The sequence below is a fragment of the Neoarius graeffei genome, chromosome 3, assembly GCF_027579695.1.
Source record: "Neoarius graeffei isolate fNeoGra1 chromosome 3, fNeoGra1.pri, whole genome shotgun sequence".
Classification (NCBI taxonomy): Eukaryota; Metazoa; Chordata; class Actinopteri; order Siluriformes; family Ariidae; genus Neoarius; species Neoarius graeffei.
The window spans coordinates 84535561-84607649 of NC_083571.1; the positions used below are offsets into that span (position 1 = coordinate 84535561).

At 42.2% G+C, this 72089-nt stretch overlaps 1 protein-coding gene across 1 annotated transcript; it reads left to right on the plus strand.

Annotated features, from left to right (window-relative positions):
• The first annotated feature begins 12933 nt into the window (after nucleotides 1-12933).
• Nucleotides 12934-57745, plus strand: LOC132882957 (flavin-containing monooxygenase 5-like). The gene is made up of 9 exons (XM_060916072.1): nucleotides 12934-12994; nucleotides 41260-41400; nucleotides 52015-52203; nucleotides 52288-52453; nucleotides 52544-52686; nucleotides 54036-54235; nucleotides 55324-55679; nucleotides 56947-57019; nucleotides 57308-57745. The coding sequence occupies exons 2-9, from the start codon at nucleotides 41269-41271 to the stop codon at nucleotides 57681-57683; spliced, it is 1635 nt and encodes a 544-aa protein (XP_060772055.1). The 5' UTR covers nucleotides 12934-12994; nucleotides 41260-41268; the 3' UTR covers nucleotides 57684-57745.
• The last annotated feature ends 14344 nt before the right edge of the window (nucleotides 57746-72089 follow it).

Here is a 72089-nt window from a genome sequence, read left to right on the forward strand (position 1 = left end):
TCACTCGTGAACAAGATCCCGAGATACTTAAACTCCTCCACTTGAGGCAGGACTTCTCCACCAACCTGGAGAGGGCAAGCCACCCTTTTCCGGTCGAGAACCATGGCCTCGGACTTGGAGGTGCTGATACTCATCCCAGCCGCTTCACACTCGACTGCAAACTGCCCCAGTGCATGCTGAAGGTCCTGGTTTGAAGAAGCCAACAGGACAACATCATCCGCAAAAAGCAGAGATGAAATCCTGTGGTTCCCAAACAGGATTCCTTCCGGCCCCTGGCTGCACCTAGAAATTCTGTCCATAAAAATTATGAACAGAACCGGTGACAAAGGGCAGCCCTGCCGGAGTCCAACATGCACTGGGAACAGGTCTGACTTACTGCCGGCAATGCGAACCAGACTCCTGCTCTGTTCGTACAGGGACCGGACAGCCCTTAGCAAAGAGCCCCGAACCCCATACTCCCGAAGCACCCCCCACAGAATACCACGGGGGACATGGTCGAATGCCTTCTCCAGATCCACAAAGCACATGTGGACTGGTTGGGCAAATTCCCATGAACCCTCGAGCACCCTATGAAGGGTATAGAGCTGGTCCAGTGTTCCGTGACCAGGACGAAAACCGCATTGTTCCTCCTGGATCCGAGGTTCGACTATTGGTCGAATTCTCCTCTCCAGTACCCTGGAGTAAACTTTCCCTGGGAGGCTGAGAAGTGTGATTCCCCTATAATTGGAGCATACTCTCCGGTCCCCTTTCTTAAAAAGAGGGACCACCACCCCAGTCTGCCACTCCAGAGGCACTGTCCCCGACCGCCACGCGATGTTGCAGAGGCATGTCAACTAAGACAGCCCCACAACATCCAGAGACTTGAGATACTCAGGGCGGATCTCATCCACCCCCGGTGCCTTGCCACCGAGGAGCTTGCAAACCACCTCAGTGACTTCGGCTTGGGTAATGGACGAGTCCACCTCTGAGTCATCAGCCTCAGTCTCCTCAGTGGAAGACATGATAGTGGGATTGAGGAGATCCTCAAAGTATTCCTTCCACCGCCCGACAATGTCCCCAGTCGAGGTCAACAGCTCCCCACCCGCACTGTAAACAGTGTTGGCAGAGTACTGCTTCCCCCTCCTGAGGCGCCGGACGGTTTGCCAGAAATTCTTCGAGGCCGACCGATAGTCCTTCTCCATGGCCTCCCCGAACTCCTCCCAGTTCCAAGTTTTTGCCTCCGCAACTGCCCAAGCTGCAGCACGTCTGGCCTGCCGATACCCGTCGGCTGCCTCAGGAGTCCCGGAGGTCAACATGGCCCGATATGACTCCTTCTTCAGCTTGACGGCATCCCTTACTTCCGGTGTCCACCACCGGGTTCGGGGATTGCCGCCACGACAGGCACCGGAGACCTTGCGGCCACAGCTCCGAACAGCTGCATCCACAATGGAGGTAGAGAACATGGTCCACTCAAACTCAATGTCCCCCACCTCTCTCGGAAGCTGGGAAAAGCTCTCCCGGAGGTGGGAGTTAAAGACCTCCCCAACAGGGTGCTCAGCCAGACGTTCCCAGCAGACCCTCACCATATGTTTGGGCCTGCCAGGTCTGTCCAGCTTCCTCCTCCGCCAGCGGATCCAACTCACCACCAGGTGGTGATCAGTTGACAGCTCAGCCCCTCTCTTCACCCAAGTGTCCACAACATAGGGCCGGAGATCAGATGAAACGACTACAAAGTCGATCATCGACCTCCGACCTAAGGTGTCCTGGTGCCACGTGCACTTATGGACACCCCTATGCTCGAACATGGTGTTCATTATGGACAAACCGTGACTAGCACAGAAGTCCAATAACAAAATACCACTTGGGTTCAGATCGGGGAGGCCGTTCCTCCCAACCACGCCCCTCCAGGTGTCACTGTCGTCGCCCACGTGAGCATTGAAGTCCCCCAGTAGCACAATGGAGTCCCCAGTCTGAGCACCCCTCAGTACCTCTCCCAGGGACTCCAAGAAGGCCGGATACTCTATACTGCTATTCGGCCCATAGGCACAAACAACAGCAAGAACCCTCTCCCCAATCCGAAGGCGCAGAGAGGCGACCCTCTCGTTCACTGGGGTAAACTCCAACACATGGCAGCTGAGCTGGGGAGCTATAAGCAAGCCTACACCAGCCCGCCGCCACTCACCACGGGCGACTCCAGAGAAGTGGAAAGTCCAGCCCCTCTTGAGGAGCTGGGTTCCAGAGCCCAAGCTGTGCGTGGAGGTGAGCCCGACTATCTCTAGCTGGTACCTCTCAACCTCCCGCACAAGCTCAGGCTCTTTCCCCCCCAGCGAAGTGACATTCTATGTCCCAACAGCCAGCTGCTGTGTCTGGGGATCAGGTCGTCGAGGCCCCTGCCTTCGACTGCCACCCAATCCACACTGCACCAATCCCCTACTGCTACCTCTGTGGGTAGTGAACCCACAGGAGGTCGGGCCCACGTCACCTCTTCAGGCCGAGCCTGGCCGGGCCCCATGGGCAAAGGCCCGGCCACCAAGCGCTCGCATACGAGCCCCAACCCCGGGCCTGGCTCCAGGGTGGGGCCCCGGCTGCGTCATACCGGGCGACGTCACGGTCCTTGCTTTTTTCTCCATAGGGGTTTTTGGTGAACTGTCCGTTTACATTAAAATGCCTGGAAACGCCGGGAAACGGGAATCCGCCGGGGTCCACGTATTCAATCTAGATCGTGTCTGGTCCGGTGCTGTGTAAACATTGAGAATACGCGGATACGCTGTGCTGAGCTCTAGCTGGCGTCGTCATTGGACAACGTCACTGTGACCTCCACCTTCCTGATTCGCTGGCGTTGGTCATGTGACGCGACTGCTGAAAAACGGCGTGGACTTCTGCCTTGTATCACCTTTCATTAAAGAGTATAAAAGTATGAAAATACTGCAAATACTGATGCAAATACTGCCCATTGTGTAGTTATGATTGTCTTTAGGCTTGCCATCCTTCCACTTGCAAGTGGTAAGTGATATGCACTGAGATCACACACACAGCGGCTCAGTCCCAAATCACTGCTCGTGCACTACACTCGCGCGCTCTGTGAGCTGCACAGGGCCGGAGTGCTCACCCTCCAGAGGGCACTCGCTGTTCAGGGCGGAGTGATTTGGAGCACAGGATGCCTGCGGAGCCGAGCGTATCCGTGTATTGGTGTTGCTGTGTGCACGCGAATCATGTATTGGTGTTGCTGTGTGCATGCTAATCGTTTTAAAAACGTTAATCTGATGATCCGCTGATACGGTCTAATGTAAACCCCACCTATGATATCCACCGTAGTATGGAAATTAATTCATAATAAACATTCAGTGTTCTTGGATCTTGTGCTAAAGAACTTAGAGTTGTGCTAAGAGACTTTAGAACTAGTGCTAAAAGACTTTGGATTTGTGCTAAAAGGCTTTAGATGTGTCCTAAAAGACTTATGCTAAAAGACTTTTGTGTTAAATAACCGTAAACCATTAGGTTAACTGGCTACTCTAAATTGCCTAGAGGTGTGAATGATTGCTTGGCTGGTGAAGCGTGGTGCCTGCAAGCCGGTGGTGGATGAGGCATGTTCAAGCTAGATGCAGACAGCCTCGTAAGAGGACAATTGGCCTACAGGCATCAGGGTGAGGGAGGGAGGGGAATGCCTCATGTGCTTCATGAGGCTCCATCTGCCCATCACTTCGAATTGGCAAGTGATCAAACAAATTGAGATATTATGGATTAAAAATGGAACTTAATGCAACTGAGTAAAACTCTTACAGTAAACATAAATATAAGATTCTTTGTCAGTACAGTCCATGATTATTTTTTCATATAAAACTCATTTACACAATCCCAATATCCTAATATAGCTAGGGCTAACACACCCAAAGACACTTTTGAAGTCCTGTAGTAGTAGCTGAATCATGAAAAAAAAACAAAACTAATTAGTCACATGTGATTTGGATGGCTATACCACTGATTTCCTCAGGAAACTAGGGTTAGGGTTAGGTTAGGGTTAGTTTACATTAGACCGTATCTGTCTCGTTTTCTTCGCGGATGCACTGTCCGTTCACATTAAAACGCCGGAAAACGGGAATCCGCCAGGGCCCACGTATTCAACCCAGTTCGTGTCTGGTCCGGTGCTGTGTAAACATTGAGGAGACGCGGATACACTGTGCTGAGCTCTAGCTGACGTCGTCATTGGACAACGTCACTGTGACATCCACCTTCCTGATTCGCTGGCGTTGGTCATGTGACGCAACTGCTGAAAAACAGCGCGGACTTCCGCCTTGTATCACCTTTCATTAAAGAGTATAAAAGTACGAAAATACTGCTAATACTGATGCAAATACTGCCCATTGTGTAGTTATGATTGTCTTTAGGCTTGCCATCCTTCCACTTGCAAGTGGTAAGTGACTTGCGCATGCCCGATATGCACTGGGATCACACACACAGCGGCTCAGTCCCAAATCACTGCTCGTGCGCTTCACTCGCGCGCTCTGTGAGCTGCGCAGGGCCGGGGAGTGCGCACCCTCCAGAGGGCACTCGCTGTTCAGGGCGGAGTGATTTGGAGCGCAGGATGCCTGCGGAGCCGAGCCACTGAGGAGAAATTTACACATTACACATTTACACATTTCAACTTACGTGCCGTCTACTTAGTCATGTGATTAGCGTATCCGTGTATTGGCATTGCTGTGTGCACGCGAATCATGTATTGGCGTTGCTGTGTGCACGCTAATCGTTTTTAAAAACGTTAATCTGATGATCCGCTGATACGGTCTAATGTAAACCCCACCCAAGGATTACAATATATATATTTACTCACAAGGGCTGCTTAGTGCTTGGTTAATGTTTTTGTTTGTGTTCCTGCTGATAATGTTGCTGGAAAAAAAGGCAACCGTTTTGCAAATGTATTCAACCCCCCGGCTTTTTACCTATTTTGTTACATTACAACCTGTAATTTAAAAATTTTTTTTTGTTTTTTTTTATCTGAATTTTATGTAATGGATCTGCACAAAATAGTCTAAGTTGATAAAATGAAATGAGAAAAAAAAAATTAAAAAAATTTTTAATAAAAAACTGAAAATTGGCATTTGCATATGTATTCACCCCCTTTGCTATGAAGCACCTAAAAAGTTCTGGTGCAACCAGAACTGGAGCTGCAGAGTTCCACACTAGAGACTGGAGTATCTGTCTATAGGACCACAATAAGCTGTAAACTCCACAGAGCTGGGCTTTATGGAAGAGTGGCCAGAAAAAAGTCACTGCTTAAGAAAACGCGTTTGGAGTTTGCCCAACAGCATGTGGCAGACTCCCCAAACACATGGAAGAAGATTCTGTGGTCAAATGAGACTAAAATTTAACTTTTTGGCCATCATGGGAAATGCCATGTGTGGCACAAACCCAACACCCTGAGACCACCATCCCTACAGTGAAGCATGGTGGTGGCAGCATCATGCTGTGGGGATATTTTTCATCTGCAGGGACAGGAAAGCTGGTCAGGACTGAAGGAAAGATGGATGGCACTAAATACTGGGCAATTCTGGAGGAAAACCTGTTTGAGTCAGCCGGAAGTTTGAGACTGGGACAAAGGTTCACGTTTCAGCAGGACAATGACCCTAAACATACCACTAAATCTACACTGGAGTGGTTTAAAGGGAAACATTTAAGTGTGTTGGAATGGCCTAGTCAAAGCCCAGACCTCAATCCAACTGAGAATCTGTGGTCAGACTTGAAGATTGCTGTTCACCGGCGGAACCCATCCAACTTGAAGGAGCTGGAGCAGTTTTGCCTTGAGGAATGGGCAAAAATCCCAGTGACTAGATGTGGCAAGCTTATAGAGACTTATCCAAAGCGACTTGTAGCTATAATTGCTGCAAAAGTTGTCTCTACAAAGTATTGACATTGGGGGGGGTTGAGATAAACCCTCAAACAATCCATTTTAATTCGAGGTTCTGAAGGCCAATTTATGCTGACAACCCAGTCCTCGTAGATGGCCTCGCAGACAGCGTCTGCGTAGCCCCCCCACCTTCGCAGACGCTCTGCGCGCACCTCCCAAAAATTGTGACCACCGCAGAAGCCTCACAGACAAGAGGGCTCTGATTGGTCCACTCTACATCCGCTGTACACGCACTTCCGCTTCCCTACTTTCCCGGTTTGGTTTGTTTTCACGACCGCCATTTTTAAAAACACGAGCGAAGATGGAGCAGCACGAAGAGCGGTTGATCGAGGAAGTGAGGAAGTACGTACATCTATATGACTCCAGTTCTAGTCATTATAAGTAACCGGAGGATAAACACTCCACTAACCACACCCACCAACTACACCGTTGTGGCGGTGAATAACATCACGCACGCCTATTACTCCCCGCTCAACGATAAATTACAACTGTCTGCGAAAAGCTATCTGCGAAAGCCTTGTCGCAAGAGCATGCAGAGGCCCTGAGGCAACAAAACCCGAAAAATGGCAAGGGGGGTGAATACTTTTGCAAGGCACTGTATGGTAATGGAAGTACTGATGCTGTTCTCCTTAGTATTTTGTTTTGAGAGTTCCTAAGGGTAAGTCAGTTCAGTTTGGTAGACTTCTCATTGGCTCTGGCAGAACTACAAATGAAACCAAGGCTGGCATTCTCAAGTAGTTGCATGAAGAATATTCTGGAGACCTCAAAGACTATTAATTTGATCAGCTGCATTTGGCAGACAAACATAATCCAGCATTTGGTATGTAGCATCATGTTGTCTTAATATTTGTGTAACTATTTTCTCATGCTTGTTAATGTTCCAATTGGCCCAGTTAAAACTCTAGCGGTTGAGGCCTTCTGTGCGGTGTGATGACTCAATGTTTCTGTGTATCCAGGAAAGTTGAATACCCAACTTCTTGGTTAAGACAAGTAAGCGTGATCTTGCTAAATAGGATGTTGATCCAACTGGTATCAAAAGTTGAGGTTAAAGACTACATGCTTCCTACTATAGTGCAGTTCAAAGTAGTGTTTTAACATTCTTTTTGCAGTATACATCAAGCATGATGCGTTACCATTGGACAGGAAAGCCTTGTGCTACTGTAAAACTTCACTTGCCTTATTTATCTTGTCACATGTGACTGACTGAAATTAAGGGCTGGTCAGTTGTATTCCTAGCCCAAAACAAAATGGGTTGCCATTACGGATTTAGTGGGGTTTTTTTTGTTTGTTTTTTGTTTTAAATCCATCTGCATTTTATGTTGGTCTCTTCGCAAATGTTCAGCAAGTCAGATTAGTAGTTGCAGGGGAAATACATACATCCCCCACTTGAGTTTGGGAGATGCTCTGAAGATGGTCTGTCCAGTGGCCCTACAGCGATGATTGTGAATCTTGGCATGTCCACAGATGCTGCCAGGCTAAAGGGTGTGAGTTTTTGCTTTAGGATTGGATTTATTTTCAGAGAATGTTTGCGTGTGGAGCATAACTGGATTATCTGGCACTGAGAGAAGCATTTGATTTTTGTGAATGTCTGGCAACCTGTGTATCAAGCTTCCACTACCTGTGGATTTGCCTTCAAAGTTATGGAGGGTAGACTAGTCCTCGTTACACCATAGACAAGCAACTGCTGGCAATATGAGGTACTGTAATTCTGCATTTATGGGTTTCTATGGGCGGCACGGTGGTGTAGTGGTTAGCGTTGTCACCTCACAGCAAGAAGGTCCGGGTTCGAGCCCCGTGGCTGGCGAGGGCCTTTCTGTGCAGAGTTTGCATGTTCTCCCCGTGTCTGCGTGGGTTTCCTCCAGGTGCTTCGGTTTCCCCCACAGTCCAAAGACATGCAGGTTAGGCTAATTGGTGACTCTAAATTGACCGTAGGTGTGAATGTGAGTGTATATGGTTGTCTGTGTCTATGTGTCAGCCCTGTGATGACCTGGCGACTTGTCCAGGGTGTACCCCACCTTTCGCCCGTAGTCAGCTGGGATAGGCTCCAGCTTGCCTGCGACCCTGTAGAACAGGATAAAGCGGCTAGAGATAATGAGATGAGCTGTTGTAACACTTTTTTTCCTTCTCAACAGGTTACAGAACTAATTTAACAGTTAGGTTTCTCTTCCCTTTTTTTCCAACACGTTACACAGGTATGAACAACAATCAATACCATGACCACCAGATAAAACAGAAATGTGAATACAAAAAAAGATGTTTTAAAAACCCTGATCCAGGAGGTATGCATTTGCTGCTGACTTAAATATGTCCACATCTGGAGTGATGGGAACACAGTTGCTGGGAGTGAATTCCACAAACAGCTGGTCCTGGGAATGTAGGATGAGAGATGGAGATTCATATGTGATCTTGCAATATTCACAGCAAAGGGATGACCACTCAATGGAGGATCTAGTAGTTCTTATTCTAGGTGCCTTCCTGGGAAGAATGTTGGACAATTCAATGGATGGCTGCAGAAACAGGTGACGGTAGAAAACACCAAGCAAGGCAACATTTCTTCTATGAGCTAGTGGTACAGTGGTGCTTGAGAGTTTGTGAACCCTTTAGAATTTTCTATATTTCTGCATAAATATGACCTAAAACATCATCAGATTTTCACACAAGTCCTAAAAGTAGATAAAGAGAACCCAGTTAAACAAATGAGGCAAAAACATTATACTTGGTCATTTATTTATTGAGGAAAATGATCCAATATTACATATCTGTGAGTGGCAAAAGTATGTGAACCTCTAGGAGTAGCAGTTAATTTGAAGGTGAAATTAGAATCAAGTGCTTTCAATCAATGGGATGACAATCAGGTGTGAGTGGGCACCCTGTTTTATTTAAAGAACAGGGATCTATCAAAGTCTGATCTTCACAACATGTTTGTGGAAGTGTATCATGGCACGAACAAAGGAGATTTCTGAGGACTTCAGAAAAAGCGATGTTGATGCTCATCAGGCTGGAAAAGGTTACAAAACCATCTCTAAAGAGCTTGGACTCCACCATTTCACAGTCAGACAGATTGTGTACAAATGGAGGAAATTCAAGACCATTGTTACCCTCCCCAGGAGTGGGCGACCAACAAAGATCACTCCAAGAGCAAGGTGTGTAATAGTCAGTGAGGTCACAAAGGACCCCAGGGTAACTTCTAAGCAACTGAAGGCCTTTCTCACATTGGCTAATGTTAATGTTCATGAATCCACCATCAGGAGAACACTGAACAACAATGGTGTGCATGGCAGGGTTGCAAGAAGAAAGCCACTGCTCTCCAAAAAGAACATTGCTGCTTGTCTGCAGTTTGCTAAAGATCATGTGGACAAGCCAGAAGGCTATTGAAAAAATGTTTTGTGGACAGATGAGACCAAAATAGAACTTTTTTTGTTTAAATGAGAAGCGTTATGTTTGGAGAAAGGAAAACACTGCATTCCAGCATAAGAACCTTATCCCATCTGTGAAACATGATGGTGGTAGTATCATGGTTTGGGCCTGTTTTGCTGCATCTGGGCCAGGACGGCATGCCATCATTGATGGAACAATGAATTCTGAATTATACCAGTGAATTCTAAAGGAAAATTTCAGGACATTTGTCCATGAACTGAATCTCAAGAGAAGGTGGGTCATGCAGCAAGACAACGACCCTAAGCACACAAGTCGTTCTACCAAAGAATGGTTAAAGAAGAATAAAGTTAATGTTTTGGAATAGCCAAGTCAAAGTCCTGACCTTAATCCAATCGAAATGTTGTGGAAGGACCTGAAGTGAGCAGTTCATGTGAGGAAACCCACCGACATCCCAGAGTTGAAGCTGTTCTGTACGGAGGAAGGGGCTAAAATTCCTCTAAGCTGGTGTGCAGGACTGATCAACAGTTACTGGAAACATTTAGTTGCAGTTATTGCTGCACAAGCGGGTCACACCAGATACTGAAAGCAAAGGTTCACATACTTTTGCCACTCACAGATATGTAATATTGGATCATTTTCCTCAATAAATAAATGACCAAGTATAATATTTCTGTCTCATTTGTTTAACTGGGTTCTCTTTATCTACTTTTAGGACTTGTGTGGAAATCTGATGATGTTTTAGGTCATATTTATGCAGAAATATAGAAAATTCTAAAGGTTTCACAAACTTTCAAGCACCACTGTATGTGGAAAACTATCAGGATCAGATAGTTCTATGTCTTGAAATCCTTCTCACCCAGGTGTTGGGCAAAGTATTGTTCTAATTTCTCAATTTTGATAAACAGCCGATTTGACTTGAACAATGCTGTATAGTTCGTTGCTAATCGGAGCTCCTCTTCAGTGTTTCTTTGCTCACTGGCCAGATTGATCTTATCAGCCAATTTGACAAAACAGGACAAACACCAAGGGGGATGAATACTTTTGCGAGACACTGTATATGTAATGAACAGACAGAGCATGATGCTCGAGCTGCAGCCAGTCTCTTCTGGGAAAGCTGTCAATCAGGTATATCCATGATTTCTTACTTTATGGTAGAGTAACATTTTCAAAACTCATTTCTGGGGGAAAATAAAAAAGAATGTGTGGATATTAGCATAGGGAAAACTAACTGTTTGAATTAGAAACTGTAGATGGAAAGATGATTTGGATGAGAAAAGTCTCATCTCATCATCTCTAGCCGCTTTATCCTTCTACAGGGTCGCAGGCAAGCTGGAGCCTATCCCAGCTGACTACGGGCGAAAGGCGGGGTACACCCTGGACAAGTCGCCAGGTCATCACAGGGCTGACACATAGACACAGACAACCATTCACACTCACTTTCACACCTACGGTCAATTTAGAGTCACCAGTTAACTTAACCTGCATGTCTTTGGACTGTGGGGGAAACCGGAGCACCCGGAGGAAACCCACGCGGACACGGGGAGAACATGCAAACTCCACACAGAAAGGCCCTTGCCCGCCACGGGGCTCGAACCCGGACCTTCTTGCTGTGAGGCGACAGCGCTAACCACTACACCACCATGCCACCCTGGATGAGAAAAGTAACCTGGAAAAATAGACTATTTTGTCATTGAAACTGATAGGGATGGGTGTGGCTAAAATTGTACTGCAACCAGCCAGCAGGGGCGCTAGACCTGTGGTGTATAGAGAGCGTGCACGTGACGTCACAAGGTCACGTGATATTTGTTTATCTGCCATCTTGGACGGCATGGCCACGCATAGAACTTAGACGAACCCGTTCTAATTATCAAGTGTGTGGGAGTAGATCTTCTGAGGATGGTTATATCTTGTTCAGCATTTGGTTGTACCAATAGACAGTGCCAAAAGGAGGGCCTGTCATTTTATAGATTTCCTGCAGACGAGGGGAGACGCGCAAAATGGGTGTCCACTGTGCGAAGAGAAAACTGGTACCCCAGTTCTACCAGCCAAATTTGTAGTGAACACTTCATATCAGGTAGGTGTAATCTTCTAATACATTTATATCTGATATTGAATAATAATTCTGCACAGATAAAGATAGCGGTGATTTGTGATTTTTTTTTTTTCAGACAAAAACGTACATATTTACAACCCTGTCATTATCTGGAACTGAGTTTAGATTTCGAACATTTTTACGATAAAACGTCCTGCATAGTCTCCTTATGATAAAAGTCTTAATGCTACTTACCCGTGAGGTTATCAAGTAGACATTCTTCTTCAGAACCTTCCAGAGGTGTAGTTGGGATACCCATCCCGCAACAAAATATTTATAAGCTTCCAGGCTCTTGTAAGCTTTGAGGGCTTTGCCAGTGTAACACGATTCATGATAAACAAGAAAATTGTAAATGTCGTGGTAGGCCAGATCGGGCAAATCGCCAGCACCACAGCTCCGAATTTCCCTGAACAAGGATTGCGGCAAGTTGTACGGATCTGCAATCCCCAACCTGGAACACTTTTCCATGTAACGCTGCCTCACGTCACCTTCAAGATGCTGAACAAACTTAGACAAGTTATCGCGCGATGTAGATGGGGTATTTTCCGAATTTTCTTGGGGATTACTCCCTGGATCCATTACGCTCGCGCAAGGTAAACAATCCTGATGCCGTCCAATATGGCGGAGTAAACACGGACGGGTCACGTGACTGCACATCGTCTATATACAGTAGATGTATACAATATATATAGGAGTCTGCCATTTCAAATATATCCTCAGCATAACACAGATTAAAACTCCTAGAGCAGAGGTGGCACAATATATTTTACCTAAATACTTTGTGAAACATTTTCCAGGTTTAGGTGGATCTTTTGTAGGTAGAAATGTTGACAGAGTTGCTCACCATACTGTACTTCACTGATCATGACAGACCCTCCCCATCTTACTGGACTGTTTATCAGGTTGCTTTTTTTATCCTCTTTATCAGAAAGCAAACATGGGGGTCATAAATAATGTATTATTTAAAAAAAACCTAGGTAATACAATCACAGCGTAATTTATCACATGTATAACCATCACACGCACACGTACGCAGCAACCGGCAGTGAGTGAGAGCTTGTCATCCTTGTGTTGGTGTTTTAATGTGTTTTTTAATGGTTTTCTGTGTCCTTGTGTTTTATTTTCTGAGTTATATGATTGAGTACTCCTGGTTGCACTAATCTAGATGGATATTTTTTTATTTCGCAGTGCTGTGGCTTCTTTTGTACCGGCTGTTTGCTTGTGACGTTTGTGGGGCTGCAGGCCAGGTGAGGACACAATATTCCAGAGATGCACTGTTGCAGCTAAACTTTGTTAGTTTAGCTCGGAGGAAAGATCTCACACTACAGCTACTGGATTTTATTTTGAGAGACTTTCATGGATCGAGTGGCGTAAAGAGGGACAAGAAGAGGAAGCGGGTGTCAGATTACGCCTAAGAAAACAGTGGCACAACCAGATTCCTCTGCCCTCTATTATCATCCAGTCCCTGAAGAATAAGGTGGACGAACTCCAAGGAAATACTCGTTTCCAGAAGGATATTAGAAACTGCTGCGTCATGGCCTTCACTGAGATGTGGCTCACCTAGCGAGACCGGGACATCGATGGTTTTGGAGCTCCTTTCAATCTGAACCAACTGGCAGAGATAACGGGCAAAACTCAAGGAGGTGGAGTATGTTTATATATGAACAAACAATACTGTAGCTCTGTAATGGTTCGAGAGCACATCTGTATGCCAGATGTAGAACTTTTATCTGTGTCGTTGCGCCCTTTTTATCTACCCAGTGAGTTTCCTCAACTATTTATAACAATGGTATCTATTCACCTGAAGGCAGATCCCACCTCCAGTACTGTTTTGGATGTAGTGCAGAAGCTGCAGTCAGTATCACCTGATGCACCAAACTTTATACTGGGTGATTTTAACTGCATCTCTCTTAAAAAGTCACTCAAACTTTTATCAGTATGTTTCCTGTCCAACTAGACGGGATAAGATATTAGATCTTTTTTATGGGTCAGTAAAGGATGCTTTTAAGTCTTTCCCACTTCCTCCTCTGGGATCTGCTGATCATAATTGCGTGCATCTATTGCCTATATACAAGACTGTTTTAAAAAGAGACAAAACAAAGACCATGAACATAAAGGTCTGGTCAGAGGAATCCATGCTCTGTCTGTAGGAATGCTACAACTGCACTGATTGGGATATTTTCACACAGTCTTGTGGTAATAATCTGGATTAATTGGTGGATGTAACCTGCTCATATGTTGCCTTTTGTAGGAATATGATTATCCCTAGTAGGTGGGTTAAAATCTATCCTAACAACAAACCATGGGTCACCAAATCTGTTAAGTCTTGCCTACAAAGGAAGAAACTTGCTTTTAAACAGGGAGCAGCCTCTGATCTGCACTCAGCTACTAAAGAGCTGAAGATTGAAATTCTAAATGCAAAACACAACTATAAATCAGATCTGGAGAGTAAGACGGCTGCAAACAAACTTGGCTCAGGTTGAGCGAGTATGAGGATTATAGCAGGACTCCAGAATTTACAGAGCAGTAATCATGTCATTTTAGATGGTTTTAACTCTGACGCTGAATTTGCTAATGCTCTTAACTGTTTTTATTGTCATTTTGACACTTTTGATTTTAGCAAGGAAATCCGGGAATTAAGTCTTAAAGTGCGGATTGTCCTTGAGTTTAACATTTACCTTAAGGAGGTTCAAAAAGCCTTCGTTTCTGTTAACGTAAATAAGAACCATGGTCCTGACAACATCTGTGGTCGTTTACTTAAATCTTGTGCTAAAGAACTAAGCTCTGTATTTCATTATGTATTTAATAAGTCCTTGCAGTTACAACATGTGCCCAGCCTCTGGAAGGATGCTGTGGTTGTTCCTGTCCCTAAATCCAGTTGTCCAAAAACCCTTAATGATTTTAGGCCAGTTGCTCTGACTTCAGTTTTAATGAACATTCTTGAGAAACTGGTCAGGGCTGAGATTTTGAGGCAAACTGAACACACATTGGATCCTATGTAATTTGCATACAGGCCTCACAGAGGAGTAGAGGATGCTACAGTCACCTTATTGAACATGCTTCTTAGACACTTTGATGGGACTCATGCTAGATTTTTATTTGTGGACTTCTCCTCTGCTTTTAATACAATTCAATCCCACATTTTTTTTTTGGCGGGGGGGGGGGGGGGGGGGGGCTTTTTTCACCTTTATTGGATAGGACAGTGTAGAGACAGGAAATGAGTGGGAGAGAGATGGGGAAGGATCAGGAAATGACCTCGGGTCGGAATCGAACCCGGGTCCCTGGATTTATGGTATGGCGCCTTATCCACCTGAGCCACGATGCCCCCCAATCCCACATTTTAATCAGAAACCTTTTAGAACACTTTGATTTAAGCAATAATCTGGTGGGCTGGATACTTGACTTTTTAACAAATAGGACACCGTGAGAGTCAACTGTATCTTATCTGACAAAAAGTGTTTTTCTACTGGCTCCCCACAAGGGTGTGTGCTGTCACCCTTATTGTTCATTCTCTACACAAACGTGCCAGAGCAGATGTGAAAACAGAACCATCATAAAGTATGCAGATGATTCTGTTATTGTCAGTCTGTTCTATGGCAATGAGTCCAGCCACAGCCCGGTCACTGACCAGTTCATACGGTGGTGTGAGGAGTCGTATCTACAGATAAACATATTGGAAACCAAAGATATGCACATCGACTTTAGGAAGAAAACTCACACAAATGCAGTCACTGTAATTAAAGGTCAGGCCATTGAACGTACAATCTTATAAATACCTCGGGACCATTATTGATGACAAGTTAAACTTTGAAGCTAATTGTGAAGCTGTGTGCAAAAAGGGGTCATCAGCGCTTGCATTGTTTAAGGAAACTTTCATATTTTAGCACTGATCAAACCAGAATGACCATATTTTATTGTGATTTTATTGAATCTGTTTTGTCTTTTTCTTTGGTGTCATGGTTTGGTCACACATCCCTGAAGGAAAGAAATTCCTTAAACCAAATTATGAAATGGTCTAGTTGGTTGATTGGAGAGTCACAGCCTTACTTAGCATCCCTGTACAGCAGCTAGCTAACTCTATCTTAAATAATGACTCCCACCCTTTGCACACAGAGTTTCAGCTTCTTCTCTCCGGACGGAGGTTCTTAGTCCTGAGGTGCAAAACAAAGTGGTACAAAAACAGCTTTGTTCCTGCTGCTATTACTGAACTGAACAAGACATACCGGTACCATTATTTGCACATTGGCACAGGTCCATTGATTGCTGGAGCTTTATTTATTTATTGGTACTACCGTATTTATTATGGTTTTATACTTGCCTTTTATCTTGGTTTTTAGGGGATTATTTTATTTGTCTAAGTGATTTTTGTTCATTTTAATATTTCTCATTATCTTATTGATATTTATTTCTTTATTTCTATGTTTTGACTGGTGGAGCCCTGAGTACTTTTATCATCTTTTAGTATGCTTATTGTCTGGTGTCGTGTTACAGTTGTTCTGTAACCGGGTGCCAAATTGGAGGTGTCTCATTTTACTGCAAAACAAATCTACCTACAGGTACAAATAAAGTAACCTGACTTGACCTGACACTCACACATTCATATATTACTTTTACAACTTTTACATTTTTGCAGCATATTTTTTTAAGACAGACAAAAGATTTTACATCATACAACCATCAACAATATATCCATCCATCCACTTATCCTGTACAGGGTCGCAGGCAAGCTGGAGCCTATCCCAGCTGACTATGGGCGAGAGGCGGGGTACACCCTGGACAAGTCGCCAGGTCATCGCAGGGTTAACATATAGAGACAAACAACCATTCACACCTACAGTCAATTTAGAGCCACCAATTAGCCTAACCTACATGTCTCTGGACTGTGGGGGAAACAGACACAGGGAGAAAATGCAAACTCCACACAGAAAGGCCCTCATCAGCCGCTGGGCTCAAACCCAGGACGTTCTTGCTGGGAGGCGACAGTGCTAACCACTACACCACCGTGCCGCCTTCAACAATACATATGCTTAGCTATTCATAATTTATGTAATTTTTGTGAATAGCTGGTGAAGTCACCAGAGATGAAGGCATAGCATGAAGCATCACAGGACTGTAAGGCAGACCTGAGCTCACAGACTGAACTGGTCACAGCTACAGAAATCAAACCAGTGTGAACCAGATATGTGTGAATACGGGCCATGAACCTTCACTGCCCAGGTTTGCACTCCTGAAAGATGGTCCCTGGGAAATAAACTCAACTGGAAAAAAGTTATGGCAATTCACATAATACAAAGTGCTGTTGGTGAGCCTTAGTTCCTCATTCTCTAATGCTACAGACCCGAGGATGCACTAAGTGATGAAAACACCAGCTGGTATTGTCAAAGAACCATACAAACAGTAACAAGTCTGGTTTCCTACCAGTTTTATGGCATGCAATATCACAGTAAGCAATGCATTACCTCTCATAACGTAACCTAGTTAGGATAATTTACTTGTTCATGTTGCGTTACAGAGGCTTCTCACCTCAGGACTACACTGAGAGAGCATCTGTACTGTAAATCAGTTAACTTCAGCACCTTATAAGTACAACAGCAGAGTGCTACTACAGGTGCAAATGAAAAGCACAATATGTATACAAAGGAGTGAGGAAAGTATGAAAGAGACATTCATGGCTTTAATGTGTTACTGAACTCCTCTTCTAAATCATTGCTGTAGCAGAACCAAATTGCCTATGGAGCTATAAAATAAAAAGTCCTATTTTTGTACATTTCAGTTTTTCATGCATACTCAATTAATCGTTATTACTCTTAAACTGCCGGTGAAAGTAAAGGACACTTAAATGTTCTTGTTCTCATCAAGTATACAACTTTAATCAGAACATCTGTACACCTGCTTATTTGCTGTATGTAATTATTCAATCAGACAATCATGTGGCAGCAGTGCATTGTATCATATAGATACAGGTCAAGAGTTTCAGAATGGGGAAAAAATGTGATCTCAGGGACTCCTTCTTTGCAAACATGGTGAGCAGGAAAGTATTTGAGAATGACATGACATATTGCAGGAACATGAATGTGATACTGCACTGGGAATGAGCTGACAAACTGAACAGAAAACATCAGCTAGAAGTTTTTTTTTTTTTTCAGTTTTCAACTGTCCAGTTTCAATAAGTCTGTGCCCCCTTTAGCCTTAGATTCCTGCTCTTGGCTGACTGGAGTGCAACCTAATGCGGTCTTGCTGCTGTTTAAGCTTCTTATAGTTTGGCATACTGTGCATTGAGATGCTGCTGACCACAGTTGTAAAGAGCGGTTATTTCAATTACTGTAGCCTTACTGTCAGCTTGAACCAGTCTAGTCCTTCTCCTCTGACCTCTCTCAACAAGTGTCAGAACTGCCACTTGTTGGAAGTTTTTTGTTTGCACTTTGCATCTTTTTTGGGCCTGTAGCTGCATGATGTTATACACTGAGCTGCTGCCACACATTTGTTTTACTGGATAATTGCATGAATGAGCAGATGGGGTGTGCAGGTGTTATACATTGAGCTGCTCTCTTTTTGCATTATATGATAATTGCATGAGTATTGCAGGGTTTTGGCCTGGTTTTGGTTTGTCTTTCCTGCTTTTTGTCTTTTTTATCATTGCTTTTTTATTTCTTTAATCCCTGTTGTCCTATTTTTATATCCCTTTTTTTCCTTGTCCTGTCTTTCATTCCTGTAGCCTCTAAGGAAAAAAATAAATTAAAAGGAAGGAAAAGAAGAAAGTGAAGAAAAAGGAAAAAATGAGGAAAAAGGGGTAAACAGTGGCTATTTGAAGAATCTAAAATATGAAATTTTTGTTTTTTTAACTCTTTTTTTTTGAAGCATACAACTCCATATATGTTCTACGTGTTACTTCATAGTTTTGATGTCTTCGGTATTGTTCTACAATGTAGAAAATAGTCAAAATATAGAAAAACCTATGAATGAGTAGGGGTGTACAAACTTTTGACTTGTACTGTATATACAACAAATCACCTACACTGCATAAATCATTTAAGGATTTATTATTTATTGTTTAAATATAGTTTGCATGGTAAAAATCAACCTCTTTGCTCATTTTACACATCTTGTATTCAATGTAAAAAAAAAAAATACATTGAGCTGCTGCCACACATTTGTCTTACTGTATAATTGCATGAATGAGCAGGTGGGGGGTGCAGGTGTTCCTATTAAAGTGGTCAGGGAATATAATTACAATGTAAAGAGCACAATATACAACAGATGCATTTCTATAAACAAATGAAAATGAAACTCATTTAATAAAACAACCTGTTTCATAAAATCATCAGTGGTTTAAAATGTAAGAACAAAGAACATCATGTGATTTGAGAAAATAGTACATTAAAACTCTTTACATTAACCAAAAGAGACAATAAACAATCACCCACAATGACTGCATTATGAAAATATAAGTGAGGTTCACCACAATCCATATGCTTATGTGGGTGCATTTGGGTAATTGAGTGATCAATCATATTAAATCTGAAGGTTAATAATTAAATTGAATCAGTCTCATTTGAATCATTTAAAGTGAATCATTTAAAGTGAATCATACCATTGAAATATTTTCATTGAATCAGTCTCATATTATCATTAAATTACTCATGGAATCAGTCTCATTAATTAATACCATTAATTGTGGTGCTTAATAATAAATTACCAAACAGCTAAATTATGGTATATTCCAAATTATGATCACTTATCATATTACATAAATTATATGCACCTTTTTGAATTATTTGGGAGATTGGGGACTTCATAAACATTGGAACACAAATAAAACACAGTTTCAATAATAAATGAATTTATTATAACAAAGATAAAAATGGATAATAGCAGATTGAAATATATACAAACAGTGAGGTGTGTATGTGTGTGTGTGTGTATGAGAGGCCTGGTGTGGGTGTGGCCCACAAGAGGGTTAGCTCTTGTGTAGCTAAGACAAAAGAATTAGCTTTGTGTGGCTAGCTAAGGAGGGTGTGTCACCACGTGGGGTTTGAGAACAAAGGATTTAGCTCTTGTAGCTAACTCCACGTGTGTTTGTGGGGGAGGAGTTGACCACATGTTCGGGTAGGCCTAGATTAACCTCGTGTGGCTAAGCTAAGACACAGGGGAGCTAGCTAAAGGTGTGTTTGTGTAGGCCTAGATTAGCCTGTGTAGCTAACTCCACGTGGTGGAGGCCTATTAGCTTTGTGTTGCTAAGTAGACAAAGGAATGCTAGCTCATAACACTGCTAAATCCACTGAAATCTTGATGCGGTCAAGATGTATAATAAGAGAACTAAATATGTTAGTAGGAGTAAAGAGAAGCATGCACAGCCTATCTATTAAACAATTGAGAGAACATAGAACAAAATAAATCAACACGCTGCGTGTTTAACAGTGTAACAAATAAACCTGGGTTTAAATTCACACTATTTCAATAAAAGCAAATTCCTAAGACTAGCTTTAATTATGCCCCAAAATGCCAAGTCTTACTTCCGTATCCCGCTTCTACGCGAGATTATGAGAAGATGTCCCGAGACTTTGGAGTTTTTCACCGTTGTGAAGCTCCGTGAAGCACAGGGAATTACTCGAAGTTGAGTTTCACAGAGGCCCGTGGAGCACATCTGTGGAAAGCAGAGAATTCTTGATCCGGCGCTTCGTGGCTCGTGGGAAGAAAAACTCTGATTAAACAATGTGCACAGCGCTTCAATCAGGAGGAATTCTGGTCGCTCCTAATTATAAATTAACTGCTTTGAGCTGCAGTCGTACGTATTTAATGAATGAAACCGGTTGTAACTCACTGAGTTTAAAATCGCGCTATTCTGGATTTTTACCGTGGCCAGTGGTAGACAAAGAAATTGCGCTGAATGGTGGATCTTGCAAGAAAGAAAAGAAAAAAAAGACGTCTTATTTGGTTTGCCTGGCGGAGTGTATCTCTTTGTGCGTCCAGATGGCTTGGAATCTGGACACGAGAGAGAACGAGCTGAGCGTTTCCGGGTCTTTTATGCTTTCATGGAGGATGTGACGTTGGTGATCCCGCCCCGGCTTGATGCAGGTCAACGCGAAAGTGGGCTGATGGGAAATGTAGTTTCTTAAAGAGACGGGCTGTTGTAGTTCTTAGACGGACTGTGTACCTACACTTAAATATTAGGAATACACAGATACAGAAACACTGAATTGGAATTGAATTGAGCTGGATTTTCCAATCCATTGTTCCTGATTTGATGCACTGAAGTATTTAGTGTTACAACTGCATGTGATGTTTACTGATAGGACACACACTTCTTAGAGCATGCTTCTCAGCTTCATGTCTGTGATGAATCACTTAATATTGTAACAGAAGCTCACAGAGTGTACCAGATCGGTATGAGGTCTTGGTAGTCACTCAGACCTACTGAGTACTGAAAATGTAACCAATCACACTTTAATGATTAATATGAACATTAACCCATAATTCTCATTCACCTTGTAAAAATCCAGCCACTGGGGGTGCATAAGCGTACTCTTACTTCCGGTCCCAAGCCCAGATAAATTGGCTTCTTTGCTTTGCTCCTGCTTGCTCTTTAATTTTTTTACTTTTTCACCTAATTTCCAAAAATGCCAGGGGGCAAAAAATCCAGGAGATCCTGCAGAAAATGTACAGAACTAGAACAGAGGATTTCCATCCTGGAATCAAAGATTGATGCCCTGCCAAAGACAGACGAACTAAGAGAGATAGCTCACGAAAGGAGTACAGAAACAGTGGTTGAGAATGCAGAGATTACACCCCAACAGGCTGATGGCATTGCAGATTGAGTGGATGAATACATCGATCTAACAGAGCAAAATGTGAGTACAGAAAACTGGCACACGATGGGTGGCAGGCCCAAAAATAAAAACAGAAGAGTAATTACCTCAACACCAGTTCGTTCTGATACTATGCAACCCATACTCCACAGTCATGCTATTAGAAATAGAGCCAGATCTATTAACTACAATAGGATTTACAGTCCTATGGAAAATCCACAGCCCATAAGGCTTCAGAACAAATTTGAATGCCTCAGGGATGTGGAAGCAGAATTTTCAGGCGGACAAGCACATCATAGAAAGAGATCGCACCACAACCGAAGAGCTGTGGGAAGAGGCAAAAAGCAGCTCATAACACCACCTGATCCCACAACCCTTGTTCTTGGTGATTCCACTATAAGACATTTAAAAGGACATAGGATGATTATTTGCTGCCTTCCAAATGCATCCATCTCTGACACCAAAGACAGCATTTTGAAACTCATGTCCGAGCATAAAACTATCAAACGTATTGTTGTGCATGTGGGAGCAAATGATGTTTTCAGAGAACAGCTTATAATGGCACTCTGTTTCATTACCAAATGTACCACTTGTGAGCTGCAGACACAGTAATTCTTCATGCGCATGACATGAGAGGTAGTTTCAATTTCAGGAGTCTTTAGTTGAAATTCCAAAATGTTACAATTGTCACATGACACCCAAGTCACACGGTAAGAAAACTTTATGCTCCCGTGCCTTGCGCAGCTCTCACTAAACTGACTGAATCTGCGCATGCTCTGTAACATCATCAATCTAAGAGAGCGTCATTAATACATTATATATCCACATTATCATTTTTTAAATAGCCTATTATAAATTACACTATGTCATTACTATGCATCAAACAAAATATAAATTGCAACTATAAATTATATATATTTTCTGCATTACCATTACTGGTTTATGGCTCTTACACAGCTGTTTGTCCAAGATGATTTCAGAAAACTTTTTTCTTACCTCTATAAGACTAGAATACAATCTTTTATCAGTGGCCCATTCCCTGCAAGGAGAAGTTTTGCATTTACTAGACTCTTCAGTCTTAACACCTGGCTTGGAAAAACTTGTTTTTCATTTGGTATGAACTTCATAGACAATTTTAACCTTTTCTGGAATCGCAGAGAATTCTTCAGGCCAAATAGCACTGAACTCAGCCAGATTGGGACCAAAGTTTTGGCTGATCACTACAGCCTCTCTCTCCAGCATGCATTCTTTTCTCAGCCAACATCGGGCAGAACTGCTGATGTGCTCACAGACTGACCCAGTTACAGATATCAACAAAACCTCTGCAAAGCCAAAACAACTACCCATGCAAGCACAGCAGAGATGCTTCAGCAAGGACACACAGCCATCTGGGGCAGACTGCCAAGGACATCAACAATCACATGGAGAATGTGAGCATGTTGTTAACAATGGGCAGCCACAGATATCTGCATCGCGCATCCAGATTGAGGACCTGACCAAAGACAATCATGCCAAGGCTGCATCATCCACATCACAGAGACTGTTATGGAGACAATCACCATGGAGACAGTCATGGAGACACTCACAAAGACCTCACCAAAGTCCCAATCTCAGTCTCGCTCTTCTGACTTCATTGTACCATCCCCGTCTCCCCCCTGCATGGATGTCCCTAAAAGTATGCAGAGATTGCTGCCAATGGCTGCACTCTCTTTTTCCAGCCCAAATCATTCGCGACAAGCAGTGTACCCAGTTCATCGAAAACCAACCAACAGACTGAACTGTGTTCGCCCAGGACTTTCAGCTGGCTACCAATCTTTTTCACCATCTAAAAAATACATGACATCTCCATTCCTTCCCCCTCCCAACCTCATGGAATATACAGAGAGTCTTGTATCTTGATTTTGTAGTCTTGAATCTTGATTTCTTGCTTCTAACTGTAACATGGCTGGATCAAGCAAAGAGTGCTACCACCCTTATTGAAGCAGCTCCCCCAAATTTTAATTTCATGAGTGCTACCCGACATGGGAAAGGTGGAGTGATCGCAAATATATTCAAAGCCTCTTTTCAATGTAAACAGTCCTCACTTGGTGATTTTACATCCTTTGAACACTTATGTGCACTTCTTACATGCTCTCCTAATATATTGTTGTTAACTATTTACAGGCCTCCGAGACATTCAGCCAAAGTTTTTCTGGAAGAGTTTGGTGAACTGTTGTCAGTCATTTGCTTAGAGTTTGACTGTCTTATTATATCTGGGGATTTTAACTTGCATGTAGATAATCCTGAAAACACTTATGCCAGAGAACTACTTGCACTTATTGACAACTTCAACCTAGTACAGCATGTACAGGGGCTGACCCACTCTCGTGGTCATACCCTTGACCTCGTTATCTCAAAGGCAAGGCAAGGCAAGTTTATTTATATAGCACATTTCATACACAATGGCAGTTCAATGTGCTTTACAGAAGTAAAAACAAAAACAGTAAACAATAGAGAAATAAAATTACCTAAAATAATTTTATTTTTATTCTAAAACAATTAATTAAAAGGATTAAAAGAATTAAAAGAAAATAATAAGAATTAAACAATAGTAGAAATAAAATAATAAAATGAAGTAGTAGTTCAAATAGGAGGAGAAAAAAGAAACCAGCAGAATAGAATAAAGAATAAAATAGAATAAAGTTAAAGTAAATTTAAAACATGCAGAGAAAGTAAAGATTATAAAAAATGTAAAGAAGACAATATTAATTATTTAACAGAAAGCATCTGAAAACAGCTTGGTCTTTAACCTAGATTTGAAGCTGCCAACAGCAGGAGCATTTTTAATGTCCTCTGGCAGTTGGTTCCATAGCTGTACTGCATAGTAGCTAAAAGCTGCTTCACCATACTTTGTTTTAACAACTGGTTTTAATAGTAAATTTTTCTGTTTTGATCTGGTAGATCTGATTGGGTTAGGCCGCTGCAACATATCAGAGAGGTAATTGGGCCCTGTACCATTTAGAGATTTGTATACCAGCAGCAATACTTTAAAGTCAATTCTGTAGCTTACTGGAAGCCAGTGAAGGGACCTTAGAATTGGAGTAATGTGCTCTGTTCTTTTTGTTCGTGTGAGAACCCTAGCCGCTGCATTTTGAACCAGCTAAAGTTGTTTGATGGTCTTTTTTGGCAGGCCTGTGAAAAGGCCATTGCAGTAATCAACCCTACTAGAGATGAAGGCATGTATTAGTTTTTCCAGATCATTTTTTGACATAAGTCCTCTTAGTTTGGAAATGTTTTTTAGGTGATAAAATGCCGTTTTAGTGATTGCTTTCATATGACTGTCAAAGTTTAGCTCGCTGTCAATGAAAACACCAAGATTTTTAACCATTTCTTTAGTTTTAATCCCTTTTGTGTCAAGAATAGTGGTAATCCTGAGTCTTTCATCTTTTTTCCGAATATAATTACTTCTGTTTTATCTATGTTCAGCTGAAGAAAATTTTGTGACATCCAGCTATTGATTTGATCGATACACTGGTAGAGACATTCAAGGGGGGCATAATCATTACGTGATAGAGCAAAATAAATTTGGGTGTCATCTGCATAGCAGTGATACAAAATTGAATTTTTATTGATAATTTGCCCAAGTGGAAGCATATAAAGGTTGAAAAGTAATGGTCCAAGAATCGACCCCTGGGGGACACCACAGGTCAAGGACATTGACGTTGAGGAATAATTTCCCAGGGTAACAAAGAAGCTTCTATCTTTTAAGTATGAATTTAACCAATTGATAACTTTACCAGTCAATCCAACCCAGTGTTCAAGTCGATATAGCAGTATGTTGTGATCAACAGTATCAAAAGCTGCACTGAGGTCCAGTAATACAAGGACCGATGTTTTGCCTGCATCGGTATTAAGACGTATGTCATTTATAACTTTAATCAGCGCTGTTTCAGTGCTGTGATTGGCACGAAATCCTGACTGAAAATTATCAAAACGGCTGTTTGATATCAAGAAGGCAGTTAATTGATTTAAGACAATTTTTTCAAGGATTTTCCCGATGAATGGTAAATTTGATATTGGCCTGTAGTTACTTAATACTGAAGGATCCAGATTATTTTTTTTAAGAAGGGGCTTTACAACGGCTTTTTTTTAGGGACACAGGAACAACGCCAGTCTCCAGGGATGTATTTATAATTTGAAACACATCTGTAATTATAAGATGAAGAACAGACTTAAAAAAGTTGGTGGGCAGAATGTCCAATTCAGATGTTGAGGAACTGAGATTTTGTACAGCTTTTTCAAGAGTCTCATCATGAATTAAACAAAATTCTGACACTGTGTTGATGTTATCTATCTGTATCATTGGTGATTGCAGTTTTTCAATTTTTTGCAACTGAGATATATTATGAGGAATATTCTGCCATATTTTATCAATTTTACCTTTGAAAAAGGATGCAAACTCATTGCATTTATTAACTGAGAGAAGTTCAGGTGCTAATTGTGGTGGGGGATTAGTTAGCTTCTCTACTGTTGAAAATAGCACACGGGCATTGTTCATATTCCTGCTGATGATGTTGGAGAAGAAAGACTGTCTTGCTTTATGAATTTCATCATTATAATTACAAAGCATCTCTTTATGGATTTGATAATGGATGTGAAGTTTAGATTTGCGCCATTTTCTTTCAGTCTTTCTACATTCTCTCTTTAGCAGTTTAACAGCCGGGTACTGCTTCCATGGTGCTTTCTGCTTATCATTGACTCTTTTGATTTTGAATGGAGCAATATCATCCATAATTTGGGTCATATTTAAATTAAAAAATTCCAGTAAATCATCTACAGAGTCTGACATTTTGGTTGAGTTCTGAGAGAGAGCTTGCTCAAAGAGAGCACATGTGTTGTCTTTTATGACTCTCCTACCTATAGTCGTTGAGCTGTTCTGAATGTGAGGAGACATAGAAACATCAAAGAAAACACAGAAATGATCGGATAAGGCCAGGTCAACAACAGTATTAGAAACAGTAAGACCCTTTGTGATGAGGAGGTCAAGAGTATGACCACGAGAGTGGGTCGGCCCCTGTACATGTTGTACTAGGTTGAAGTTGTCAATAATTGTAAGTAGTTCTTTGGCATAGGTCAAAAGTATGACCACGAGAGTGGGTCGGCCCCTGTACATGTTGTACTAGGTTGAAGTTGTCAATAATTGCAAGTAGTTCTTTGGCATAAATGTTATCAGTATTATCTACATGCAAGTTAAAATCCCCAGATATAATAAGACAATCAAACTCTAAGCAAATGACTGATAACAGTTCACCAAACTCTTCAAGAAAGACTTTGGCTGAATGTCTCGGAGGCCTATAAATAGTTAATAATAATATGTTAGGAGAGCATGTAACAAGTGCACATAAGTGTTCAAAGGACATAAAATCACCAAGTGAGGATTGTTTACATTGAAAAGAGACTTTGAATATATTTGCGATCCCTCCACCTTTCCCTTGTCGGGTAACATTCAAAAAATTAAAATTTGGGGGAGCTGCTTCAATAAGGGTGGTAGCACTATTTGCTTGATCCAGCCAGGTTTCAGTTAGAAGCAAAAAATCAAGATTGTGTTTGCAAATAAGATCATTAATTAAAAATGACTTGTTTAAAAGTGATCTAACGTTCAGAAGAGCTAGCTTTACAGAAAGTCTAGAAGTACTATCTGCTTGTGCACTCTGATGCTGTTTTAAAACAGGAAGGAGATTAGATTGGTTCACCCCCAGGGTTAAATGTGCTCTATGTTTTCTGTTTCTTATCAACACAGGAATAGAGAGTGGCATAGGCACATTGGGTCCCAGCTGGTTTTCAACACTACACCCATTTGCAGGGACCCAGAGTACATCAAACAAGACTTTCTAAATGTTCCATTTGGTTTGAGGGTGAAAGGATTGGAGATGACATGTATCTTTTGGATGGTGAAAAAGATTTGTAGCCAGCTGAAAGTCCTGGGCGAACACAATTTTGATGAACTGGGTACACTGCTTGTGGCGACAGATTTGGGCTGGAAAAAGAGAGTGTAGCCATTGGGAGCAATTTTTTCATGCTATTTGGGAAATCCATCCGAGGGGAAGTGGAGTCCTCTGTCTTTGAATGTTGGGAGTCTTGCAGGTCAGATGTCTGTGTGTCCTTGATGACGACTTGCAAAGATGATTGTTTAGGCTTTGTAACTATGTCAGTCTGCAACATCTTATCAACTGTTTTCCTCAATGCTGGCTGAGAAAAGATTGCAAGTCTGTAATGGTCTACTAAGACTTTGGCTCCAATCCAGCTGAGTTCAGTGCTATTTGGCTTGTAAAATTCTCTGCGATTCCAGAAAAGGTTAAAATTGTCTATGAAGTTCAAATGAAAAACAAGTTTTTCCAAGCCAGGTGTTAAGACTGAAGAGTCGAGAAAAAGCAAAACTTCCTCTCGCTGGGAGTGGGCCACTGATAAAAGATTGAATTCCAGTCTTATAGAGCTCAGAAAAAAGTTTTCTGAAATCATCTTGGACAAACAGCTGTTCTCTGAAAACATCATTTGCTCCCACATGCACAACAATACGTTTAATAGTTTTATGCTCGGACATGAGTTTCAAAATGCTGTCTTTGGTGTCAGAGATGGATGCATTTGGAAGGCAACAAATAATCATCCCATAACCTTTTAATTGTCTTACAGTGGAATCACCAAGAACAAGGGTTGTGGGATCAGGTGGTGTTACGAGCTGCTTTTTGCCTCTTCTCACAGCTCTTCGATCTTGGTGCGATCTCTTTTTACTATGTGTTTGTCCGCTTGAAAAATCCTCTTCCACATCCCTGAGGCATTCAAATTTGTTCTGAAGCCTTATGGGCTGTGGATTTTCCATAGGATTGTAGATCCTATTGTAATTTGTAGAACGAGCTGGTGTTGAAGTAATTACTCTTCTGTTTTTATTTTTGAGCTTACCACCCATCATTTGCCAGTTTTCTGTACTCACATTTTGCCCAGCTTGATTGATGAATTCTTCCACTTGATCTGCAATGTCCTCGGTCTGTCGGAGTGCAATCTCTGCATTCTCAGCCACTGTTTCTGTACTCCTTTCCTGAGATATTGCTTTTAATTCGTCCATCTTTGGCAGAGCATCAATCTTTGATTCCAGAATAGAAATCCTCTGTTCTAGTTCCATGCATTTTCTGCAGGATTTTTTGCTCCCTGGCATTTTGTATTAAAAACTAACTTATCTTATAAAGATGAAAAAAAATAGTGGAAATTAAATTAAAATTAAATTAAAAGCTTATAAAGATGAAAAATAAAATGAGAAAAAATTGTGGAAATTCAATGAGAAAGTAAAGTATAGAAATAAAGATCAAGAAAGCAGGAGCAAAGCAAAGAAGCGTCCTACTCGCTTGAGTAGGAGGAGCATGGGTCTTACTGTTTCTACTACTGTTGTTGGCCTGGCCTTATCTGATCATTTCTGTGTTTTCTCTGATGTTTCTATGTCCCCTCACATTCAGAACAGCTCAATGACTATGGGTAGGAGAGTCATAAACGACAACACGTGTTCTCTTTGAGCAAGCTCTCTCACGGATCTCAACTAAAATGTCAGACTCTGTAGATGACTTACTGGAAATTTTTAATTCAAATATGACCCAAATTATGGACGATATTGCTCCATTCAAAATCAAAAGAATCAATGACAAGCAGAAAGCACCATGGAAGCAATGCCCAGCTGTTAAACTGCTAAAGAGAGAATGTAGGAAGACTGAAAGAAAATGGCGCAAATCTAAACTTCACATCCATTATCAAATCCATAAAGAGATGCTTTGTAAATATAATTATGAAATTGGTAAAGCAAGACAGTCTTTCTTCTCCAACATCATCAACAGGAATATGAACAATGCCCGTGTGCTGTTTTCAACAGTAGAGAAGCTAACTAATCCCCCACCACAATTAGCACCTGAACTTCTCTCAGTTAATAAATGCAATGAGTTTTCATCCTTCTTCAAAGGTAAAATTGATAAAATACGGCAGAATATTGCTCATAATATATCTCAGTTGCAAATAACTGAAAAGCTGCAATCACCAGTGACACAGACAGACAATTTCAACACAATGTCAGAATTTTGTTTGATTGATTACAAGACTCTTGAAAAAACTGTACAAAATCTCAGTTCCTCAACATCTGAATTGGACATTCTGCCCACCAACTTTTTTAAGTCTGTTCTTCACCTCATAATTACAGATGTGCTTCAGATCATAAATACATCCCTAGAGACTGGCGTTTTTCCTGTGTCCCTGAAAAAAGCTCTTGTAAAGCCCCTACTTAAAAAGAATAATCTGGATGCTTCAGTATTGAACAACTACAGGCCAATATCAAATCTACCATTCATCGGGAAAATCCTTGAAAAAATTGTCTTCAATCAATTAACTGCCGTCTTGATATCAAACAGCTGCTTTGATAACTTTCAGTCAGGATTTCGTGCCAATCACAGCACTGAAACAGCGCTGATTAAAGTTATAAATGACATACGTCTTAATACTGATGCAGGCAAAACATCGGTCCTGGTGTTACTGGACCTCAGTGCAGCTTTTGGTACTGTTGATCACAACATACTGCTATATCGACTTGAACACTGGGTTGGGTTGACTGGTAAAGTTATCAATTGGTTAAAATCATACTTAGAAGCTTCTTTGTTACCATGGGAAATTGTACCTCAACATCAATGTCCTTGACCTGTGGTGTCCCCCAGGGGTCGATCCTTGGACCATTACCATTCAAACTTTATATGCTCCCACTTGGACAAATTATCAAGAACAACTCAATTTTGTATCACTGCTATGCAGATGACACCCAAATTTACTTTGCTCCATCACCTAATGATTATGCCCCCCTTGAATGTCTCTACCAGTGTATCGACCAAATCAACAACTGGATGTCACAAAATTTTCTTCAGCTGAACACAGATAAAACAGAAGTAATTATATTTGGGAAAAAAGATGAAAGACTCAGGATTACCACTATTCTTGACACAAAGGGGATTAAAACAAAATATATGGTTAAAAATCTTGGTGTTTTCATTGACAGCAAGCTAAACTTTGGCAGTCATATGAAAGCAATCACTAAATCGGCATTTTATCACCTAAAAAACATTTCCAAACTAAGAGGACTTGTGTCAAAAAATGATCTGGAAAAACTTATACATGACTTCATCTCTAGTAGGGTTGACTACTGCAATGGCCTTTTCACAGGCCTGCCAAAAAAGACCATCAAACGACTTCAGCTGGTTCAAAATGCAGCGGCTAGGGTTCTCACACAAACAAAAAGAACAGAGCACATTACTCCAATTCTAAGGTCCCTTCACTGGCTTCCAGTAAGCTACAGAATTGACTTTAAAGCATTGTTGCTGGTGTACAAATCTCTAAATGGTACAGGGCCCAATTACCTCTCTGATATGTTGCAGCGGCCTAACCCAATCAGATCTACAAGATCGCAGCAGCAAAATTTACTGGTAAAACCTGTTGTTAAAACAAAGTGTGGTGAAGCAGCTTTTAGCTACTATGCAGTACAGCTATGGAACCAACTCCCAGAGGACATCAAAAATGCTCCTGCTGTTGGCAGCTTCAAATCTAGATTAAAGACCAAGCTGTTCTCAGATGCTTTCTGCTAACTGATAAATGTCATTATCTTTACATGTTTTAAACTTTACTTAACTTTTACAGTCTCTGCATGTTTTAAATTTTACTTAACTTTTATTCCATTTTATTCTGCTGTTTTTACTGAACTTTTACTTCATTTTATTACTTTATTTCTATTGCTTAATTCTCATATTATTTTTATTTTTCTTCTTCCCCCTTTATTTTATGTAATTTTATTTTTTATTGTTTACTGTTTTGCCTTTACCTCTGTAAAGCACATTAAACTGCCACTGTGTATGAAATGCGCTATATAAATAAACTTGCCTTGCCTTGGAGAGGGTTGCGTCAGGAAAGGCATCCAGCGTAAAATCGTGCCAAATCTAACATGCAGATTGAAAAGAGAAATACCATACCGGATCAGTCAGGGCCCGGGTTAACAACAACCGCCTCCAGTATTATTGGTCAACAGGGTGCCGGTGGAAAGTATGCTACTGTTGCATCAAAATGGAGAAGGAGAAAGAGAGGGGGGAGGCGTGTTAGGAGAGAGCATGAAAGATGGAAGGGAAGGAGCTTAGAATTGAGGGTAGGAACACTGAATGTGGGAACATTGACTGGCAGAGCGAGAGAGTTACAGTAGCAGGTATGACGGAAAGAAGGAAGTTGGACATTTTATGTGCGCAGGAGACGAGATGGAAAGGAAGCAAGACCAAGAACATTGAAGGTGGATGCAAGTTGTTTTATTATGGAGCCGATGGAAAGAGAAATGGTGTTGGTATTGTTTTGAGGGGAAACACAGGGAGAACATGCAAACTCCACACAGAAAGGCCCCTGTTGGCCGCTGGTCTTGAACCCAGAACCTTCTTGCTGTGAGGGAATAGTGCTAACTACTACACCACCGTGCTGCCTCAACTTTGCATTTACCTTCCAAACATTTAGCAGACATACACAATTCCAAACTGGATCTGATCACAGCATCACCCCCAGCCATACTTTGGATCTGAAAATTAGGGATATCATTTATACATACATTTGTTGAACTACAGTGGTGCTTGAAAGTTTGTGAACCCTTTAGAATTTTCTATATTTCTGCATAAATATGACCTAAAACATCAAATTTTCACACAAGTCCTAAAAGTAGATAAATACAACCCAGTTAAACAAATGAGACAGAAATATTATACTTGGTCATTTATTTATTGGGAAAAATGATCTAATATTACATATCTGTGAGTGGCAAAAGTATGTGAACCTTTCTTTCAGTATCTGGTGTGACCCCCTTGTGCAGCAATAACTGCAATTAAACGTTTGCGGTAATTGTTGATCAGTCCTGCACACTGGCTTGGAGGAATTTTAGCCCATTCCTCTGTACAGAACAGCTTCAACTCTGGGATGTTGGTGGGTTTCCTCACATGAACTGCTCACTTCAAGTCCTTCCACAACATTTCGATTGGATTAAGGTCAGGACTTTGACTTGGCCATTCCAAAACATTAACTTTATTCTTCTTTAACCATTCTTTGGTAGAACGACTTGTGTGCTTAGGGTCGTTGTTTTGCTGCATGACCCACCTTCTCTTGAGATTCAGTTCATGGACAGATGTCCTGACATTTTCCTTTAGAATTCGCTGGTATAATTCAGAATTCATTGTTCCATCAATGATGGCAAGCCGTTCTGGCCCAGATGCAGCAAAACAGGTCCAAACCATGATATTACCACCACCATGTTTCACAGATGGGATAAGGTTCTTATGCTGGAATGCAGTGTTTTCCTTTCTCCAAACATAACGCTTCTCATTTAAACCAAAAAGTTCTATTTTGGTCTCATCCGTCCACAAAGCATTTTTCCAATAGCCTTCTGGCTTGTTCGCATGATCTTTAGCAAACTGCAGATGAGCAGCAATGTTATATGGGCCTGCCCACTACTACATGCTCCATTAAGTCTTTAAACCCTGGCCAATCAGTGCCCAGAATCAGTGGGTGGGTGAGACTTGGGTTAACCACCGTCTTTACACAATGTTTTTCTCCCTAAAATGGAATGTGGACGGACACTAGTGGATATTTGTGAACATCCCTGTGCACACACAGAACCTTCACCACTTGTGCTTTCCCCAGTGCCTCACATTGCACCAGGCTTTGGTGGATTGAGGTCTGATTACAGGTGGAATCACGGGCGATTGCTCTAAGACAACGAGGGAGGCTCAGCCTCCTCTAAAAATGACGAACATCGTGTAGGATGAATTGCGCTAGGCTTATGTTATAGCCGACCTTATAACATTGCTATTTCAGATCCAGAATCATAGAAATATATGTGCTCAACCCAACTACAGTGCAAAATCATTCCGTTATAACTTTCCCTAGTTCGCCTAATGTGTGCGTGAGTTTTTCCCCCTCGTGACAGCGCGATGCAGCCCAGCCTCAGTGGACTTCAATGGCATTTGGGAGCTATGCGCTTTTCAATATCAAAATGCAAGACGATTATTGGACAAATACTGCGAAAACGTCCGCCCCACGGAGTCTCACGGACTCCCAGCCTCAGTGGACTTCAATGGCATTTGGGAGCTATGCGCTTTTCAATCTCAAAATGCAAGACGGTTATTGGACAAATTCTGCGAAAATGCCCGCCCACGGACTCCGAGCCTCACAGTGGGAGGGACATGGCAGTTTCCGCGAGGAGACTGGTGACTGGTGAAAGCGGCTGGATATTTTCTTTGATTGACAGCTCATTTCAAATATAGACAGGCAGCGGTGAATTTCAGTTCAGTCCCATGCGGATTCGCAAGTGCTGTGGTGTATTGTAAAAGATCAGCTTACATTTCCATTTCATTCATTACATACGGTGTCTACCAGCTTTTTTAGTTTCTATATATTTTCATTGTAAATAAAGTGTAAATATAGTGTTGTCAAGTTTGCTATCTTAGTTCCAGAAATTTCGTTTATTTGAGTGACTGAACTTGAACTTGAGGGGGCTAGTCAGCTAGCAAGAAAGCTGCACACAGATGCCAAGCATTGCTGATTTAATTTTGGCGAAGCCATTTGCCAGTCTTCCTTTTGAGGAAAAAATTAAAATTAAAGAGCAGGGTAGACCAACGCCTCAAATTGACTTGGTGAAAAAGGTCGGGAATAATACTCGTTCCTTTCAGCTCTCCTGGTATGAGAAAGTGAATTGGCTAACAGCAAATGACCCACATCAACAACAGTAAATAGGCTACTTTAGTAATATGTCATGGATGGACCAAAAATATAGAATTTATTTAAAATGTTTATGCTGAGTATATTATATTGGAATATATATTTTTCTGGATATGAATTAAACACAGCTACAATTTGGAAAACATTTTTAAACAAAAACACAGCCGAGAACATTTCACACTACAGACCTGGATTAAAAGTGAAGGGTTATCAAAATTGTCAATAAAACATTTCTCAGTCAAAATAAGTAAAATATAGGAAAAGTGTGTTTGAATGAAATGTGTGGCACCCAGCTCTATGTTTGGCTCCCCAAGGTCAGTGCTTGTGCCTATTCCAGAACACTCTGCTGTTACTGCTGAGGTTCCTGACAAAGAGCTGCTTTCAATAATGATCAATTTTTAAACAACATGCCACAATTTTAAAATATAAAATGTTAAAATATACCCCCCCCCAACACCACCATCATGTATATTGGACAGTAGGCTAATGGGCCAAAAGAACCTGTTGTTTCACAGTTTGTGACCCTGCCAACAATCAGCCAGATCAGAGGCAAGAGTATGGGCAAAATTGATGTGTTTTTTCTTTTTTCTTTTAAAATCTGGAAATATCATAACCGACCAGCCTCCCCTGTTTGAAAGACTACCAGCCACCACTGGCTGGAATCCACCAACGCGTGATATGTTTCCACTTGAACACACCAGTATACGATACATTCTGACCCAATTGAGGGTGGTCTCTGGCTTGTCTGGGATCTAGACCACAGCTCCCACTTCCATGGAAGAGCACTGGCCCTGGAGATGCCCGGGCTCTCCACAGCACAAGCATACTGGCCCAGGCTACACTTCTGCACCAGCAATATGAGAGTCACTCATCTGGGGTGGAGAAGACACAGACACAGAAGGGGGAGATGAGAGGGAAACACCACAGGTGCGCTGGGCCCACTAGGGGGGTGCCAGCCCTGCCTCCACATTGGGGGAACAGGACGGGAATGGGAAGAGGAGAGAGAGGAGGAAGGAGAGAGATAGAGAGACAGAGAAAGAGGCGGAATTTCCACCTGCTGCTGGAACCGCTGCCAAATGGTCTTCCGCCAACTCGATGGCCTGATCCAGTGACGCTGGGTGGTGGTACTACACCCACTCCACTGTTCCTTCAGGAAGCCAGGTGATGAACTGCTCCAGTGTCACCAGGTCGATGATCCCCTCGGTATCACAGTCCCCTGCCCTCAGCCACCGCCGGCAGGCGTCCTAGAGCTGTTGTGCCAAATGCAAATGGACAGCCGACTTCCTCCAAAGTCAGAATGCAGAAACATTGGTGATGTTGCTCTGGAGAGTGGTTGACACGCTGCAGGATGGCTCGCTTCAAGTTGGCATAGAACAGCCAACTGTAGACAGGGAGCTGTTGCTCGGTGGGCTGCACTTCCCCTGTCAGCAATGGTAGTAGATGCACCACACGTTGCTCGACCAGCCACCCCCATGCTTCGGCCGCTTGCTCAAAGAGGGCAATGAACATCTCCGGGTCATCGTGTGGTCCCATTTTTGTCAGGGTGACATGGGGTGGGTTCGTTGTGGTGGCGGTTGAGGATCCCGCTGACACAAGCAGATGTCGGAACACCTGTCGATCTTCCTGCTGGGCCAGCAGCAAGGCTTCGAAACATTGCTCCTGCTCTTTCCAGAGGGCGGTCAGCAATTGCTGTTGGCTCTGTTGGGTGGCGGCGAGGGCATGAATTAGATCCTTCAGCGGGGAGGACTCCATGAGGTGGTTCCCTTCAGTATCCTCACATGAGGCACCACTGTTGCAACTTTCTGATGTGGGTGGAATACTGAAGCGCAGCAGGCGGGAAATGATGTTAACTCATCTCATCTCATTATCTCTAGCCGCTTTATCCTGTTCTACAGGGTCGCAGGCAAGCTGGATCCTATCCCAGCTGACTACGGGCGAAAGGCGGGGTACACCCTGGACAAGTCGCCAGGTCATCACAGGGCGCACTAATACATATATATCCCAATTTACTTATCTCAGAATTGTGTGAAGAGGGGGCGGCACGGTGGTGTAGTGGTTAGCGCTGTCGCCTCACAGCAAGAAGGTCCGGGTTAGAGCCCTGTGGCCGGCGAGGGCCTTTCTGTATGGAGTTTTCATGTTCTCCCCGTGTCCGCGTGGGTTTCCTCTGGGTGCTCCGGTTTCCCCCACAGTCCAAAGACATGCAGGTTAGGTTAACTGGCGACTCTAAATTGACCGTAGGTGTGAATGTGAGTGTGAATGGTTGTCTGTGTCTATGTGTCAGCCCTGTGATGACCTGGCGACTTGTCCAGGGTGTGCCCAGCCTTTCGCCCGTAGTCAGCTGGGATAGGCTCCAGCTTGCCTGCGACCCTGTAGAACAGGATAAAGTGGCTAGAGATGATGAGATGAGATGAGATGAGATGAGATGAGATGAGAATTGTGTGAAGAGTATCTGGGAAGCCAACACATTTTTTTTATTATTATTAAACAGTTATTGCACTGAATGGGTAAAAAGCTATTAGATGACATCAATTCCATGAACCTGTACTTAATTTTATAATCTACAAGCAGCCCAGAAGGCAACAAAATCTGTGTCTATTTTTGAGAAAGCTGATGCCAGAGATCACGTACCTGCATTTTGCATGTTTTGTTTGCACATCTGGTTGTTCTGTAGCAATTTTTTTGTTATTATTATCCCTCACTGGTACATATGCCCAGACTGATTAATCTGTACACCTAGGGTCCACAGGGACCCCACCACTATTTCATGTACTTTGTATCTATATTTAGTATACAACTGCCTCAAAAATTGTTTAAATGATGTGTGAACTTCTAAGTCCATAGAAAAACTGATTTTTTTTTTCTGGTTATAGTGGTTTTATTCAAGGAAAAAAGGAATACACAATATTTTCACATTTTTTACTTTATTTTTTCCACAAATTTTTGTGCTATATCAAGTCTAAAGAAGGGTGTTATCACATCCTAGTGCTACTTTGATAATACAGTAGAAGAAAATATAATAAAGATGTACAGGTAAAGCATATATTTGGCTGATTTATCAAAATTACCCTATTGAGCACTGGGGTCCAGGTGGATCCCATGATAATAGCATGAAACTTAAGGTCCAGTTGGGCAGTTTTTCAGCCACAAAATCACTTGGCTATTAATTCAAGTGGGTATGAACATAAATTTCACTCGAACAAAAAAATCAGAGTGAAACACAACAAACACTTGGAGTAGAATAGTCTTTGCAGACATTGCTGCCACAGATAGTGCAGCATTGCTGGGGCACATGGACAATGGAACACAGCAGAATTTAGCAGGGGGAAAAAAAGGCACGCAGCGGGTGCTAATTGTGAGCTCTCTCCTTTTTTTTAACCTCCTTGGTATCTGCAACAAACTATACAAACATAGTGAAATGAATCCTGTTAATGTTGTTGAGTATATTGTTTGAATAAAGTGTGGCTGAAAATAGCTGAAAATTAGAGAGTCCGGCTGGGGTCGACGTGGACCCCAAATGAAAATCTATTATAGAAATTCTATAAATGCATGCAATGCAATAATCTGTGGTGTGTGGAGTGACAACCTGGTGAGTGACAACTATCTAACATAGCAGAAAAAAAATTTGGTAACATAAAACATATTACAAAATACGGAATGCTGGGGTCTGCGCGGACCCCATGTGTACTCATCTCATCTCATTATCTCTAGCCGCTTTATCCTGTTCTACAGGGTCACAGGCAAACTGGAGCCTATCCCAGCTGACTACGGGCGAAAGGCGGGGTACACCCTGGACTAGTCACCGGGTCATCACAGGGCTGACACATAGACACAGACAACCATTCACACTCACATTCACACCTACGGTCAATTTAGAGTCAACAGTTAACCTAACCTGCATGTCTTTGGACTTTGGGGGAAACCGGAGCACCCGGAGGAAACCCACGCGGACACAGGGAGAACATGCAAACTCCGCACAGAAAGGCCCTCGCCGGCCACGGGGCTCGAACCCGGACCTTCTTGCTGTGAGGCGACAGCGCTAACCACTACACCACCATGCCGCCCCCATGTGTACTGATTAGGGTTAATAATATCATTGCATGTTTACTGAAGGAATTGATGTCAAAATTGTTATACGTTTTGCCCGTCACTGCATAAGATGCATCATGTAAGATTTAGTGTGTTAACAGTAAACAGTTTCCTATTAAGGCATTTCATTTATTGGTATTTAAATAAATGATCAATTTGATGAAATGTCAAATTTATATTATTTTCTGCTTTAAGACTGAGGGCATGGGGCAGATCTTGTCCATGCTCAAGAATGAGTTCAAGGACTTGTTCCTGTTTGGACAAGATAACTGTGGCTGTGCAACATCACGCTAACCACATTTTATTTATGTGTTACTTATCCATTTTATGCAATAGGGATCATTAGACTGCATCCTTGGCAGGTGCATAAAATACTCTCAGACTATCCCATGACATTTAACAATATTCTAACAATTAATAACTGTTCAGCAATGTTAAATTATAACATTCCTGTTGGACTTTTGTTTCCTTTAGCACCTCCTACCACTCAGCTTTAGTCTTATAGCCATCGTTGTCTGACTGATGAGTGCTGAGCCTGGTAGATCATGTTTGTGCTTCTGTGGGAATGAATCTTTGTATTATTTCAGAGGCTCCAACTTGGGAAATTGCAAAGAGGGAGGGAGACAAGTTTGAGCGCCGTAGGCACGAAGGCGAGTTTTATATATATATATATATATATATATATATATATATATATATATATATATATATATAAAATGTGTGTGTATATATAATGATGTGTGTATGTATGTATATAATGTGTGTGTGTGTGTGTATATGTGTGTATGTGTATATATGTGTGTGTACACATATATATATATATATATATATATATATATATATATATATATATATGAAGGGGCGGCACGGTGGTGTAGTGGTTAGCGCTGTCGCCTCACAGCAAGAAGGTCCGGGTTCGAGCCCCGTGGCCGGCGAGGGCCTTTCTGTGCGGAGTTTGCATGTTCTCCCTGTGTCCGCGTGGGTTTCCTCTGGGTGCTCCAGTTTCCCCCACAGTCCAAAGACTGTTAACTGGTGGGTTAACTGGTGACTCTAAATTGAATGTGAATGGTTGTCTGTGTCTATGTGTCAGCCCTGTGATGACTTGGCGACTTGTCCAGGGTGTAGCCCGCCTCTTGCCCGTAGTCAGCTGGGATAGGCTCCAGCTTGCCTGTGACCCTGTAGAACAGGATAAAGTGGCTAGAGATAATGAGATGAGATGATTCACCACATTTCATGTCATCTCATCTTCTCTAGCCGCTTTATCCTGTTCTACAGGGTCGCAGGCAAGCTGGAGCCTATCCCAGCTGACTACGGGCAAAAGGCGGGGTACACCCTGGACAAGTCGCCAGGTCATCACAGGGCTGACACATAGACACAGACAACCATTCACACCTACGGTCAATTTAGAGTCACCAGTTAACCTAACCTGCATGTCTTTGGACTGTGGGGGAAACCGGAACACCCGGAGGAAACCCACGCGGACATGGGGAGAACATGCAAACCTCGCACAGAAAGGCCCTCGCCGGCCACGGGGCTCAAACCCAGACCTTCTCACTGTGAGGCAGCAGCGCTAACCACTACACCACCATGCCGCCCCCATTTCATGTCAAATCTTATTAATAGTAACAGATCTAGATAAATCCAGTGACTACAGACCAAATTTTAATATGCCTAAAGTCAAGGTTAATGTCAATAATGACTATTATAAATTGACAATGGTAAACCATGATGATAATGTTCTTCTAATAATATTCTATTTCTAAGTCTAAGTGAGTAAAAGTCAGACAAAAAAAGTCAGACAAGTTGGTTAGAATCTAACATCTGGTCTAGTGATCTAACCCTGTCAGATATAGGGTCGTCTTGTTGCCGTCCAGAATAGTCCGCCATTCGTCCCTGGCGACCATCGCGACGGGCGATCCCAACTTTATCTTGGTGATTTTCTGATATTTTTCTTCGTAGTTTGGCTTTCGCCATTTCCACCAACGGAACTTTATTTCATTATCTCATTCAAGAGAACATAAAGTTAAAGATGAGCAGGCAAAAAATGCAGACAAAATGCAGACGCAAAAAAACAAACAAAATGGTTGAGTGTCGCGGGTTTTCTCGTTCTCTCGCACGTATCAGTAATAGCGCCATCTGTATGCTTTATCGGTAACTGCTAAGACATTGGGTGGCTCAGTGTGACCCCGCGGCGGACCGAATTCCACTCCATTCATATGCGCGCATGTCTCCGGCATTCACTCCAATCCCCCCGTTACGCCGATCGGTGTGCCGACCGGGGAATCAGCATATACCGTGGGGTACACACTTGAGTCCACCCATACAATGTCAGACACACGAAAAGCGGAAAGTCAACTATTAATTTTCGTCAACATAAACGGATCAAGTTCAGGGCCGGAGCAGCGTTTTAAAATCACCGAGGTCCGTGATGCGCAAAGCGCGCGCCGAAAAATGTTCGCCATATTTAAATGAGAGGGGTGAATTACACACCACACAAGAGATCTATTCCTGAAATTACTTTTAATGGTGTTTGAACTGAATATCATCAGTTTTAAAAACAAAAAATCATGTATGTGGCAAGAGTAAGAATGATTTAAGCTTGTTTAATGGTTTGATCTGGCCCAAGCAATGAGGACAAAACTGTGCTGCTTTGAAAATGTAAATTGAACAGCTTGATGAAAGTGTGCTGATGGTGACCATGGAAACCCCGTGTCTGCTGCACTGCGTTCCTCCCCCAAGTCGCGTGCTCATTCGCTTTTGTGTTCTTGGTCTCAGAGCCGCGCGCACCAAACAGACACAGAATCAACGTTTAACATAATTAACAATGCACTTTTTACGGAGACGTTTAAATGTTATTCTTTTTTTTTTATCCAGTTGAATATTTAGCGTATAAATGTATTTTCAGCTCTTAAAAATGACTGAGGTCCAGACCACGGGGGCCTCATAGCTGGCTACGGCCATCATCAAGTTATATTTTTTTTAACTAATCATGTGTAGTAAGGGCGGGCGGGAGATTTTTATGTTGTCAGCGGGAGGTCGGGAGGATTTTCTAAATGTTCCCTAAAGTGGGAGAGCTCCTGCCCACGGCAGGAGAGTTGGAGCCTCTGTTATTTGCAAACGGAGTGTTGGAATATGCACACCACAAAGTCATGCCTGGTTTGAGTATGTATGTTGTACAAATTAATTCAACAATTGTATGTATAAATGATATCCCTGATTTTCAGATCCACAGTATGGCTCGGCGTGTTGCCGTAATTGGAGCAGGATGCGCTGGATTGACCAGCATAAAGTGCTGCTTGGATGAGGGTCTGGAGCCAGTGTGCTTTGACAGCAGCGATGACATTGGAGGGCTCTGGAGATTTAAGGTGAGATGTTTTGCTGGAGAAATTAGATTTGTTCGTTTTCCAATGGATTAATACAGCAAATTAGACTGATTGATAGCTATCCTGTCAAGTAGGGCCTGACCAATAAAGGATTTTTGAAAAAAAATTACTTAAAGCATATACACAGAGCCATTGCCTCACTTTCATTTATAAATGCCTTGAGACCTCAAGAATGGCACAGGAATAATTTTAAGTGTTAACAATAAATCTAGTGTAGTAATTTTTATGATTAAAGTGATTCATATAGGTAGCGGTCTGAGTGAATGACTTTCACGTCCGTAACATCACAGCAGGAAGTCTATCGGTCTCATCGCCATTTCCGCTATACTAAAACACGGAGCTGACTGCAACTCCGATCCTCCATTCTGAGCTAATTTGTCACTATGCCACGTAGATGTGTTGCTGGCCGGTACAGCAACATGAAAGAAGTGGATTTACGTTGCATTCATGGCCCAGGAATGTTCAAACTGCAAAGATTTGGACGCGTTTTGCGAGAAGTTCACAGGCACATTGGATGCCTATGAAGTGGTCTCTCCTCTGCTCTGCACATTTTACTGAGGACTCATACAAGACCTCTGACCTGTTGAGGAGCGTTGGCTATAAGCCCGTATTGAAAGAGGGTGCAGTATCAACAATTAAATAAAACTACAAGAAAAGGATTTATTTTATTTATTTATTTTAAAGGAAAGTGAGTTTAGTTGCACCAGTCCTCCCAGAGTGTGAGCCGAGGGTTGTTGGTAAAACCCGGGACAGAACGGGACATATCACCTGGGCAGTGACCTCCCCGCGGTTGTTGCTAAAACTGGTGACATCCCATTCCGTCCCGGGTTTTAGAATTGCCTGAGCTGAGCAGTAATGGTGGAGTAGTCAGTATGGAGAATGAGTGGACCAGCCATCTGATTTTCTCCACTGGATATTGCTGCCATCTCGCCCTTACGTGGAAGAAGCGAATGAACGGAGAACTGAACGAACAACTGAAAGTCAGATTGTTTCAAACAATCTGCCACAAGACCAGCCTTCAAGAAGCGAGAACACAGATGGGTAAGCTCCGACTCTCATTTGGATAAAAAAAAACAACAAAAACAACACGTTGTTTACCTGCATTTAGATTAATACATGTAACTTGTATTATGTATTTAAGTTAGTGGTATAAGATTATTTAATTTGCTTCAGAATGTGATTGTCTCAGTTCATCTGATTATTTAATTAGCCTTTTATGTTTTATCAGTGAAAATGCACGCATGTACATGTATGTTGCATAAGTTATAACACCTATCCTGTTTTAGTAAGAGTCAACCCACAATCAATGAAGTCAAATCAGTATTAGTTGAGCAAGTCGGAAATGGTATTTCTTACTTTCACCATAAATGTTTATTTATATGACTTTGATCTATAGCTGTAAAAGGCCTCTGCCTTAAAATCGGTTACCGCTGTGACGTCACACACTCAGGGCTGGCTGGCTCAGCAGGACAATTCGAATGCCAACTTTGCGGTCAATTTTAACTCTCAAAAATATATATTTTTAATTCCCATTTATGCAGCATACAAGAGTCAAGGATGGAGATACTATCCTCTCAGAAATTTATTTAAAAAGAAAGGTTCTGCGTATCTGCTTTAAAAATAAATAAACAAACAAACAAAAACAGTCTGAAAGCCTTTGTCTGATTGGCATGCCTTTTCTACTCTGCTTGGGTCAGCTGGTTGTTGTGAGTTTGGCTTTATAAATGTGAGGAGCACAAATAGAGTACAAATTTTTTGGGTTTTTGTTTGTTTGTTCTTTCAAATTTAGAGGATTTTGTGAACATCAAATAAATTTCCCTGACAGGGTATCTCATCTCATTATCTCTAGCCACTTTATCCTGTTCTACAGGGTCACAGGCAAGCTGGAGCCTATCCCAGCTGACTACGGGCAAAAGGCGGGGTACACCCTGGACAAATCGCCAGGTCATCACAGGGCTGACATATAGACACAGACAACCATTCACACCTATGGTCAATTTAGAGTCACCAGTTAACCTAGCCTGCATATCTTTGGACTGTGGGGGAAAACAGAGCACCTGGAGGAAACCCACGCGGACAACATGTAGACTCCGCACAGAAAGGCCCTCACCAGCCACGGGGCTCGAACCTGGACCTTCTTGCTGTGAGGCAACAGCACTAACCACTACACCGCCATGCTGCCCCGACAGGGCATCAGTAAATTTTATCTTATCTTGTCTTAGAAGAGGGCTGAAATCATAGCCTGTGCAAATCAATGGATCTTTTTGCATTTTTTTTTTTTGCAATTCATCCTCAAATGTGATGAGAGTTTGTACGATGCACGAAGTGAAATGCTCATTTGAACAATTTGCAAATAAATTTGTTCGTATCCAGCTTGATAAATGAGGCTCAATGATGGGGCGTGTGGCCAAAGCTGTGTGGAAGCAGGTGCTAAAGAAACTGCAAGGCCAGAAGGTTTTGTGGGGGAGCTCTCTACTTAATGTGTACATGCAGACAATAGGCAGGAGGAAGTAGCCCATCGAACCATAGGATAAGAGGCAAGGCTACCGCAGAGTCTAGAATATCTGGGGGCCTTGGACACAGGAACAGACCAGTAGACAGTAACTAGACCATAAGTCACTGGAATCTCTACCCAGGACAGAGTCAGCAGCTCATGGTACTAGATGAGTACCTACATGATGCCCTACAATATTATGATATCCCATTCAGGGTGTATTTCTGCCTTGAATCCAGTGTTTTTGGGATAGGTTCCTGACCCACCAAGATCCTGTCCTGATCAGAATAAAGTGGTTAATGAAGATGAATGAATGATTTTTTGTGTGTGTCATGTGCATTTTTTTTCACCCATTAAAACATACACAAAAACTCTCATCTGGAAATATAAGATGTCCACAAAGACACATTTAGAAGAAGTGGCTTGGATATGCAGATGCATATTGCACTCTTTTGTAACATAGTGCAAAGGCCAGTACTGTAATAATTAGTAATTGGGTCATTCCATGCCAAATCAGCTGAGAAGCACCCTGTGTTATCCTCAGCTGTCTTCCTCAACGCGTAACTTGCTGCGCTGGCTGAGGATGTTGCACCAAAAAGATGCACAATCATTCTGTATTCTTTCAGGGGCTGAGTGATGTCCCCGTCTGGCCACCAAAGGAAACGGAGGAAGTTGACATGACGAGATGAGACCTTTACTTGGTGGTACATTTTGGGTCATTCCATGCCAAATCAACAAGAGGTTATGCTCGACCATCTCAGATTTCAATGAAATTTGGAGGGCTCAGAGATACTATTAAAAGAAGTTAATCCCCAAAACTTGAGCTTCCTATCACCAATAGTTTCAGAGATACAGGCATTTGAATTTTTCGATTTTTTTGTTTTTTGCTCAAAACATACATATTTCAAAGTGCAATATTATCTTTATTATGCAAGATAGAAACCTAAAGTTTTGCACAGAGAGACTCAATGTCTTGTACTACAAGTTTCAACTTAGAATTTCAATGGTCATTGTATATTAGATGGTGATTTTAACAAGGAAATTAAAAAGACAAATTTGCATTTTTAACTCATTCTGGAAGCTTGCCTGTGGCAGTAATGCTTAAACTAAGAATGTTATTCAAATCTACACAGAAATATCTACCAATTTCAGTTTTACCAAGTCTCCACTGTTCCTAGTTTGTCTGTAATAGGGTTTAGAAATTCGCCGATTTCTAAAACATGCCATTTTCAGTAGCAAGAAATCCAATGTGGGATAGCAGTTAGGAACTTGTAAATTTTTTTCAGTAATCCCCAAGACCCATATTTTATATTTCCAAATTTTTGTTCTGTGTCTCTCAAGTATTTTTAAACTACAGGGGTTTAAAAAATCCATTTTCACCAAATTCAAATTTTTGATATATTTTCATATAACTGATATTTGAGGGTTAATAAATGCTTCAATAAGGCTCAAGTAGGTTAGGAGACATGTTTCTTCCTCAATTTTAAATAAAATTTCAATTAATGCTCAGTATTAATTATTTGTAAATTGATTTTAATCTAAGACTGTGTAACATTAGCAATCAATGACCAGCTATTGTGTACCAGTCAACAGCCAGCCTTATCAATATCAACACAACACAATAGGTGGCCTTTGATACCAGAACAGGTGGCTCATATCTTATAGTTTTAGAGTCTGTAAACTGCATACTTGTTCAGATAACATTATATTGCATACATTGTAATACAGAGCACTGAGAAAATTTACCAATGTTATTAACTGAATGTGTTTCTTTGCAAGGATTGGATATTTTGAATAGTTGACTAGGGAATTTAATTGTAGTTGCTTTCAATTTGAGATCAGTATAAATGAGTTTGTTCTTAGACATCTAGAAATGGCTGAACTTCCTCCCTGTTCTATAGGAATTGGACTAAAGAAAGATTCTGACTGCCATAAACTAACATACAACAGAAATTGTAAGTTAAATACACTCTCTCAGTATAGTTTGGAGCAAATTTCATTAATTAAACAGAGAAATGAACTTGAGAACATTTCAAGCACAGACACAGTATGTCTGCATCATGAGAAACTGTTTCTGATGAAATATGAAGAGCTACAGAAAAGTTGTTGTGATCCATATGAAAGGCACAAGAAAAAAGTTAAAACAGAATTACGTTCAATTCTTCCTGAAACAGCAGATTCACTTTCAAAACTTGTTAGGGTTTTGAACCTGGTTCGTTGGTGTGATGATCCAGCAAACCCCCACTAGGCCACCAGGGGAATGACTCAAATGCAGAGGCGTGAGGCAGAAGTAGAAAAAGTAACAAAAGGTTTATTTATACTATGTACACTATATACAATCCAGGGCAAAACAAAAAAAACAAAAACAAAGAGTATAATTCAAAAAGAAAAAGGCAAAAATGCAAAAGCTCAGAAGATCCACAAAACACAGTACAAAGGAAACTGGAGATAAACATAACAGCACAAAGACTCCGTGACAAGAGGACTGAACTCAGGGGTATAAATACACAAACTAATTAAGGACACAGGTGAAGATAATTAGGACTAACAGGCAATTAACAAAAAAAAACACAAAACACAGGAACAGTGGCGGCCTCTTGAGGCCAAAATAAATATGACACGAAAAGGAAATAACAGCGGCCTCTAGAGGCCAAAACAGTCCAAGTCCTAACAAAACTGATGAATAAAAATATTAAACCTGGACAAAAATTGTGTTCTAAATGTTCACAGAGAGTGAAAGAACATTTAAGCCAAGCAGATTCAGCAGGTTCTACAGAATCAGAACAAGAGAGCATGTGTGTAGATGTGGATCCAACATACACTGGTGAGGTAGCTGAATCACTTGACAAAAGCCTTGTGTCAATTGGCTACTCTCCACTGAAAATTGCCAAGTATAGCCACAAACAGAAAGCTGCATATGGCAAAGCAAAGCTGCAACGAGTAGAAGAAACTTTACGTTCTAAAAAGGCTACAGCTGTTGGTACAACATCTTCAGATCTAGGGTCTAGTGAAATACCATCATGTTCCAACTGTAGTGAATTGGAAACCTTGATTCAAGATGTAAAACTGAAGTGCTCAGTTTCATCCAAACAAGTTAAAGTGCAAATTCTGACTCTTGTTCCAAACAGCTGGACAATTGAGCAAACAGCAAAAGAATTTGGAGTTTCTCAATATTTGGTAAGAAAGGCTAGACTACTGAAAAATGAAAGAGGTATATTAGCCACACCTGAACCAAAAGTAGGAAGAACATTAACCGATTTTGTTGAAAAAGCAGTTGTTGAATTTTATGAAGATGATGAATATACCAGAATGCTACCAGGCAAGAAAGATTTCATTGATGCATATTGCACTCTTTTGTAACATATAGTGCAAAGGCCAGTACTGTAATAATTAGTAATTAAGGATATATTGTGCAAACCTAATATATGATCTACATTTTCTAGTAATATTGTATTATCTTTGATAACATGGCACTGGGGCGGCACGGTGGTGTAGTGGTTAGTGCTGTCGCCTCACAGCAAGAAGGTCCGGGTTCGAGCCCCATGGCCAGCGAGGGCCTTTCTGTGTGGAGTTTGCATGTTCTCCCCGTGTCCGCGTGGGTTTCCTCCGGGTGCTCCGGTTTCCCCCACAGTCCAAAGACATGCAGGTTAGGTTAACTGGTGACTCTAAATTGACCGTAGGTGTGAATGTGAGTGTGAATGGTTGTCTGTGTCTATGTGTCAGCCCTGTGATGACCTGGTGACTTGTCCAGGGTGTACCCCGCCTTTCGCCCGTAGTCAGCTGGGATAGGCTCCAGCTTGCCTGCGACCCTGTAGAACGGGATAAAGCGGCTAGAGATAATGAGATGAGATGAGATGAGATGAGATGAGATGAGAACATGGCACTGGAGCTTCAGAGTATATTCCCTGTCAGGCTCAGCACATAGGACAGCACACATGTAGGTGACTGGAGCAGAGGCAGGAAGAACTACCTTTCTGAAGTCAGGACAGGAGAAACCAAATCCACATAGACCAGTGTTTCTCAGCAGAGTGAAATTCCCTCCTCCTATAAAAGGCTGGAAAAAATATGCAACGTAAATGAAAATATGACAAGCATTGTTTGTGCAGTCCACAGTGTGCGGTGAGTTAAAGGCTGCGAAAAGCATGAAACCATCAAAATTTATAAAGTATTTAGACAAAACACTCAAACCATAAAGACAAGTCTGTTGAATTTTTTTGTCATGCATGTCTTCACTGTTCAGGAGCAATCACTCCGTGCATCGTACAAACTCACTCATCACATTTGAGGATGAATTGCAAAAAAGAAAAAAAATGCAAAAAGATCCATTGATTTGCACAGGCTATGATTTCAGCCCTGTTCTAAGACAAGATAAGATAAACTTTACTGATACCCTGTCGGGGAAATTCACATGTTGCAGCAGCAGCTTCAAATTAGAAAAAGAGAGTAAAAGATTGCATAATTTAAATGAGATAAACACAGTGTATAATAGAAATGATGGATAATTAAACGTTGTTAGCTGCAGTTAAATCTCTTTATGTTTATGCATTTAATAGTTGTACATAATTCATTTCAGTGTATAATTTGTAATTCAATATTTGTTAGGCTAGGTAAATTGTACTTACTCAGGATTACGTGTATGCACTTATATAGCGGCCCATTTCCAAATGTCTTTCACAATAATGTGAATAATTCATTTTGTACTTGATTAAGCATGTGCAGTGCATTTTTAATAAATTGATATTTTCCACTGTAAATACTTATGAGGTTGTTTGAAATTATGATTTACAGTATTTCCTCTTATCTGAGATAGTAAATGAGTATTATCCAATATTATTAATGCAGAGATGTGAACATTCACAACAGAAAAAAAAATGAATGGATTTGGAAGAAGGGCCTTGTGGGGTTTCAGAGGCATGAAGAATTGGATTGGGTGCAGTCCAACAGACTAGAGCAGGAGGACTGACCTATAAAGAGTGGCCTGAGTGGCTGCTTGAAAGCAGACTTTCTTTGAAATCTTCTATAGCTAATGGTTCAAACCTGGTACAAAAACCCTGCTTTTGACAAAAGTTGCCAGTCCCTAAAATGTATTTTGCGACAACAAATGACAACCATGATTCCTAAAAAGTTGGGACACTGTAAAATGTAAATAAAAACCAAATGTAATGATTTGCAAATACTTTTGCACGTAATTGAATACAATACAAAGGCAAGATAGTTCATGTTCAAACTGATGAATTTCATTGTTTTATTGTAAATTTACACTCATTCTAAGTGTGGTAGAGGAGTTATACAATAGAATAAGGAGGAAATGGTGATGTGGTAGGTTCAGAAACTCCATCACGGGTAGAGAAAAAAAGATGGGAATTTATTAGTGCTGTCAAAAATGTCGCGTTATTAACGCGTTAACTTGACTCAATTTTAACGGCGATAATTTTTTTATTGCGAGATTAACGCTCTGTGACATGATGTAGGTTTTTCATAAGCTTTTGAAACTGCCAGGAACTTGGAACAGAGACTTTGCTTAGAAAAACGATAGCAGCTAGCCACGCCCCGCACAGCCAGAGTCCTCTGCCCTCCTCCCTCAAAGAACCAGCGCGGGCAGGGCGCGCTAGTAGAGATGGGATTTATGGCTCTTTGATGGGATCCGCATCTTTGTGATCCGTTCTTTGAAAAGAGCCGTTCAAAAGACTGGCTCATTTGGCTCTTTTTAAATATTTATTCAGTTTTAAGAAGACAGCGTCTAAAGAAGCCAGATCCCTCTGAACTGTAAACTCAATGCTATCCCAGAAATCCTTCCTGTAATATGCAAATGTGGCCGCCTCTGATTGGACAGCGCGACGCATCAACAGGCAGAAAGTGTAAAAGTACAAAATGTGTTAAGTGAGCTGAAACAGTAAAGATCAGATTCAATGCAATATTTATCAACGAACAACTTAAAGTTAATATAATAGTGTACTTTATATTATAATCAAGCATGTCAAGCCTATCGTCACTGTGTAACCTGTCTCTCTGATAGACTAACTCAAGCAGTAGATTACTTCACTCATGGTTCTCTTGTTAGTCTCGGGACAAAGAGCCACGGTGCTCAGCTTAGGTTTCAGTTTGCAGTGGCTGTGTCAAGACGTGTTATGCTTTGCAATAAGAAAAACATTGGTACAAAACAAGCCCATTCACTTTTTTATGCTGGTAAGAGAATTACAATGGTTTTTCGTGTGACAAAAATGTGCGATTAAATTGCGATTAATCGCGAGTTAACTATGACAGTCGCGACATTAATCGCGATTAAATATTTTAATCGCTTGACAGCACTAGAATTTATAGACAGATAATAAGGTGATGCTTCCGGCATAGTCTTTCTCCCAAAGTTTATTCATTTGGATAAGAAATTCAGTGGTGAATATTTTGTGAATTAAAGGGTACATCATAATTCGTAAATAAGTATTTCGTAAGCTTGACCGTTTGTAGTATATACAGTCCCAGACAAAACTTTGGACAGCCCTTGTAATTCAGTGGTTTTTCTTTATTTTTATTAATTAAAAATCACTTCCTGTCTTAAAGTAATGATGAACTATCATTTCTCTTTACTTAGCTGAATGGTTCTTGACATAATATGGACAGTCGTAACATTACCGGTTGTACTCAATCTGAGTTAAATCGCCCGATTCTGGATTTTTACCGTGGCCAGTGGTAAACAAAAGAAAACACGCTAAATTCTGTTTCTTGCAAGAAAGACTTCTTTTCTTGGGTTTTCTGGTGCAGGGTATCTCTTTGTGTCTGGACGGCTTGAAATCCATGATGAGAAAGAGAGCGAGCTGGGAGTTTCCGGGTCACTTATAGAGTCATGGAGGAAGTGACGTGGGTAATCCTGCCAAGCCGTGACGTAGGTTACCACAGAAGTCAGTTGATGGGAGTTGTAGTTTCTCGATGGGACGGTGGCGTTGTACTTACAACAGTTTAGAAAATAGTAAAAATACAGAAAAACCTATGAATGACCAGGTGTGTCCAAACTTTTGACAGGTACTGTATATAAACACTTACAAAATATGTAATATCAAAATCTAGTTTTATTAGTAGAAACCTGCTGTCAGCATGCTTTTGTATACAAGCAAATCTCAAAACACATCAAAAAGCACTGAGCTGAGGCCTCAGCATATAGAATGCAGTAATGAAACTCTGCAAGCTTACAAGCTTGCATACTCTTAACAGTTTCATAAATTTGAATTTTTTTAATATTCTAATAGCTTTCTATAGCTCAGGAGGTTTTCCTTCCATGCAATTTGGAATACTGACATTTTACATTTTAATTTTTGAGTGGTCTGTTTTAAGGTGCATGTGTGATCATTGTACCAAGGTGCTAGCTATTTTTTTTCTCTCTCTAATGATTTTTCTTTTAAGTGGAGCTAAATTATCTAGAGTGCAGTGGAACACTGACTCCATGTTTTCACTCACACCTGATTAAGTTCCATGGGGTCAGACAGTGATCCAGTCAAAGTTGATAACTCTGGGAGATTATTGATAAACCTATATGCAGTAGCTGATGTGAATGTGCATTTGATGAGGTAGTGTGGCAGAGTGCATATATTATGACTAAGACACATTTTAAATGAGATGAGGTAATGATCTAAGATTGCTTCAGACTGTGGAAGTGTGACTCTGTTTCGATATTTAATCCAAATCTTAGTATTAAATCAAGAGTGTGACCACCGTTATGAGTGGTTATCCTGTTACATTCTGATTAACCCCTACTGAAGCCAGAATGGACACAAACGCTGTTCTCAGAGGGTCTTCTGGGTTCTCAAAATGAATATTAAAGTGTCCAACAATTAATGGTTTGTTTTAAAAAACAACCAGCTTTCAGATGAAATTTGCAAATTCATGAAGAAATTCCAAATACAGTCCTGGGGGTCTGTAAATAATAATTAGTGAAATTGACTGAGATATCACCGATAGCCATCAAAGAAGCTAAAACACGACCAGCCTTTGTGTTCTACTCTGCATAGAGTGGCAAGCATACAACCTCTGTATGGAAATAAGTATCCATTATAATTCATTGCTGCCCACTGGTCCTACATTAGTGTTGCTGTGCTTCTTTGTATGTGCAGGAGACACTAGAGACTGAACGCTCCAGCATGTACCGATCACTGGTTGTAAATACCTCAAAAGAAATGATGTGCTTTAGTGATTTCCCGATGCCAGCCCACTTCCCAAACTACATGCAACACTTCATGATGCTAAAGTATTTACGGCTGTATGCTGAGCACTTTGACCTGCTCAAGTACATTCGCCTCCAGGTTATTATTAGTTGTTTCTTTGTTTCATTTCTCCTTTTTTTTTGTTAATATGCATATGCAAAAGCTAATGTGTGTATGTTTCAGACAACTGTGCTCAATGTGAGCCAGAGGCATGACTTCTCTCGCACAGGCCAGTGGGAGGTCGTAACTGAGAACAAAGATGGACACAAAGAAACACAGGTGTTTGATGGGGTGCTTGTGTGTTCAGGATGCTTCACACACCCTATTACACCCCTCTCAGCATTTCCTGGTATAATCATGCTACCAGTCTTCAAACCTGTAAAGGATGTAGACTTCAGAATCAATTTTACTTTGATTCATTTCTTTTTTTCTGCTTTAGGAATAGATACATTTCCAGGGAAGTGTTCCCACAGTTGGGAATATAAGGATTCACAGCCATTCCATGGGAAGAAGGTGGTGGTTATTGGCACTGGCAACTCTAGTGGAGATCTTGCTGTGGAGATCAGCAGAGTGGCAGAAAAAGTCAATACAATCAGGAAACTGATCAACACACACTCCTCTACACTTCTGGTTTTCCAGACACTGGTTAAAACTAATCATAGATAAAAAGATTTTGTTGAAATGAAAATCCTTAGTTCCACAGCTAGTCTGGCACCCAGAAACCAGCCATCTGTTTCTTCATGATGTATTGTTCCCTGCATTACTGTCATTAAAGGCAAATATTAGGTAACCATTTAACATTGTGAACGATACAGATGAAACAAAACATTAAGTCACTTGCAGATAAAGCAAGTACCATTGATTAACCTGTTATAACAGTGTATGTGACATATTCAATGGGAAGTAAAAATTTGGTTCTTATAGTTGACCTAACGGGCAGGCATCCTTACTTGACCAACTCTGACAAGTGCCAAATAATTATGGCCAGAAACCTGGGTTGAATCATCTCCAAAATGGCAAGGCTTATGTGGTTTTTCCCAGTTAGCAGCGCTAAGTACCTATTAAGAGTAATCTGAGGAAGGACAAAACACAAATTAGCACCAGGGTTTTGGGTGCCCAATGCTCATCAATGTATAAGGACAACATTATGTTACATCACAGGCATTTGGCAGACACTCTTATCCAGAGCAACGTACAACATACCCAGAGAAGCCCGGGGAGCAGTTGGAGGTTAGGTGCATTGCTCAAGGGCAGTTCAGCCATTCCTGCTGGTCTTGGAAAATCGAACTGATGACCTTTTGGTCCCAAAGATGCTTCTCTAACCATTAGGTCATGGCTTCCCTGACAACAAAGGCTATCCAATCATGTCCACCCTGACAAAATGGCTGTAAACATTGAAATGTTTTAATGAAAGTTACAGGAGAGATCTATCACAAAACACACACATACAAACCATGCATCACACCCCACTGTGTATGGTGCTGCCTAGCCACAGACCAGCCAGAGTATCCATGCAAATTCTTGTCCTCCACTGAAAGCAGATATAATGTGCATGCAGTAGACCGAAGCAATGGAAGGAGCAATAGAATAGGTCCAATTAGTCCCACTTTCTTTCACATAAGGTGGACAGCCGGTTATATGTGTGCCATTTACCTGGGGAAGTGATGGTACCAGGATGCACTGTAAGAAGAAGGCAAGTTGGAGGAGGGAGCGTGATGATCTGATCAATGTTCTGCTGGGAAACCCTGAGTCCAGGAATTCATGTGGATGTTGCTTGTCAGACCAACAGCATGTTAGGCTGATTGTGTTAATGTTTTGGCTCATCTGTTTACATTGAAAAGCGCGTTAGTACCATTCTTTATTGTGCCTACAAACATACCTATACCGTATCTAATTTAATATGTTGTGTCCTATATATTTTCACCTCAAAGACTTTTCTGAGCATGCGTGAAGGAACATGGGTTGTGGGCCGTATGTCTACCGGTGGCCTGCCTATGGACATGAGCATGCTTACACGCATGAATACCCTTCTGCTGGAAGTGCTTCCTCGAGATTTCCTGAACTCGGCAGTGGAGAATTTCTTCAATAAGAAATATGATCATAGGCTGTACAGACTGCAGTCCACCCACAGGTACAGTGGAACAAAACAGCTACAGCACTACAACTCACACCTGAAAGAACATAACACACTTTTCAAAATATTTATATTTATTTTTTTCACGGTCCGGTTTCCATCAAATCCTGCGCTCTGATTGGCTGGCAAGCAGGTTCATATCCTACGATATGGACCCCCAGTTACGAACCTCTGGCGACTCACTCGTTCACAACAACAACATAGTAGCAATTTTTGTCAACATTTATCTTTTTTATAAGATTTATTTATAAGATTTTTATCAAAAATCTTATAAATTTTTGCCAGCATTTCTCAGGAGAATATCATTAATTTTACAGCATGGATAGCGATAATGACAGTGTTCACAGCGAAAGTGAGTTTTACTACCCTGAGGAAGAAGAAATAAAATAAAACATTTCAGGAGAAAGCTAAAAACCTGCAACTTGCTAACTCCAAGCAAAAACATGGCTGAATCCTGAATGACTCAATTTTGTATAAATAGGGGACTAAATAGGCGGTAAAATGTTTTTTTTTTTCCTGCCACGGAAGTGCACTTGTATACCGAGGAGGAAGCAATTTGCATTACAGCCGTGAATGAGGATTCAAAATGGCGGCTCGGCTCGGTTTTCCCTTTCGGGCGCTCTCGTTTTCTGTTAGAATTTGGTAAAGAAAAAAAAAAATATATTATTTACCAGCTTAAGGTCGGTCCGTATGGTGAAATACCGTGACCTCGGCCTTGAATGCTGACCTCGGCCCAGAGGGCCTCGGTCAGTACTTTCAAGACCTTGGTCACAGTATTTCACGATATGGACCTCCCAGCTGCTAAATAACATATTTGCAGCCAATGTTTAATAACAGATTTATCCTTAGGGACAATAAGTACTACATCCCAGAAAAACACATCAGCATACACTAAAGTCTATTAAGGACATTAAAGGACTACATCACCCAAGGAAAGACTAATGTAGTTATCATTTAATGATGCAGAATACTGCTTGCTGCTCCATAGTCGTGTTTATTCACTATTATCTGTGCTAGAAAGTTTGAGTAAAGGATTAAGGAAAGCATTCCTTCAATGGCAGCGTGTTCATCTATTTCTCTTACAGGATACTCGACCAACAGCCCATCATTAATGATGAGCTACCAGGACGCATCCTTCAGGGGGCAGTGCAGTTGAAACCAAACGTGCGAGAGTTCCGAGGCTCGACTGTTGTATTTGAGAACGAGGCAATCGAAGATGGGATAGATGCAGTTGTCTTCTGTACAGGATACAAGCCAAGCTTCCCATTCTTAGTGTTTTCAAAGGACAATGATCCTGTGGGGGAAGTGAGCCTCTACAAAAGAGTCTTCCCTCTGTTCCTAGAGCGCCCCACGCTGGCCTTCATAGGGTTACTCTATCCCTTAGGACCTTTAATGCCTATAATGGAAATGCAGGCACGATGGGCCACCCAAGTCTTTGCAGGTATTCTAGAGCGATGAGACAGTGAAACAAAACACTGCCAAAAAGTGAGAAGATTCTCACAAAATCAACTGAAATGAATGCTGATATTTCTTAAAGTTGACTTCATCTCAGCATTTAGCATGGTTATCTGTGAACATAGCATGGCAGTGGTCATGGAGTTGCTTCTTGCATTTGGTTGGAAACAAGACAAATAGATCAATGAGGTCACTGGCTGGTAATAATACCAACTTGTTTCCAAGTACAAATTGCTTGTCACTTAAGCTACTGATTAGGCATGTAATGCTTCACCCAATTCATGATTCAATTCCATTCACGATACAGGGTTCACGATTCGACAGTCCCACGATCTTTTTGAAAAAAGTTACATGAAAACTTTATCACCAAAAAATGCAATATTTATTTTCCTATTCTTTATCAATTGAAATATGCCTTTTAAATTTTTCATTAACTAAATTATTCCTTTTATTAAAAATGAAAAAAGGTAGTAACAAATAAGCCTCTTCTTAATAAACTTGCATGAACATTTGTACTCCCTCCTTATGCTTCTCTTTTCTTTAGCTTTCAGCAGTCTGTAAAATGAGCGCTCCGATTTCTTGTTAAATCTATTTGTACAGTCCATTTCACGACAGTTCTTTTCCATTTTAGATCTGTGTGTGTGCGTGTGTGTTTTCACAACATTACAGCTGTGTAACTTCTGCCTAAGGTGAAGTCACATGCATTGTATGGTATAGTTGTATGGGATTAGTGCCCGCTATTGTCTAAACAATGCAACTGCAGCTAGGAAAACTCAGATTACACAGCTTGAAAATAATCGTGTGTTTTTTTTGTTTGTTTGTTTTTTTAGTTCAGCGATTTGAATTGCCATAAATTTGTATCACAACTTCTCATTGCACAATATATCATTACATGCCTACTACTGATAGCTTAAGAGTTACTATTAGGCTACTTTTTCCATATAAAATGATTACTTATGCAGCTGATTTTCAAGTGTTTTCCCCAAAATGGTGCCTTTAAGTTGTTTTGGATTTTTTTCCCCCTTAAAAAAGATCTACAAAACATTTTGGACATACTGGTCCTGAATTGACGAAATGTTTGCACATGCAAATTTGAGTATTAACATTTGACAGCCATTTTCATTACACCAGACTGCTACTGCAAAACAAAGTTTAGTATTTTCTTGTTCCTGTGTGTCTTCATTGACTCCTGAGATGGAGTGTAAGAGTGTGTATGATTGACTCAACTTCAAACATTTATGCTTTTCCTCAAGGTTTAAAGCAACTTCCTCCCAGAGAAAAAATGCTCAAGATCACTGAGAAAGACTTCAAAGAAAATCTGAAAAGGTGATTTTGTTTACATTTTTTTTCAAAGTCCTTCCCATGCCATGTGGCGCATAGGGCATTGCCGATCTCCGTTTCCATAGCCCTCGGCCTCTCGCCTATTACTGTACATAGCTAGGGTTATAGTGGGGGGCTAGTCCTCTGGTAACCGCGAGAGTTACCATAGGTGACTCTTTTTATAGTGATTTTTTTTCATTTACATTTCATTTTTGTATGATTTTTCTTCATGTTTGCTGTCTTAACCTGGTCTCATTTCTCATGTTCTTCCCCCCTGTTTTTTAACCTGTACAGATACGGTTGTCCAAAGAAAGCTGTTCTCAATATAGACTATCTCCCTTACTTGGATCTCATTGCACAAGAAGTGGGTGCACGTCCCAACCTCTTGTGGCTGTTCCTGACCGATCCCGGTTTGGGTTTGAGGGTTCTGTTCGGTCCCTGCACCCCGTATCAGTTTCGGCTGTGTGGGCCGGGTAAGTGGGATGGGGCTCGTCAGGCCATCCTCACCCAGTGGGAACGTGTTACCCAGCCATTCAAGACACGCCCCGTTCCAGAGCTGAAAACCTCTTCTGGACTACGCTACTGGTTAATTCTGGCAGGAGGACTGATGCTGATGTTCGTACTCCTTGAATTGCAGAAGAGAAGTGACCTTTTTACGGTTGCTGATTAGATATAATACGGCCTCTATAGCATTAGTCTGCTCTAAAGATTTGCATTTAAGTAGAACAATTTCAACTCCATAATTGTCACTTGTGTACAAATTAGAATCATGTAAAAGGTTTGCCTAGCTGCATTTCTAGCATGGGACCATTGGTGAACTGCAAGTTTTTAGTCTTACTATATTGGATTGAGGTCTGGGCTTTGACCGATCTTTCTAAAATATTCAAGATGCTGGTTTTAAACCAACCATCACTCATGAGCAGGGTTTGGTTTGTTATACATATGTAATATAAGGTCTATGATAAACCTTGACCCCTGTTTTGGTGTTGTTCTGTCCTGATCGTGAAATGCTATTCAAATTTTTCTTGATAGACTATTAACATATTAGAATGCCTAATCGTCCTGGTTTTGCACACTATGGCACAATGGTTTCCATTTAAGTATATTCTCTATGATATTTTGGAGGAAACTGGGCCAAAAATTATTTTATTACTTTTATTTTATTTTAGTTTTTTATTTTATTATTTTAATAGCACCACTAGCACAAATCATTTTTATTTCCAGGTGAATAAATGTTAAGAGATAGGAGTAATATGTTAGCCATATGTTCTCACAGGGGTGTACTCCTGCCAGATTCTAATTAAGCTCTAAACACTAATTAGCTTTGGTTCTATATGCTAAGCCCCATGCTATTTTAAAGAGATGTTAACCTAATAGTCATAATTTGCAAGAAGTAATCATCGCTCTAGGCTGGAATAGTGAATGTTTACATTGAGAATTTATTCATTGGTTGCCTGTTCTGTTGAGCTCCAAAGTGACTGGGTAAATCTCAAGGGCCTGGGTTCAAGGAAGAGACCCAGAGAATTCACTGGCATGTGAAAGAAGCATATTTGATCAAAATATATTGTTCAAAATTATATTGTCCCAGGGCCAGATATTATGTAATGCAGGCCTTTTCCTGCTTTTCCCACAAAGAAAATGATTGATCAATTCAACATTTAAATGTGTTTATGTATTGTTCTGTCCTGATTATGAAATGCATTTCAAGTTTGTATTGATACTGTTAACATATTAGAAGGGATATATACATAGCATATACTGTATAATCTTGACAATTACTTTTCAGCATACTCACTGTGCTTTAATGTCAAAAATTAATAAATAATGAATAGAAAAAGTAAATACTATTGAGAAATCTTATCCCACATTTTCTGATAAACTATCAATAAAGTAATGCTGCATTAAACTAGAGGTCACAACTCGTAATTCCCAACCTCTAGCCAGGAAAAACCTGGCTGGGGGTTCATCCTGCCATAAATTCAATTTGGTAACCCGGTCACTATACATTTCAAAGAGTCTCAGGAGTATAAAAGTGTATACATTTTACAATGTCATAGGGGCATTTTTTTTCATTGAGCTTTCACAGGTGCTTTGACCATCACATATCCTCAGCCCACTCTTCTGTACATTGATGTGTCGCCTAATACTCAGTAATTCCTCTATAAGAAAGTGTAGTTCGTTATAAAAGTGCATGGTTTATATGATTTGTATGTTTATTAGAAACAGTTTTCTAGTGAAAGTTTTAATGTTAGATACATTTTGAAAGCGACATTTGACAGACTAGAGTAAAAGGCTAATACTTGGAATTTTAAATCTAAAGCTCTGACAAGTAAATAGAAAGGCCCAGGCTTACACATCAATAGAAACATTTGAACTCAACTAATAATTGTTTAATAAATAGGCTATATAAAAGCCTCTGACATCGGAAAATCATTGGCTCAGCCTTTGCTGGCTTAGCCTTTGGCTGAAGCCTATTGAGGCATCTGTCTGTATGTGTATGTTTAACCGGGTTTGAGCGTGTTTAAGAATGTAATTGGCATACCAGCCTCAAGTAGTGATTCCACAGTCGTGGTGTTTTGCCACTGCGTATGTAAGTGCCATGTTACATGACCTCAGTTTGCAATGTAATCCTCTGTGCCTGAGCAGTTTAGAGTGCTGTCCAGGAAAGGAACAGATTTTTCAAGGTTTGTTTGAGTCCTGGTGTTGATGTATTTCTGAGCAGGCTATTTTTTATATTTACGTAGATAGTTTCTATTTCCCAATCAGACAAAGGCTGAGCTCAGACCTGCACATATTTATAATGAAAGCTTAGCATGAAGCGCCAACCATCCATTATCCATAACCACTTATCCTGTGCAGGGTCATGGGCAAGCTGGAGTTTATCCCAGCTAACTATGGGCAAGAGGCAGGGTGCAACCTGGACAGGTTGCCAGGTCATCGCAGGGCTGACACAAACAACCATTCACACTCGCATTTCACACCTACGGTCAATTTAGAGCCACCAATTAGCCTAACCTTCATGTCTTTGGACTGTGGGGGAAACTGGAGCACCCGGAGGAAACCCATGCAGACACGGGGATAACATGCAAACTCCACACAGAAAGGCCCCCTTGGCCACTTGCCTCAAACCCAGAACCTTTTTGCTGTGAGGCAACAGTGGTAACCACTACACCACTGTGCCGTTCTAGCACGAAGCTGTTGTTGTTAGGACTTGGACTGTTTTGGCCTCTAGAGGCCGCTGTTATTTCCTTTTCGTGTCATGTTTATTTTGGCCTCTAGAGGCCGCCACTGTTCCTGTGTTTTGTGTTTTTGTTAATTGCCTGTTTAGTCCTAATTATCTTCACCTGTGTCCTTAATTAGTTTGTGTATTTATACCCCTGAGTTCAGTCCTCTTGTCACGGAGTCTTTATGCTGTTATGTTTATCTCCAGTTTCCTCTGTACCGTGTTCTTTGTTTTGCACTTTGCTTTTCTGGTTTTTTGGCTTTTGTTTTGTACCTTTGGATATTTTTATTTTTGTGATCTTCTGAGCTTTTGCATTTTTGCCTTTTCCTTTTTGGACTTTGAACTTTTGATATTTTATTTTTCCCTTTGTCTTCCCAGTATTGGATTATACTCTTTGTTTTTGTTTTTTTGTTTTGCCCTGTATATAGTGTATATAGTATAAATAAACCTTTTGATACTTTTTCTACTTCCGCCTCACGCCTCTGCATTTGAGTCATCCCCCTGGTGGCCTAGTGGGGGTTTGCTGGATTATCACACCAACGAACCAGGTTCGAATCCCAGCAAAACCCTAACAGAAAGACTCCGTCATGACCGACTCAGCAGAGGCTGCTTCAACTGTCTACCCGGCCAACCTTCAGGGAATTACGGCAGCTTTGACACGCTTCGGAGCAACCATGGACGCTCATGGACGTACGCTCACCAGCCAACGTGAGGCCCTTGCTCGCCACGAGGAACTGCTTCAGCAAATCGGGAAAACCCTGGCACAGCTGACATCTCTGCCTGCATCTCCTGATCCAGCTCCTGCTCCTGTGCCTCCTGCCATGCTGCCTTCTTCACCTTGCGAACCCAGCCTTCCTGCACCACAGAGGTACGACGGCAAGCACAGTGAGTGCCGAGAGTTCCTTACCCAGTGTCAACTCACCTTTGAGCTTCAGCCTACCACCTACACTACGGATCGCCGCAAGATTGCCTTTGTGATCACCTTATTAGCTGGTAAGGCGCGAGCCTGGGCTACTGCTATCTGGCAAAGACAGGGACCCGAGTGCCTTGATTTCCAGCTGTTCTCTGAAGAGATGCTTCGGGCCTTCGATCAGGCGGACATCAGTACCGACGCAGCCCGAAAGCTCATGTCCATCCGGCAAGGAGGAAGCGTCGCAGATTACGCCATCTCGTTCCGAACGCTCGCAGCAGTAAGTGGATGGAACGAGACTGCCCTGGTGTCAGCCTTCCACCATGGTCTGTCTGACCCCATCAAGGATGGTCTGGCCTCTATTGGATGCCCAAGTGACCTTGAAAACCTCATCTCACATGCTATTCGTCTGGACAACAGGATGAGAGAACGCCACCAAGCCTTGAGCCCCCCCAGCCTCCCTACCTCTACCTGGAGACCGTCTACCTCCTTCAGTGACTGTCCAGAACCCATGCAAGTGGGTCGTACTCGCCTCTCCGCATCTGAGAGGGAGCGCAGAAGGAGGGACAAGTGCTGCATCTACTGTGGCAAGCCTGGTCACTTCCGAGCATCATGTCCCGAACTCTTGGGAAAAGGACCGCCCCGTCCAGCCGAGGGAGGGTTGTGACGGGGCCTACCCTCTCTCCCGGACTCCCTGGCCAAGGAATCTACATCCCAGTCTCCATCTCCTGGGGTGAGTCTGTCCACTCTTGTCAAGCGTTGTTAGACTCAGGGGCGGCTGGGAACTTTATGGATATTCACTTCGCCCAAACTATCAATGTTCCGACTGCACCTCTTGAAGTCCCACTGTCTGTGTCTGCCCTCGATGGCCAAGCGTTAGGTGATGGAAGAGTCACCCAAGTTACTTCTCCAGTCTTCCTCCAGTCTCAAGGTCACAAGGAAGAAATATCCCTGCACCTGATTCCTTCACCTGAGTTCCCAGTTATTCTAGGCCTTCCTTGGCTTACTCGCCACAACCCTCGCATAGACTGGGTAACAAGCCAGGTTGTGGAATGGGGCCCTGCATGCCATGCCTCTTGTCTGCTCTCTAGCTCTCCTGTGTCTCCTGCCGAGCCCCCTGATCTCACCGAGTTATCTCAAGTTCCCACAGAGTACTGGGATCTCAAGGAGGTATTCAGCAAGAGCAGGGCCGCCGTTCTTCCTCCGCACCGGGCCTACGACTGTGCCATCGACTTGCTCCCTGGGACTACCCCTCCTCGTGGCAGACTGTTTTCCCTCTCTCAGCCAGAACGCAAGGCCATGGAGGAATACCTCAAAGACGCCCTGGTCTCTGGGTTCATTCGACCCTCCACCTCACCTGCTGGTGCCGGCTTCTTCTTTGTCGGCAAGAAGGATGGGGGGCTCCGACCATGTATTGACTACAGGGGCCTGAACAAGATCACTGTGCGCAACCGATATCCCCTTCCGCTGATGTCCACTGCTTTCGACCTGCTCCAAGGCGCCACCGTCTTCACCAAGTTGGACCTACGGAACGCATACCACCTCATCCGTATCCGACAGGGAGACGAGTGGAAGACTGCCTTTAACACCCCGTCTGGGCACTACGAATACCAGGTGATGCCCTTCGGACTCACCAACGCACCAGCTGTTTTTCAGGCCCTAATCAACGACGTCTTAAGGGACATGATTAACCTGTACGTCTTTGTCTACCTCGATGACATCCTTATCTTTTCCAAGACCATGCAGGAGCACCGCCACCATGTCCGCCAGGTTCTCCAGAGGCTGCTACAGAACAATCTGTTCGCCAAGGCCCAGAAATGCGAATTTCATGTTCCCGAGGTCTCCTTTCTGGGATTTATTGTACGGACAGGCCAACTCCAAATGGACCCTGCCAAGACCCTGGCCGTCCGGGACTGGCCTACTCCCAAGTCCGTTAAGGAGGTTCAGCGGTTCTTAGGATTCGCTAACTTCTACCGCAAGTTCATCAGGAACTTCAGTTCTGTGGCAGCACCCATGTCAGACCTCACCAAAGGGACAGGTGGATCTTATGTCTGGTCTCCTCAGGCGGAAAAGGCGTTCAGAGACCTCAAGGACCGCTTCTGCACGGCACCCATTCTGGTCCTCCCGGACACCTCCCAACCATTCATCGTGGAGGTGGACGCCTCGGACAGTGGTGTCGGCGCGGTGCTCTCTCAACGTTCGGAAGGAAAGCTGCACCCCTGCGCTTACTTCTCCCACCGCCTGAGTCCTGTGGAGTCCCGGTACGATGTGGGGGATCGAGAACTGCTAGCGGTCAAACTGGCCCTTGAGGAGTGGAGGCACTGGCTGGAGGGAGCGCAACATCCATTCCTGGTTTGGACTGACCACAAGAACCTGGAGTACCTCCAGCAAGCCAAGAGACTTAACCCTCGACAGGCTAGGTGGGCCCTGTTTTTCAGTCAGTTTGACTTCACCCTCTCGTACCGCCCCGGCTCCAAGAACACCAAACCTGACGCACTGTCCAGGCTGTTCTCTGCCACTAACAGGGAGAATGAAGTCGGGCCTATTATCCCTGTGTCCCGGATTGTGGCCCCTGTCCGCTGGGGTATTGAGGAGGCTGTCCGACGAGCCCAACGCCAGGACACCGGTCCTGGGACGGGGCCACCGGGCCTCTTGTACGTCCCACATCAAGCCCGGGCCAAGGTTCTCCAGTGGGGTCACTCTTCCCCTCTCACCGCCCACCCGGGAGCTCGGAGGACCCTGGACTTCCTGAAAAGACGCTTCTGGTGGCCTAACATGGAGCAGGAAGTAAGGTCATTTGTCCTGTCCTGTGAGGTTTGCACCAGAACCAAGAACCCATGACAGCATCCCCAGGGTCTCCTGCATCCTCTGACCATTCCCCGGCGTCCCTGGTCCCACGTGGCAGTCGACTTCATCACGGGTCTCCCTGAGTCACAAGGTAACACGGTCATTTTGGTCATTGTTGACAGATTCTCCAAGGCCTGCCGCTTCATACCACTGTGCAAACTCCCCTCTGCTCTTGAAACAGCGAAACTTTTGTTTAATCATGTCTTCCGAGTCTTTGGTCTTCCACAGGACATCGTCTCAGACCGAGGGCCCCAGTTCTCCTCCCGAGTGTGGCACGGGTTCTGCAAGGTCATCGGAGCCACTGCCAGCCTCTCCTCTGGGTTTCACCCACAGTCCAATGGTCAGACGGAGAGGCTCAACCAGGACCTGGAAACCACCCTGCGAGGCCTGGCTATGGATAACCCGACATCGTGGAGCACCTGGCTGCCATGGGCAGAGTACGCCCACAACACCCTGCAGTCATCGGCCACCAAGCTGTCGCCATTCCAGTGCCAATTCGGGTTCCAGCCACCTCTGTTCCCGGACCAGGAGGAGGACGCGGGGGTGCCCTCGGTCAACCAATATGTGAGACGGTGTCGCAAGACCTGGAGCAAGGTCAGGAAGACCCTCATACAGACCTCCAGAACCAACCAGACTCAGGCCAACCGCCATAGAAGACCTGCACACACTTTCCGCCCTGGGCAGCGGGTTTGGCTGTCCACTGAGGACCTTCCGCTGCGGGTGGAGAACCGCAAGCTTGCTCCTCGCTACATTGGCCCCTTCAAGGTGGTGCGCAGGGTGAACCCTGTCTCCTACCGGCTCCAGTTGCCCCGGACTCTGAGGAGCAACCCCACTTTCCATGTTTCCCTGTTGCGGCCCGTACTGACGTCTACGTATGCCCCTGCCCCTAGGAACCCCCCACCCCCCCGCATCTTCCAGGGGCAGACTGTGTTCACTGTGCATCGCCTGCTTGACTCCCGCCGGGTCCGCGGCGGCTTGCAATATCTGGTGGACTGGGAGGGCTATGGTCCTGAGGAGCGCTGCTGGGTTCCTGCTCGGGATGTCCTAGATAAAGAACTGTGTCGGGACTTCCATTCGGCCCATCCGGATCGCCCTGGGAACGTCAGGAGACGCTCCTAGAGGGGGGGGTCCTGTTAGGACTTGGACTGTTTTGGCCTCTAGAGGCCGCTGTTATTTCCTTTTCGTGTCATGTTTATTTTGGCCTCTAGAGGCCGCCACTGTTCCTGTGTTTTGTGTTTTTGTTAATTGCCTGTTTAGTCCTAATTATCTTCACCTGTGTCCTTAATTAGTTTGTGTATTTATACCCCTGAGTTCAGTCCTCTTGTCACGGAGTCTTTATGCTGTTATGTTTATCTCCAGTTTCCTCTGTACCGTGTTCTTTGTTTTGCACTTTGCTTTTCTGGTTTTTTGGCTTTTGTTTTGTACCTTTGGATATTTTTATTTTTGTGATCTTCTGAGCTTTTGCATTTTTGCCTTTTCCTTTTTGGACTTTGAACTTTTGATATTTTATTTTTCCCTTTGTCTTCCCAGTATTGGATTATACTCTTTGTTTTTTTGTTTTGCCCTGTATATAGTGTATATAGTATAAATAAACCTTTTGATACTTTTTCTACTTCCGCCTCACGCCTCTGTATTTGAGTCATCCCCCTGGTGGCCTAGTGGGGGTTTGCTGGATTATCACACCAACGAACCAGGTTCGAATCCCAGCAAAACCCTAACAGTTGTAGATTAAATGCAGTTGGAACACTGAGATAATACTCTTCTCACAGTAAATAGATAATATATTCTTTGAGTCAGATAATTAATTAATCTGACTGTAGTCGGATATTTAAAATGATAAATGCTAAAACGCATTTACCTTTGTTTGTTCCTATTTCATCCTTGGTCATAGAAGAGCAGAGGACACTTGAAATTTTAGCTCTACAAGCTAGTTTACAGATGGATATCACAATTCATTTCAGATTTCATAAAATATTGGTCAGATATTTTGTCCCTCTTAAGAATATATGGCATGTTGCTTTAAGGATGTTTTCTGTAATTATTTTGAATATAGAACGAAACAGGGAGGAAATTATTTTTTATAATAAATCTTAGTTTGGGGGCGGCATGGTGGTGTAGTGGTTATAGTGCTGTCGCTGGGGTGGCACGGTGGTGTAGTGGTTAGAGCTGTCGCCTCACAGCAAGAAGGTCCGGGTTCGAGGCCCGTGGCCGGCGAGGGCCTTTCTGTGCGGAGTTTGCATGTTCTCCCCATGTCCGTGTGGGTTTCCTCCAGGTGCTCCGGTTTCCCCCACAGTCCAAAGACATGCAGGTTAGGTTAACTGGTGACTCTAAATTGACCGTAGGTGTGAATGTGAGTGTGAATGGTTGTCTGTGTCTATGTGTCAGCCCTAGCCTGGGAAATCCCATGCTGCTTTGCACAATCGTTCCGATCTGAAAAGACAGCATGGAAACTATGGTCTAAAGGCTCACCTGAGTTAGGGAGCCAATCAGAGAGTGGGGAGGGGTGGAAAGACGGTGACGCGTACTACTCGACAAACGGAAGCTTGTAGTTTATTTGGGACTGTTTACGGATCACATTTAACATGGCGGCGAGCGATACAAACCAAACTTTCGATCAAGCATTGTCTTGCACAAACGGCAGTAATCGTTCGGTGCCATTGTTTTCCTATTTTTGTTTTGCCTTCTCTTTCTCTTTCCTTCTCTTCTTCGTCGCTCTAACTACGTCACCGGGTACAACTGCCATGATTGGCCATGGGCTACGTATACGCCAAATGATAGACATTCGCAACGTCCAATAAACGGCCGTTGACAATCGTAAACCACACCTCCCCTACGAGAAATTCAATAGGCGGATTCCAGACCATATTTCACTTGTAATATGGTCTGGTGTTAACCAGACTATGTCAGCCCTGTGATGACCTGGCGACTTGTCCGGGGTGTACCCCGCCTTTCGCCCGTAGTCAGCTGGGATAGGCTCCAGCTTGCCTGCGACCCTGTAGAACAGGATAAAGCGGCTAGAAATAATGAGATGAGATGAGATCTTAGTTTGTCTAAGTATGATGTTAACAAATGTTAATTTACTTGAAATAAGCCTTATTTATGATTGAGATGAACCAGTATATCAAGACGTTGCAATACTCTAGTGATGGTCCGTCTGAAACCGAGACTCCGAAGCATGTGTCGACTTTAAGGGAGCGTGTCAGACGAAGCCCCATATCGAGACGTGTACACTGAGCTCTATAAAAAAAATCTAGAGAGCTCATAGCCTATTCCCCACTGTAGACATGAGTGAAACCATCTGGCCACCATATTACCACTCACATCGCGTGGACTGTATTTGGCTTATGTGTTAAACTATCATATCCAATCAAACTTGCGCCAAGAAAAGTATCTCCTGACTTTTTATTTTATTTTCATTCTTCTTCTTCTTTTGGCTGGTCCCAATTAGGGGTCACCACAGCGGATCTTTCGTCTCCATTGCTCCCCGTCTTTCGCATCCTTCTCTACCACACCTGCCACTTTCATGTCCTCTCTCACCACATCCATGTATCTCCTCTTTGGCCTTCCTTGTTTTCGTGTGCCTGGCAGCTCCATCCTCAACATTCTCCTTCCAACATGCTCTGCATCTCTTCTCAGGATGTGCCCATTACCATCTCAGTCTCATCTCTCTTAGCTTAATTCCCAAGCTCTCCACATGTCCTGTCCCTCTGATGTGCTCGTTCCTTATCCTGTCCAACCTTGTGACTCCCATCGCAAACCTTAACATCCTCAATTCCGCCACCTCCAACTTTGCCTCCTGTCTCTTCATTAAGGGTACGGTCTCCAATCCATACATCACAGCTGGTTTCACTACTGTCTTATACACCTTACCTTTCACTTTTGCTGGGACTTTCCTATCACAAATGACTCCTGAAATCCTTCTCCAACTGCTCCACCCTGCCTGCACTCTCACCTCACTATTGGAGCCCCCATTTTCCTGCACAGTTGACCCCAGGTACTTGAATTCACCAACTTTCTTTACGTCTACTCCTTGCATCTTAACTACACTCTCATCCCCATTCTCATTGATGCACATGTATTCTGTTTTGCTACTGCTCACCTTCATTCCTCTTCGTTCCAATGCATACCTCCATCTCTCCAAACCCAGCTCAACCTCCTTTCTATTTTCACCCCATATCACATCATTCACAAACATCATGTTCCATGGTGACTCTTGCTTCACTTCGTCCCTCAAGCTATCCATCACTATGGCAAACAAGAAAGGACTCAAAGCAGATCCTTGGAGTCCCACCTTCACCTTGAGCCATTCAGTTGGTCCAACTGCACACCTCACTGCTGTTTCACTGTTCTCATACATGTCTTGCACTACTCTAATATACTTCTCATTCACTCCACTCTTTCTCATACAATACCATAACTCATCTCTCGGCACTCTATCGTATGCCTTCTCAAGGTCTACAAACACACAATGTAGCTTTCTCTGGCCTTCCCTGTACTTCTCCATTAACATTCTTAAAGCAAAAATGTCATCCAACATGCTCTTCTTTGGCATAAACCCGTACTGCTGTTCACAGGTTGCTACTCTCTTCTCAATCTTGCCTCCAATACCCTTTCCCATAGCTTCATGGTGTGGCTCATCAATTTTATTCCTCTGTAATTACTGCAGCTCTGTACATCTCCCTTATTCTTGTATATTGGGACTAGCACACGCTTTCTCCATTCATTTGACATTTTCTCATGCTCTAGGATCTTATTAAACAATCTTGTTAGGAACTCCACAGCCGTCTCACCCAAACATCTCCAAGCCTCAATCAGGATACCACCTGGTCCAACTGCTTTCTCAGTCTTCATTCTTTTCATGGCTGCCCTCACCTCACAAACCAACATGGCTGCCCTCACCTCATCCCATTACTTCCTCAACTTTACCCATATTCCGTACATATTTTTATAGCGCTCCTCTTCACTTGTAGTTTTTTCTTCCTTTTCCAGTCCAGCCTCTGATCTTTTTTTTTGAACGGCTCTTTTACTATAATTACTTCTACAGGGATTATTTAAATTTGCTCTTATACAGTGTGTTGTTCTGTTTCATATATTTCTTCTCTTTTTTTTAATTAACCGGATACAATGGCTTAACACAAGCTAAATACACTTGATGTGAGAGGTAAGATGGCGGCCAGATGGCTTCACTCTGACGGGTCTGTGAGCTCTCCAGATTTTATATAGAGCTCAGTGGACGTGTACCGGTTAGCACAAAAGCACGTGACCGATGACAGACGAGGCCTAGGTTTGTTTGGTACACATCAGCGTTTCATTCAGCGTGTGAGAAAGGGCCTTAATCCAAATGCTGAGGAAAAAAAAAAACTGTTCCTAAATAAAAATCAATAAAGAGTCCTCTCAGTGTTACTCTGCTGCAGTGGCACTCAGTCTCATCACACACACTGAACATAAACGTTACCCCTTTATGTACACCTTTTTATTGTGCAGACATAGTTACAGTGGTGCTTGAAAGTTTGTGAACCCTTTAGAATTTTCTATATTTCTGCATATATATGACCTAAAACATCATCAGATTTTCACACAAGTCCTAAAAGTAGATGAAGAGAACCCAGTTAAACAAATGAGACAAAAATATTATACTTGGTCATTTATTTGTTGAGGAAAATGATCCAATATTACATATCTGTGAGTGGCAAAAGTATGTGAACCTTTGCTTTCAATATCTGGTGTGACCCCCTTGTACAGCAATAATTGCAACTACACATTTCTGGTAACTGTTGATCAGTCCTGCACACCAGCTTGGAGGAATTTTAGCCCATTCCTCCGTACAGAACAGCTTCAACTCTGGAATGTTGGTGGGTTTCCTCACATGAACTGCTCGCTTCAGGTCCTTCCGCAACATTTCCATTGGATTAAGGTCAGGACTTTGACTTGGCCATTCCAGAACATTACCTTTATTCTTCTTTAACCATTTTTGGTAGAATGACTTGTGTGCTTAGGGTCGTTGTCTTGCTGCATGACCCACCTTCTCTTGAGATTCAGTTCATGGACAGGTGTCCTGACAGTTTCCTTTAGAATTTGCTGGTATAATTCAGAATTCATTGTTCCATCAATGATGGCAAGCCATCCTGGCCCAGATGCAGCAAAACAGGCCCAAACCATGATACTACCACCACCATGTTTCACAGATGGGATAAGGTTCTTATGCTGGAATGCAGTGTTTTGCTGTCTCCAAACATAACACTCCTCATTTAAACCAAAAAGTTCTATTTTGGTCTCATCCATCCACAAAACATTTTTCCAATAGCCTTCTGGCTTGTCCATGTGATCTTTAGCAAACCAGATGAGCAGCAATGTTCTTTTTGGAGAGCACTGGATTTCTCCTTGCAACCCTGCCATGCACACCATTGTTGTTCAGTGTTTTCCTGATGGTGGACTCATGAACATTAACATTAGCCAATGTGAGAGAGGCCTTCAGTTGCTTAGAAGTTACCGTGCGGTCCTTTGTGACCTTGCCAACTATTACACGCCTTGCTCTTGGAGTGATCTTTGTTGGTCAACCACTCCTGGGGAGGGTAACAATGGTCTTGAATTTCCTCTATTTGTACACAATCTGTCTGATTGTGGATTGGTGGAGTCCAAACTCTTTAGAGATGGTTTTGTAACCTTTTCCAGCCTGATGAGCATCAACAACGCTTTTTCTGAGGTCCTCAGAAATCTCTTTTGTTCGTGCCATGATACACTTCCCCTAACATGTGTTGTGAAGATCAGACTTTGATAGATCTCTGTTCTTTAAATAAAACAAGGATGCCCACTCACACCTGATTGTCATCCCATTGATTGAAAACACCTGACTCAAATTTCACCTTCAAATTAACTGCTAATCCTAGAGGTTCACATACTTTTGCCACTCACAGATATGTAATATTGGATCATTTTTCTCAATAAATAAATGACCAAGTATAATATTTTTATCTCATTTGTTTAACCGGGTTCTCTTTATCTACTTTTAGGACTTGTGTGAAAATCTGATGATGTTTTAGGTCATATTTATGCAGAAATATAGAAAATTCTAAAGGGTTCACAAACTTTCAAGCGCCACTGTATACTCAGCATAAATCAATACAAAGAGACTGTATGTGTGTGAAAATAAGAGTAGACACCAAATAACAAAAAGGCACATAAAAAAAAATATTTTTACATGTTATTTTAAAATGGAACATTGTCCAAAGTACATGCAAATACAAAGTGGCAGAACGCTGATATAAATATGTAAACATGTACATTTCTCTTAGAAGTAGGTGTCAAGTGTATGTGAGCATCATGGGTTTCCCACACTTGAAAGGGAAGGACTCGGACACAGGATTCCACTCGTCTTGTGTTTTTATTGATTTTCAGTGGAGTTGACGTTGTAATAGAAAGTTGGCATGTAGCAGAATTGTGGTAGTAGTAGAGTTTTTTCAGAAGAAAAAGTAGGTGAAAAACCTTTAAACATACAAGCACAAAAATAAAATGATTAACAAAAGTCCATTGTTCAATGATTCATTATTTACACTCAGCATGTATGAATAAATGCCCGTTTTTCCACAACAAAGCCCAAGTTAACTAGGCAACAAAAAGTATAAGGCAAGTTAAGTATATTTTAACCATTTACATTATTTATAAACCAGGCAGTTTTAACCTTTTTTAAAAATCACTCTGGTCAATATGTTACTGAACAAACATTCAACCAGGTCAGTATTTCACTAAACAAACATAAATGAACAGAAAACCAGTTCTAAACTAAGAACCATTTACTTCTAACCATTTTAACCATTAGCCCTTTAACAGGCAGTTTGTGCACTTTAACTGAAGATATTTACTGTACGCCACTGAAAAAGGAAACTAATGAAATTAAACTAATGTAATGAAACGAAGGACACACGTTAGCAACTACCAGCAAGCTATAAGTTTACTAACCATGCAAACGCCAGAGATTCTGCCTGACTGCATTGGCGATTGAGAAGTTTAAACCATTAAAGGAACAGTCCACCGTACTTCCATAATGAAATATGCTCTTATCTGAATTGAGACAAGCTGCTCCGTACCTCTCCGAGCTT

Bases quoted from the DNA above. Each gene is read 5' to 3' on its own strand.
- LOC132882957 (XM_060916072.1), top strand. From the start codon at position 41,269: ATGGCTCGGCGTGTTGCCGTAATTGGAGCAGGATGCGCTGGATTGACC. The intron at 52,454-52,543 runs GTATAATCATGC...TTTCTGCTTTAG, and splicing joins ACCCCTCTCAGCATTTCCTG to GAATAGATACATTTCCAGGG. The intron at 57,020-57,307 runs GTGATTTTGTTT...TAACCTGTACAG, and splicing joins TTCAAAGAAAATCTGAAAAG to ATACGGTTGTCCAAAGAAAG.